Genomic DNA, 72,089 nt, shown 5'->3' with positions numbered 1-72,089 from the left:
TAAGCGGTACAATTATTATTATGATTTATTACATTTGTACCCTGCGCTTTCCCACATAATGCAGGCTCAATGCGGCTTACATAGTAATTTGAAATAAAAAGTCAAATAATAGAAATTTCAAAACATTATAAGTTGAGCTTGATAGTGTAAGATTAGGATAAGAGAGGGTAGACAGGATAGGATAGTATAATTTGGGAGAAAAGGGGTAAGGAGGGATAAAAAAAAAGGGGAGATGGAGAAGAGAAGGATGGGATGAGTAGAGGGGGAATGGGGAGGTGGGGTAAATAAAACCAATGATGAGGTCATCATCTAAGTCAGAACAGAATTGTCTATATATATATATGTCACCCCTGGTCATTTAGGACACCTTTTGTGCATTATTGGTTATAAAAACAGGTCTAGCTCAAAACATCATAGTTTTAGTTTTGTTTTATTCCATTATGGCTGAAAAATGTCTAAGTCTTATGAATGCCCAAACCCCACCCTTAACACATGCATGACACACCCCCTTTAGATTTGGACGCACTGCAGATGAACAATATAGAAAAACATCTGAAAAACATTTTTTGAAAATACTGATTTAGACATTTTGTGAGGATAAACATCCAAATGTGGCTTTATGCCACTTTTAAGACTTTTTTTTCTTTTGAAAATGAGCTCCATAGTAATATGTCTTAGACTAGAGGCAGGATAAATTAAAATGTTCTGGGATTTAATGCTTTCACATTTGAATTTTGTTGAAACAGACCCTGATAAATTGTTAACAGGTTGGAAGAAAATCACTTCAAAAATACTTTTGATGAAATAGCACCTCTGAAGGTTAGATGTTATCTTAGGAATATTAGTGCACCATAGTTTACTGAAAATCTTTATTGAAGTGCTGCTTTCGGCACCTAACCTTTCGAGAAATATAGTATTTCTCTACACTTGTCTTTTAGATTGTACACTTGTCTCTAGATTTACACCTGTCTTTTAGATTGTACACTTGTCTTTAGATTGTACACCTGTCTTTTAGATTGTAAGCTCCTTGAGCAGGGACTGTCCTTCCATGTTAAATTGTACAGCGCTGCGTAACCCTAGTAGCGCTTTAGAAATGTTAAGTAGTAGTAGTAACTTGAGAGAGAGTGTGGCAAAAATCCAAGGGTAGAGATAAGGAAAGATGGCATACACTGTTAAAGTGTTATAAAAATCCGGTGAACTCAGTAAAACTAACTTATTATTTAAACTTATCGGGATTGAACGTCATAATTTCAAGAAATTATTTCAATTTATAAATCAAGTCCTTTGGATACTTGTCCTTTTGCTTTGTTAAGAAATCCTCCTTTGTGTTCCTTAAACTGGTTAGTTTAATGGGTTAGTTTGACATTGGATCAAGGATGGCTTTCAACATCTATGGGAGATATTGTTTTACCTCCAGTTCCAAAGCTTATTGGTTCATATTCATCTCAGGTTGCCAATTTTAGACCAATTTCAAGTACACCTTCCTTTACCAAAATGATTGAATTAAGTTAAGATTATGCTAAGTAGATGTAGAGATATGGTGTTACTACAGTTTGAGATATGTTTAGCCTTTGACATGGTTAATTATAATAAGCTACGTGTTAATTTATCAGAACTAGGCTTCACTGTTACTATACTTCAATGGCTCAGCACTTTTTTGAAAAATTGGAAATGTTATATTGGCAACTAGTGTGAAACACTTGTCACATGCAGATGATGTTTTTATGTTGATTCTGGTAGACTTATTATGTTCAGTTTTTCAGGCCGTATCTTGCTGAAGATGTAAAAAGACTGGAAGTGCACTTACCAAAGTCTCTAATGACCTGCTACTGGCTAAATCCAGCGGTCTCTATTCCATCCATATCCTTCTTGACCTATCTGCTGCTTTCGACACTGTTGACCACACTATACTCCTGAATACGCTGTGTTCACTCTGGTGGATCCTCTTCAACCTCCATCCCGCTCTTAGTTGTGTGCCTCAGGGTTCTGTCCTTGGACCCCTCCTTTTCTCCATCTATACCTCTTCCCTTGGTACCCTAATTTCATCCCATGGCTTTCAATACCATCTTTACACTGATGACTCTCAGATCTACATTTCCACCCCTGAAATCTCAACCCCTATCCAGGACAAAATTTCAGCCTGCTTGTCCGACATTGCTGATTGGATGTCTCAACGTCATCTAAAGCTAAACATGACCAAAACGGAACTTCTCATTTTTCCCCCTAAACCCTCCTCCCCTCTTCCCCCTTTCTCTATCTCTGTTAATGGCTCTCACATCCTCCCTGTCTCCTCGGCTCGTAACCTTGGAGTCATCTTTGATTCCTCTCTCTCCTTCTCTGCACATATTCAACAGGTCGCCAAAACCTGTCGTTTCTTTATCTACAGCATTAGCAAAATTCGGCCCTTCCTTTCTGAATACGCTACCAGAACCCTTATCCACACCCGTCACCTCTCGCTTGGACTATTGCAATTTACTTCTCACTGGTCTTCCGCTCAGCCATCTCTCTCCTCTCCAGTCTGTCCAAAATTCTGCGGCACTACTTATTTTCCATCAGAATCGTTTTACCCACACTAGCCCACTCCTCAAATCACTTCACTGGCTCCCTGTCCGCTTCCGCATGCAGTTTAAACTTCTCTTACTGACCTTTAAATACATCCACTCTGCAGCCCCCCATTACCTCTCCACTCTTATCTCTCTCTACATTCCTCCCCGTGAGCTTTGCTCACTGGACAAATCTCTCTTATTATTATTATTATTAGCATTTGTATAGCATTACCAGACGCATGCAGCGCTGAACACCTGACACAAAGAGACAGTCCCTGCTCAAAAGAGCTTACAATCTAAGTAATTGTCCCCCTTCTCCTCCACTACTAACTCCAGGCTTCGTTCCTTTTCTTTCGCGGCACCATATGCCTGGAATAGACTTCCTAAACCTATACGTTTAGCTCCATCTCTACCTGTTTTCAAATCTATGCTGAAAACCCACCTTTTCACTACTGCTTTTAGCTCCTAGCTACTACTCAATTGCCCTCCCCTTGTCCCTTCCTTCCTTCTCACCCATTACTCTTCATCACCTATTACTTCATTACCCATTACTTTTCATCACCCATATCTGTCTTGTCTGTCTGTATTATTTAGATTGTAAGCTCTTTTGAGCAGGGACTATCTCTTTGTGTCAGATGTTCAGCGCTGCGTGCGTCTGGTAGCGCTATACAAATGCTAATAATAATAATAATAAAAGTGAAAAGCTACAAAATTGTATGGGATTTGTGTTTCAAACCGTATGAGGAGAGACTTGCCGACCTGAACATGTATACCTTGGAGGAAAGGAGAAACAGGGGTGACATGATACAGACGTTCAAATATTTGAAAGGTATTAATCTGCAAACAAATCTTTTCTGGAGACGGGAAGGCAGTAGAACAAGAGGACATGAATTGAGGTTCAAGGGGGGCAGACTCAGGAGTAATGTCAGGAGATATTTTTTCACGGAAAGGGTGGTGGATACATGGAGGAGGTGGTGGAGATGAAAACGGTAATGGAATTCAAACATGCATGGGATAAACACAAAGGAATCCTGTTTAGAAGGAATGGATCCACGGAATCTTAGCACAGATTAGGTGGCAACACCGGTAATTTGGAAGCAAAACCAGTGTTGGGCAGAGTTCTACGATCTACACCCTGATCATGACTGAATAGATATGGATGGGCTGGAGTGTAAAATTATAAGGGGCTTCGATGTTAGCTTCAGAACTTTTAGTACAAGAACTGTGTTGGGCAGACTTCTTCGGTCTGGACTGATGATATCCTTTTCTTGTGCTGTTCACCTGCTCGGAACCTAAATTTAGGGATAGAGTGGGCTATAAGTATCCATCATCATCATCATCATCCTTGAAAAGTACTAGTACTAATGGGTAAACCAATTGTTCCAGTAGATACTTTTAAATACTTGGGAGTCCTTATTGATTTTCATTTATGATTTGATAATCAAATCTCCAATGTGGTCAGTAGAGGATTTTGTATCTTGAGAGAAAAGTGGGCCATTAGGCGCATACTGAATATATCAAGTTTGCACTGGTAATTTTGCACCTAGACTACTGTAATGTTATCTACATGAGATTGGCTGCATCAGTACTTAAGAGTTTGCAACTCGTAGAAAATGCACGTAACACCATTGTATTTAAAATTTCATTAGCTGTCCATTAAGTTTCGTATTCAGTTCAAATTGCTGTTGTTAATACACATGAGAGGCGTAGTTTCAAAGCACTTAGGGGTTGTTTACTAAAGCTTATCTCGAGTTATCTGCAGCAAGGCCCATAGGAATAAAATAGGTCCTGCTGCAAATAACTTGAACTAAGCTTTAGTAAACAACCCTCCTAGACTTACAAAGTTCCATAGTAACCCACGTAACTTTGTAAGTCTATGTGCTTTGAAAATGAGCCCCAAAACATTCCTCTTTATCTGAGTTCTTTGACTATTCCCTACATAGCTGCAAGGGCCTTATGGTCGATATCAACATAGACTGGTTGTCTCAGCATTTACAGAAGCCAACGGACTTCTACATTGTCAGCACCATTTTTTGGGTTGCACCATTATTTTGGAACCAACAACCAACTGATCTTTGGGCTACTGAGTGCTTGATTAGATTTTAAAAAACAGTTAAAGACTTACTTTTTTAATCAAGCATTTGGAGTATCTGAACATTTGGAGATTCAAGGGCACAGAAAATGAGGTGTCTGTGTAATGGTAGTAATTTTGATTTATTTGAATTTCAGTTTATGCAAATGTAGTTTTATTCTTTCTATATTATATTGTCTGATAGGATGTTAAAATATTTAGGTCTATCCTATATTTCATGGAGTTCTTTTCTTATTATATTTTGTAGATTTGTAAACCACTGTGACCACATACAAATAGAAGGTATAGAAAATTTATAATAAATGATAAATTTTCCACTCATCAGAAGAAATCCCACCAAAATTCCCTTATTCCATTCAGCAGTCCCCACCCTCACCTTCCTAGTAACCAAACACCACAATCCATTCTTCTTTACTTTATCCCAGGTCTGTTCCTATCCAAAGTAATCTGTAAGCCTCTCCTTACTTCAATATCTCCAGCCTTCTCCATCCTTCCTTCCCTACATTTCTTCCCCATTAATTAAGTCTGCAATTATTTTTCTCAACCCACCAAAAAGGGGGAGGAGGAAGCTGGTGGCTAGGCTCAGCCAATATTAAGGTCCTGATGTGTCCCCTTTGTCAAAGTTACATTAAGGAACAGCATGCTTATTCTAGTATTCAGCCCACTTGTGAAAGCTTTTCTTTATGAATGAAAGCTGTTTAAAATGTCATTTTTACTTCATTGCAGCATGAGAAATTCTTTAAAATGCCAGTTCAAATGACAGTATGTTGTTATAACCATTTAAAAAGTTTCCACTAGCAAGCTAGAAAATTTATATCTACTGTTATCACCACTCATCAAGCTTTTGAACTTGGCTTCTGCATACTGAGTAGGTAATTTTAAGGCTGTGATCTACAAGCTAAGCTCTTTAACCACAAGGCTGTACTTCACTTTTCCATTTCTTTATAAACAAAAGCTGCCACGCATTAATTTGGCATGTGTTTTACAAGATTCTGAATGAATTATATGAGTCAGCTCATTTTGGTTTCCATAGATGAGTTACTGCAAAGATTCTTGAGGTTTCATAATTATTTTGTAAGTCGTCTTCATCTCCTGTGGCATTTTCTCTGTTTTACAATGCATTTGGATGAATGAGAATGACACAAAGAGGTAAATTCAAGAAAGGTCGGCTAAACTTACACGCCAAACATGTGAGTGCTAAGCAGCGATTTGGAACCTTGATGGTTGAAGTAGATGATTTTCTTAAGGGGCCCTTTTACTAAGCTGTGGTAAAAAGTAGTGTGCGGTAGTCTGGACCGTGTGAAATTGGCACTCAGTTTATAAAATAGGGGTAAAAGTCAGTTATGCGCATAACTGCAAATTATTGACAATTATCCTGGGATTCTATATATTAATTTCCGTGCGGAAATCAAAGTGTATTCTGTAACAATGTGCATAACTTTAATTGGTTAACTACCTAATCAGTGCTGTTAACTGGATGTTAACAAGCACTTATCAGCACTAATTGGCATTAATTATGATTTACTTGTAGAACTCACATGGAGAGGCATAATCGAAAGGGACGCCCAAGTTTTTTTGAGGATGTTCTCGCAGGACGTCCCCATGAAGGGGCGGGGAAACCCGTATTATCGAAACAAGATGGACGTCCATCTTTCATTTCGATAATACGGTTGGGGACGCCCAAATAAGGAAATTTAAGTCGACCTTAGAGATGGTCTTCCTTAGACTTGGTCATTTCTGATTTTCGGCGATAATGGAAACTGAGGACGCCCATCTCAGAAACAACCAAATCCAAGCCCTTTGGTCGTGGGAGGAGCCAGCATTCATAGTGCACTGGTCCCCCTCACATGCCAGGACACCAACCAGGCACCCTAGGGGGCACTGCAGTGGACTTCAGAAATTGCTCCCAGGTGCATAGCTCCCTTACCATATGTGCTCAGCCCCCCAAACCCCACTACCCACAACTGTACACCACTACCATAGCCCTTAGAGGTGAAGGGGCACCTAGATGTGGGTACAGTGGGTTTCTGGTGGGTTTTGGAGGGCTCACATTTACCACCACAAGTGTAACAGGTAGGCGAGATGGGCTTGGGTCCACCTGCCTGAAGTGCACTGCAGTACCCACTAAAACTGCTCCAGGGACATGCATACTGCTGCGATGGACCTGAGTATGACATTTGAGGCTGGCATAGAGGCTGGCAAAAAATATTTTTAAACAATTTTTTGAGGGTGGGAGGGGGTTAGTGACCACTGGGGGAGTAAGGGGAGGTGATCCCTGATTTCCTCCGGTGGTCATCTGGTCAGCTTGGGCACCTTTTCGTTGCTTGGTCGTAACAAAAAAAGGACCAAGTAAAGTCGTCCAAGTACTCGTCGGGGATGCCCTTTTTTTGATTATGGGTCGAGGATGCCCATGTGTCAGGCATGCCCAAGTCCCGCCTTTGCTACGCCTCTGACACGCCCCCGGAAACTTTGGTCATCCCCGTGACGGAAAGCAGTTGGGGACGCCCAAAATCGGCTTTCGGTTATGCCGATTTGGGCGACCCTGGGAGAAGGACGCCCATCTTCCGATTTGTGTCGAAAGATAGGCGTCCTTCTCTTTCAAAAATAAGCCTGTAAGTGTATTCTGTAATGTGGTGTGTGTAAATTCCATGTCGCACAGTTGAAAAGGGGGTGTGATTATGGACATGGAATGGGCAGGTGGCCACATCAAATCATAAATTTTGTTGTCACATTCTTCAATAGAAAAAAAACAATCTGAAATAAGGAAATGTCACAAAAAATGGCTCCATTCTAGTTAGGCATTTAACCCAGCTGGTGTTAGGGTTCCTAACCTAAAAATCCATTGCTGTTCTTTCTGCAAAAGGAGTAGACGTCGATCTCTCCCTCTTGTGGTGGCATTAATCTGTTGCAGGACTACACAGTGTAGCGCTTCAAAATCATGTTTAAACATAGCACAATGATTAGCCAGAGATGAGGTAATCTTTTGAGTGTTAATCACACTTTTATGTTCCACCAATCTCACATAAAGTTGCCAAGAGGTTTGCCCCACATAGAGCTTTTTACAAGGACAAATTATGCAGTAGATCACATATTCAGACTTGCAAGAAGTATTAATGAACAAAGTGAATCCCCTACCTGTACAGAGGTAGGGAACACTTTTTTCTCTACCGTAATGGCACACATCTTACACATATTGGTGTCCGAGGTGAGAACGTGTGATGTCAGTTAAACCTATTTAAAGCGCTGCTATTTTCAGGAAGTTGTCTCTGTAGCCACTGTTGGCGTTTTTTTTGAACGGCTTTGAAGTAAGCATAGAAAAGTTGGAGATGAAAGCAAGAGATGAAGTACTTTTACTGATGAAAGTTTCCATCCCAACAGATTTTCCTGGCCTGTGATCCTGACGCAGCCTTATGAAATGATAGCCAATGTTGATCACAGTAGGTGATGCTGTGCTGGTGTGGAAGAAGATAACGAGACTGCAGCCAAAACTAAGTTTTTTTTTGTTTCAATTGTTAAAACATTTTGATGAGTTTGGCTCTGTGTAATTTAAGTAAAAGAAAAGGAGTTTTTTTTTTGCCAATGATGAAGAAGTCCAGCCACTGTAATATATAATGTATAACAGGGAGCTTCTTGAGGCTTTTTCCTCCTTTTTGTAATCTAATCTCTTCTAGATTGCTTACTACTCAACTAGAGAATCCCTTCTAAGTTTGTTAGACATGTTGACATTAATGTTGACATTAATGCACAGCCATTAACAAAAATTAGCTGTAAGTCCTTACTGCCACCTCTTTTATAGGTGGTAAGGGCTCTCGTGCTAATCTCATGCTAATCAGCTACCACACACACACAAAAGAAAGAAAACAGATGATAAGGCTAAAAGACTATTTTTTTCAATGGAAGAAGGTGGATAGTGGAATGCCGCAAGGATCTATACTGGGACCGGTGCTATTTAACGTATTTATAAATGATATGGAAATTGGAACAATGAGTGAGGTGATTACAAGTTTCTTTTACAAAGCTGTAGCAAAAGGAGGCCTGTACTGGCATTGGCGTGTGTTTTTGATGCGCGCTGAGGACCCCTTTTACTGCAGCAGATAAAAGTCAGGGTTTTTAAAAAGAAATTGATGTGCAGCAAGTGAAGCACATTCTGCATGCCCATTTTGGATGGAAGCACTTATTGCCACCCATTGAGGTGGTGTTAAGAGCTCCTGACGTACCCCGATGGTAACCGGGCAGTGCGCCATAAATGGTGCGTGCTGGGAGTAAGAACTACCACCGGGCTGCTGCAGTAGCCCAGCAGTACTTCCCTTTTAACGAGTAGTAAGCCTGCATTGGACTTATCACCGATTTGTAAAAGGGTCCCGGTGAAGATGACAAAACTATTCAAAGTGTCAAAATACTTGCAGATTGTGAAAAATTGCAGGAAGACCTTAGGAAACTGGAAGACTGGGCATCCAACTGGCAGCTGAAAATTAATGTGGACAAATACAAAGTGATGCACATTGGGAAGAATAATCTGAATCATAATTACCTGATGCTAGGGTCCACATTAGGAGTCAGCACTCAAGAAAAAGATCTAGGTGTAGTTTTGGATAACACGCTGAAATCTTCTGCCCAGTGTGTGGTGGCGACCAAAAAAAAGCAAACAGGATGCTAGGAATTATTAAGAAAGGGATGGTAAGTAAGACCAAGAATATTATAATGACTCTGTATTGCTTCATTGTGCGGCCTCATCTTGAGTTTTGCATTCAATTCTGCTCACCGTATCTAAAAATATATATATATAGTGGAATTTGCAAAAGTTCAAAGAAGAGCAACCAAATATTTAAGGGGATGGAACACCTTCCATATGAGGAAAGGCTAAAGAGGCTAGGGTTCTTCAGCTTTGAAAAGAGACATCTGAGGGGGGGGGGGGGGGATATAGTTGAGGTCTTTAAAATCCTTAATGGTGCAGAACGGGTAAGAGAATCTATTTTTCACTCTTTCAAAAAGTACAAAGACCAGGGGACACTCAATGAAATTACATGGAAATACTTTTAAAACAAATAGGAAATATTTTTTCACTTGTTGCTAAAATATGTGGTAACAGCAGTTAGTGTATCTGGGTTTTAAAAAGGTTTGGACAAGTTCCTGGAGGAAAAGCTAAAGGATGAATTCTATATTGCACTGAAAAAAGTGCTATTCTATAAGCCATGCTTTAAGTTAGGCATGGTTTATAGAATAGCACTTACACCCAAGAATTGTGGAAAAGGTACAGCGAAGGGCGACGAAAATGATAGTGGGGATGGGACGACTTTCCTATGAAGAGAGGCTGAGAAGGCTAGGGCTTTTCAGCTTGGAGAAGAGACGGCTGAGGGGAGATATGATAGAAGTGTATAAAATAATGAGTGGAATGGATCGGGTGGATGTGAAGCGACTGTTCACGCTATCCAAAAATACTAGGACTAGAGGGCATGAGTTGAAGCTACAGTGTGGTAAATTTAAAACGAATTGGAGAAAATTTTTCTTCACCCAACGTGTAATTAGACTCTGGAATTCATTGCCGGAGAACGTGGTACGGGCGGTTAGCTTGACGGAGTTTAAAAAGGGGTTAGATAGATTCCTAAAGGACAAGTCCATAGACCGCTATTAAATGGACTGGAAAAATTCCTCATTTTTAGGTATAACTTGTCTGGAATGTTTTTACGTTTGGGGAGCGTGCCAGGTGCCCTTGACCTGGATTGGCCACTGTCGGTGACAGGATGCTGGGCTAGATGGACCTTTGGTCTTTCCCAGTATGGCACTACTTATGTACTTATGTACTTATGTACTTATGCCTAACTTTAGGCATGGCCATTTACACTAATTGAAATATGTGCAAATCTTCATGCCTAAATTAGGTGCATTTCCCCTTTATTCTATAACTACACTTGTTAATTTTAGGAACACCCCTGTTCTGCTATAACCCTCTCAATCCTGCACCCACTTTTTGAACTCGTGTGTAAAATTTAGGCATGGATCCCATGCCTAAATGTATGCATGTATAGTCCAATTAAATCTAATTAGTTCCAATAATTGCTTAGTAACATGCCAATTATTGGTGCTAATTAGCTCATTATTCAATTAAATTGTGCATGCAATTTTTAGCAATGTTTATAGAATTAGGGGTTAAGTGGCATGTAAAATGAGGCACCAATTTATAGAATTGCCTCTTGGATAATTTTATGAAAGATTTCCTATAGGTAGGTATCTAGAAGGTACCGATAATTTTATAATACGATACCTACTTTGTGTGGCAGAAACATGCATTAAGTGATATCTATTTTATAAAGGAACTTTTGCATGTAAGTACATTTCTCCGAGGACAAGCAGGCTGCTTGTTCTCACTGATGGGTGACGTCCACGGCAGCCCCTCCAATCGGAAACTTCACTAGCAAAGTCCTTTGCTAGCCCTCGCGCGCCCGCGCGCACCGCGCATGCGCGGCCGTCTTCCCGCCCGAAACCGGCTCGAGCCGGCCAGTCTTCTTTTGTCCGCACTCGGTACGGTCGTGTTTTCGCCGTGTCGAGCCCCGGAAAGTCGACCTCGCGCGTCCAATTTGTTTTGAACGTGTTTTTTTCCTTCGGGAAAGCTTTGTCCTAGTCGGGAAGTGCTCCGGAAACCCCCCGCCGGGTTTCGTGTAAATCCTCCCCGTACTTCCAGCTTTTTTGCCCCGGTAAGTTTTCTTTCGTCGTCGGGGTAGGCCTCTTTTCGGCCTCGGTCGAGATTTTTTCTCCCTCTAAATTTGGTGCTTCAAATTTCGCCATTTCGGCTTTTGATTTCGCCGGCGTGATTTTTCCGCCCATGACATCGAAGCCTTCCAGCGGCTTCAAGAAGTGCACCCAGTGCGCCCGGGTTATCTCGCTCACTGATCGACACTCGTCGTGTCTTCAGTGTCTGGGGGCCGAGCACCGCCCTCAGAACTGCAGTCTGTGTTCCCTGCTTCAAAGGCGGACTCAGGTAGCGAGACTAGCCCAGTGGAACGTGTTGTTCTCGGGCTCTTCGTCGGCATCGGCACCGGGATCTTCGAGTGCATCGACGTCGTCAGCGTCCAGACCATCTTCCTCGGCCGCCCCTGCATCGAGTGCATCGAGGCATCGGGCCTCTGCATCGGCGCCGAGACATCGGATAGCTGCATCGACGTCGGTGGTACCAGGACCTCGTCTGCTGATGTCGTCGGACGGTGGTGCATCGGGTGGAGTGCAGGTGAGGGCTGTCCATTCCCCTGCTGGTGGCGGTGAGCCCTCGGGTGGGTCTCCTCCTACCCTGAGGGCTCCCGCGGTACAGCCCCCCCGAGATCGACCTTCTTCAGTCTCGGCCCCGAGGAAGCGACGGATGGATTCGACGTCCTCCTCGTCGGTGCCGGGGAGCTCTGGTGACATGCTTCGGAAGAAATCGAAGAAGCATCGACACCGGTCTCCTCCCCATGTCGGCACCGAGAGCTCTGGGTCGCCGAGGGATTCGGCACCCAGCAGGCATCGGCACCGAGAGGACCGCTCACCCTCTGTTCAGGAGGTGTCGATGCGCTCCGCTCTGGACAGCCCGGAACAGCCTCCACGCCCGGAACAGGTACTGACGTCGACGCCTGCATCGACCTCTCAGCCTTTCTCTGCAGCCGCTCTAAACGAGAGCCTCCGGGCCGTTCTCCCAGAGATTCTGGGAGAGCTGTTGCGCCCTACCCCTCCGGTACCGGCGGTGCTTGCACCACCGGTACCGTCGAGCGTGGCGCCGGCTGGCCCATCGCCCAGGTTGAGGTCCCCGACGTCGGTACCGCGTGCGGTACCGACCGCGGCCACCTCCCAGGAAGGCTCCCCGACTACGTCGGCGGAGGGAGCTTCGCCGATGCGGGCGAGGGAGTCTACCTCTCGACGCCCCCATCGTGGACGGGGTTCCACGGAGTCGAGCAGGGCGAGGTTGCAGACACAGGTCCGTGAACTTGTGTCTGACACCGAGGGTGAGGCCTCGTGGGAGGAAGAGGAAGATCCCAGATATTTCTCTGACGAGGAGTCTGAGGGTCTTCCGTCTGATCCCACTCCCTCTCCTGAGAGACAGCTTTCTCCTCCCGAGAGTCTGTCTTTTGCCTCCTTTGTCCGGGAGATGTCTACGGCCATCCCCTTCCCGGTGGTTGTGGAGGACGAGCCCAGGGCTGAAATGTTTGAGCTCCTGGACTATCCTTCTCCACCTAAGGAAGCGTCCACTGTTCCCTTGCACCATGTCCTGAAGAAGACATTGCTTGCGAACTGGACCAAGCCATTAACTAATCCCCACATTCCCAAGAAGATCGAGTCCCAGTACCGGATCCATGGGGACCCAGAGCTGATGCGCACTCAGTTGCCTCATGACTCTGGAGTTGTGGATTTGGCCCTAAAGAAGGCTAAGAGTTCTAGGGAACATGCTTCGGCGCCCCCGGGCAAGGACGCTAGAACCTTAGACTCCTTTGGGAGGAAGGCCTACCATTCCTCTATGCTCGTGTCCAAGATCCAGTCTTACCAGCTCTACACGAGCATACACATGCGGAATAATGTGCGGCAGTTGGCGGGCTTGGTTGATGCTCTTCCCCCTGAGCAAGCCAAGCCTTTTCAGGAGGTGGTCAGGCAGCTGAAGGCGTGCAGAAAATTCCTGGCCAGAGGAGTTTATGACACTTTTGATGTTGCGTCCAGGGCCGCTGCTCAAGGTGTGGTGATGCGCAGGCTCTCATGGCTGCGTGCCGCCGACCTGGAGAATAGAATCCAGCAGCGGATTGCGGACTCGCCTTGCCGTGCGGATAACATTTTTGGCGAAAAAGTCGAGCAGGTGGTAGAGTCTCTCCACCAGCGGGACACCGCATTCGACAAGTTCGCCCGCCGGCAGCCTTCAGCTTCTACCTCTACAGGTAGACGATTTTTCGGGGGAAGGAAGACTGTTCCCTATACTTCTGGCAAGCGTAGGTACAATCCTCCTTCCCGACAGCCTGCGGCCCAGGCTAAGCCCCAGCGCGCTCGCTCTCGTCAGCAGCGTGCGACTCAGCAAGGCCCCGCGGCTCCCCAGCAAAAGCAAGGGGCGAGCTTTTGACTGGCTCCAGCAGAGCATAGCCGACATCCAAGTGTCAGTGCCGGGCGACCTGCCTGTCGGAGGGAGGTTGAAAGCTTTTCACCAAAGGTGGCCTCTCATAACCTCCGATCAGTGGGTTCTCCAAATAGTCCGGCAAGGATACACTCTCAATTTGGCTTCAAAACCTCCAAATTGTCCACCGGGAGCTCAGTCCTACAGCTTCCAGCACAAGCAGGTACTTGCAGAGGAACTCTCCGCCCTTCTCAGCGCCAATGCGGTCGAGCCCGTGCCACCCGGGCAAGAAGGGCTGGGGTTCTATTCCAGGTACTTCCTTGTGGAAAAGAAAACAGGGGGGATGCGTCCCATCCTAGACCTAAGGGCCCTGAACAAATATCTCGTAAAAGAAAAGTTCAGGATGCTTTCCCTGGGCACCCTTCTCCCCATGATTCAGCAAAACGATTGGCTATGCTCTCTGGACTTGAAGGATGCCTACACACACATCCCGATACTGCCAGCTCACAGACAGTATCTGCGATTTCAGCTGGGCACACGCCACTTCCAGTACTGTGTGCTACCCTTTGGGCTCGCCTCTGCGCCCAGGGTGTTCACAAAGTGCCTAGCTGTGGTAGCAGCGGCGCTTCGCAGGCTGGGGGTGCACGTGTTCCCATATCTCAACGATTGGCTGGTGAAGAACACATCCGAGGCAGGAGCCCTGCAGTCCATGCAGATGACTATTCGCCTCCTGGAGCTACTGGGGTTTGTGATAAATTACCCAAAGTCCCATCTTCTCCCAGTGCAGAAACTCGAATTCATCGGAGCCCTGCTGGATTCTCGGACGGCTCGCGCCTATCTCCCAGAGGCGAGGGCCAACAACTTGTTGTCCCTCGTCTCGCGGGTGCGAGCGTCCCAGCAGATCACAGCTCGGCAGATGTTGAGATTGCTGGGCCACATGGCCTCCACAGTTCATGTGACTCCCATGGCCCGCCTTCACATGAGATCTGCTCAATGGACCCTAGCCTCCCAGTGGTATCAGGCCGCCGGGGGTCTAGAGGACGTGATCCACCTGTCCACGAGTTTTCTCGAATCCCTGTATTGGTGGACGATTTGCTCCAATTTGACTCTGGGACGTCCCTTCCAAATTTCTCAGCCTCAAAAAGTGCTGACCACGGATGCGTCTCTCCTGGGATGGGGAGCTCATGTCGATGGGCTTCACTCCCAAGGAAGGTGGTCCCTCCAAGAAAGCGATCTACAGATCAATCTTCTGGAGTTGCGAGCGATCTGGAACGCTCTGAAGGCTTTCAGAGATCGGCTGTCCCACCAAATTATCCAAATTCAGACAGACAATCAGGTTGCCATGTACTATGTCAACAAGCAGGGGGGCACCGGATCTCGCCCCCTGTGTCAGGAAGCCGTCAGCATGTGTCTCTGGGCTCGCCGTCAAGGCATGGTGCTCCAAGCCACATATCTGGCAGGCGTAAACAACAGTCTGGCCGACAGGTTGAGCAGGATTATGCAACCTCACGAGTGGTCGCTCAATTCCCGTGTGGTGCGACAGATCTTCCAGGCGTGGGGCACCCCCCTGGTGGATCTCTTCGCATCTCAAGTGAACCACAAGGTCCCTCAGTTCTGTTCCAGGCTTCAGGCCCACGGCAGACTGGCGTCGGATGCCTTCCTCCTGGATTGGGGGGAAGGTCTGCTGTATGCTTATCCTCCCATTCCTCTGGTGGGGAAGACTTTGTTGAAACTCAAGCAAGACCGAGGCACCATGATTCTGATTGCTCCCTTTTGGCCGCGTCAGATCTGGTTCCCTCTTCTTCTGGAGTTATCCTCCGGAGAACCGTGGAGATTGGAGTGTTTTCCGACCCTCATCTCGCAGGACGAAGGGGCCCTTCTGCATCCCAACCTCCAGTCCCTGGCTCTCACGGCCTGGATGTTGAGGGCGTAGACTTTGCCTCTTTGGGTCTGCCAGAGGGTGTCTCCCGCATCTTGCTTGCTTCCAGGAAAGACTCCACTAAGAGAAGTTACTTCTTTCATTGGAGGAGGTTTGCCGTCTGGTGTGACAGCAAGGCCCTAGATCCTCGCTCTTGTCCTACACAGACCCTGCTTGAATACCTTCTCCACTTGTCTGAGTCTGGTCTGAAGACCAACTCCGTAAGGGTTCACCTTAGTGCAATCAGTGCATACCATTACCAAGTGGAAGGTAAGCCGATCTCAGGACAGCCTTTAGTTGTTCGCTTCATGAGAGGTTTGCTTTTGTCAAAGCCCCCTGTCAAGCCTCCTACAGTGTCATGGGATCTCAATGTCGTTCTCACCCAGCTGATGAAACCTCCTTTCGAGCCACTGAATTCCTGCCATCCGAAGTATTTGACCTGGAAGGTCATTTTCTTGGTGGCAGTTACCTCGGCTCGTAGAGTCAGTGAGCTTCAGGCCCTGGTAGCCCAGGCCCCTTACACCAAATTTCATCACAACAGAGTAGTCCTCCGCACTCACCCTAAGTTTCTGCCAAAGGTTGTGTCGGAGTTCCATCTAAACCAGTCAATTGTCTTGCCAACATTCTTTCCCCGTCCTCATTCCTGCCCTGCTGAACGTCAGCTGCACACATTGGACTGCAAGAGAGCATTGGCCTTCTATCTGGAGCGGACACAGCCCCACAGACAGTCCGCCCAATTGTTTGTTTCTTTTGATCCCAACAAGAGGGGAGTGGCTGTAGGGAAACGCACCATATCCAATTGGCTAGCAGATTGCATTTCCTTCACTTACGCCCAGGCTGGGCTGGCTCTTGAGGGTCATGTCACGGCTCATAATGTTAGAGCCATGGCTGCGTCGGTAGCCCACTTGAAGTCAGCCACCATGGAGGAAATTTGCAAAGCTGCGACGTGGTCATCCGTCCACACATTCACATCTCATTACTGCCTGCAGCAGGATACCCGACGTGACAGTCGGTTCGGGCAGTCAGTTCTTCAGAACCTGTTTGGGCTTTAGGATCCAACTCCACCCCCCGAGGGCCCTGTTTGTTCTGTTCCAGGCTACACTCTCAGTTAGTTGGTAAATTTTTTAGGTCAATCTCAGTTATGTCCTCGCCGTTGCGAGGCCCAATTGACCAATGTTGTTGTTTTGAGTGAGCCTGGGGGCTAGGGATACCCCATCAGTGAGAACAAGCAGCCTGCTTGTCCTCGGAGAAAGCGAATGCTACATACCTGTAGAAGGTATTCTCCGAGGACAGCAGGCTGATTGTTCTCACAAACCCGCCCGCCTCCCCTTTGGAGTTGTGTCTTCCCTTGAAGTGTATTGTCTTGCTACATACTGGACTGGCCGGCTCGAGCCGGTTTCGGGCGGGAAGACGGCCGCGCATGCGCGGTGCGCGCGGGCGCGCGAGGGCTAGCAAAGGACTTTGCTAGTGAAGTTTCCGATTGGAGGGGCTGCCGTGGACGTCACCCATCAGTGAGAACAATCAGCCTGCTGTCCTCGGAGAATACCTTCTACAGGTATGTAGCATTCGCTTTATAAAATAACCCACTGAAAAGTGGGTGATCACAATTGTATAATAGGAATAGAGATAGAGAGCAAAAATCACAGAAAAAAAAAGAAAGAGAAATCATTTTTACTAGACCCATAAACCTCTAATATTATCAGTTTGTAATTTTGTATTTATTTATTTAATACATTTATACCCCACATTTTCCCACTAGTTGCAGGCTCAATGTGGCTTACACAATCACAAGGGTAAACTTCAATAAAGTATAATATCATTAAACAATGTTATTGTAAACTATAGTCGTATACATATCATCTAAAACAGCAGAGTATAATATAAGATAATAACAAACATGATGGTCATATAAAGTTAGGAAGGTATGCCTTCTTAAATAGGGTGGTCTTCAAAGATTTCCTGAAGTCTAGATGATTCTGGGTCGATCTCAGGACTTTAGGCAGAGCATTCCATAACTGTGTTCCTACGAATGAGAAACTGGATGCAATAGCAATAGAAGTTGTTACTCTAAAGAGGGTAAGGCACATTACAGCCCTCACATGTATTTTTTATCCCTTAACGTATGATAAAGGACACTAATGTGTATTATATTACCGCAACACACATTAATCCTAGATGCAAAGCAAGCAAATGAATGCAAAATACCTCATTACTAAGTAAATTAGGTTTTTGTCGATGAACACTAGAAGCTGTGTTATTCCTGGGGAAATGCCACCAGCATAAAGCTCAAAAATAAAAAAATCCCACTTTAACTGCTAATGTTGTAACAAATCACTACAGTCATAACACCAGTCATTACACCAAAAATATGTTTATATATTATCAATAAAGCTGCAATCAACATACATAGATATAAATAAAGAGAGCCCTCAACAAATATTGGGGGTCTTTTACTAAACAGCAGTAAGCCCAACACGGGCTTAGTGCTCGCTAAAGCACTAACCCCATTGTTTCCAAAGTTGCTCTAGCGGCTGCCATGCGGGAATGCTGACACACCCCTATCGAAGTGAATGGGCTATGTTGGCATTATCACACTCCCAGCTGCTAGAGCGGCTTTCTAATAGGGGGTAAGTAATAGAGTTCTACTCTACAGATTAATTGAGACCTGTAGGAGCTACAGATCCTATTTCAAAAATCCAAAATTGCTCAAGATGAGCTAACATTAAATTAATGTCCCCACCATGCTTAGATTTACAAATTTGATCCACAATGAGCCAACACAATTGTTGAAAAGTATTGTCATATTGTAAGCAATGGGGCACCAAAGGAACAGACATGATAGAAGTCTAGAGATGATGCTTATGTTCAGTTAGTCATAATTTCATACAGTGACTGGTCCATCCAATGCAAACCTTGTTACAAGGACAATAAATCACATAGGATGATTCACAAGTTGTAGAAATATGTAAATCATAGATTTTTGAAGTCACAGGATTCATCAACTGAAGACAACTAAAAGTTTGGCAACAAAATCAACATGCTCCACAAGGGTGATTACCTTGGTAATGAACCTACAAGGATATTGACTGAACCAATGTAGTATGGACAAGCTGATCACAATGATTATGCCCTTTGGTATAAGCAATACAAGGGTGAGATTGACACACTGGATGGAATGTCAGCACCTCTCAACGTCTTTGTATCACTGATGTCAATTTAGGAGTTAAAGAGGGGCATAATCGAAAGGGACGTCCTTGTTTTGATTTGGACGTCCTCGCAGAACGTCCCAATCCAGGGGTGGGGAACCCCCAGTAATTTATTGTTAGCACCTAATTGAATAATTAGTTTGTATATGCATCTGAGATCCGTGCCCAAATTTGGGTCCCTAACTTTGGGCAACCTATATAGGATACAGGGGATAGTATCTGAAATGCTTAAAATGTAAAGTACAGAATAAATGCATACAAATTAAGCATTAGGGGAATAGTTCCATAATATGGGCATTAGCATTTACACACTGAATACACATATAAATGATAAGAATAATAGCATATACATTTGTGTGCCCAAATTTAGGCCATCTTTATAGGCTCCAGGGGTTAGTATACAACTATCGGGAGGGGAGGTACATACACATGAGTAGAGCATTGGTGCATCATGGGCATGCTACCAGGTGATGCATACAACCTATAGAATACCATCAGTTGCACAAATTGCATGGCACACTTAAGTGGACCCACTTTCACTGGTTATTGACCTGTCATATGTAAGCGCACCTAACTTTGGCACACCAATACAACTTTGCACTTGTATTCTATAATGCCATCTGATACCGCTTTATTGATGACATTTTGCTATTTGGATATCTTCTGCAGAGTTGCTTCATCAATTTATTTCCTGGCTTAACTTCCTGGATTCGCATTTGAGATTTACTGCTAAATGGAGTTCTACTAAGACATCTGTTTTGGATACCTGGGTGCATATTCAATATTGTCAGTTATGCACTACTGTTCATTGAAAGCCTACTGATGGGAATACTTTGAGGGTTCATTTGAGTGGAAAGTAGGTTTCATTAATAATGGACATACCAGTGCCCATTTTCAGGATGTAGGGACTACCCCAACAAATAAACTAACATTGATAAGCATCACAGTCACAGGAGTCAGACCATGTTGAGAAGTGTGAAACAGATAGACTTGAGCAGACAAAAAACTATTGTGCTCTTTAATGAGGCCTTCACCTCTCATTACTTCTCAGGAACTGATACCGAGGGAAGAAAAAGGTGCAACTATTTAGTTGTCAAATATCAGCAAAAATAAATAAATAACATAAAATAAAATAAAAGCCCTGAATATTATACACTTTCATTCCCTACCTTATGTAGGCCAAAAAGGATGGGTGTGCATGGAAATTTATTTCATAAAATGATACCAAAGAACAAAAATCACTGGTGTTGTCAATATCATTTTAAACAAATGTATGTCCGAACTAAAACTGACTAACTGAAAATATTTAAGAGGTGTTTATAATGAAATATTCTTATAACCAGACTGAAAGACTCAGTTCAATGCATGTGGAAAGTTACATAGGGCTGGATTCAGTAAATAGTGTTCAAAGTTAGGCACCATTAAGATCCACACTAAGCATCAATTCTAAAAAGGTTGCTTAGTACTAAGCGATCTTCATAGAATAGCACTTAGAGTAGATTCCCCTGCCCATGCCTGCTGAAACCTGGCATAAATCATCGTCCTCAGGTGCCATCCAAGCATTTCATAACATGGAATGCCGCTGATCCACTGATGCCCCTCCCATGGCCACGCTCCCTTTTGAGTTGTATGCTATGAAATTTAGGTGTGGATGCTACAGAATAGCAACTAGCACAGATGTGTGCGCAAAGCCAAATCAGTGCCAATCAAGTGCCAATTAACCCCAGTAATTTATTGTTAGAACCTAATTGAATAATTAGTTTGTAGATGCATCTGAGAAGTTTATTCAATAGAGGAGTAACTCTATCAGATTTAATCTGAAATAAAATAAACTTTGCAGTTATATTTGAATCCTCACAGTGGTCTCCTTAGGCAGGCACAAATACAAGATATTATAGTAATCCAAACACGACAGAATACAAGTTGGAGATATTTTTGCAAATCATCTATTTATTTATTTATTGCACTTGTATCCCACATTTTCCCACCTCTTTGCAGGCGCAATGTGGCTTACAAAACATCATGGATAGTGGAAATGAGAAGAGAATAGACATTTGGTGTTACAGAAGGATGTTGGATTGCATGGTAATGGAATACATGATAGTAATATAATAGAAGGCATTATTAACATTTCTGGAAATATGTAAGAGTTTCACATGATTTGATCTTTGTGGTATATCTTGTCAAAGAGATGGGTCTTTAGTAGTTTACGGAAGTTGGTCAGTTCATAGGTCGCTTTTAGGTTGCGTGGCAATGCGTTCCAGAATTGCGTGCTCATATAGGAAAAGGTTGATGCGTGCATTAATTTGTATTTTAGACTTTTACAGTTGGGGAAATGAAGATTAAGGAATATGCGAGATGATTTTTTAGTATTCCTGCGTGGTAGGTCTATCAAGTCTGACATGTAGGCTGGGGCATCGCCATGGATGATTTTATGTACTAGGGTACATATTTTGAACGTGATACGTTCTTTGAATGAGAGCCAGTGTAGCTTCTCTCGTAGGGGTTTTGCACTTTCGTATTTCGATTTTCCAAATATGAGTCTGGCCGCCGTGTTCTGGGCTGTTTTGAGTTTTTTGAGCCAGCATAGAGTGAGTTGCAGTAGTCTAGATGACTGAGTACTAAAGATTGTACCAGATTACGGAAGACGGTTCTTGGGAAGAATGGTCTTACTCTTTTTAATTTCCACATTGAGTGGAACATCTTTTTGGTTGTGTTTTTCGTGTGATTCTCAAGTGTTAGGTGCCAATCAATGGTAACTCCAAGAATTTTCAGGGTTTCTGAGATTGGTAGATTTAGTTTTGATGTTTTGATGGTGGTGAATTTGCTCATGTTGTGTTGAGAGGTGAGTATTAGGCATTGGGTTTTTTCTGTGTTGAGTTTTAATTGAAAGGCATCTGCCCAGGAGTGCATGATATGTAGGCTTTGGTTGAGATCATTGGAAATTTCTTTTAGGTCTTGTTTGAATGGGATGTAGATTGTTACATCATCAGCATAGATGTATGGGTTGAGGTTTTGGTTTGATAGTAGTTTGGCCAGGGGTATCATCATTAGGTTGAATATAGTCGGTGAGAGGGGAGATCCCTGTGGAACTCCACATTCAGGTGTCCATGTGGCTGATGTAATCGAATTTGATGTCACTTGATATGAGCGTGTGGTTAGGAATCCTTTAAACCAATTAAGAACGTTGCCTCTGATACCGAAATATTCAAGGAAGTGTAGTAGAATTCCATGATCAACCATGTCGAAGGCGCTTGACATGTTGAATTGTAGAAGTAGTATATTCTTGCCGGTTGCAATTGTTTGTTTGAATTTAGTCATGAGCGTAACTAGTAATGTTTCAGTACTGTGATTAGAGCGAAATCCTGATTGGGAGTCGTGTAGTATTGAGAACTAAAGAAAAGAAGCTACAAATAGAACAAAGCATCTATAACTTATCTTTCTAATCTGTAAATTCATATCAAGATTAGAATCTGTTATTACACCACAGGCTCATTTTCGAAAGAGATGGACGTCCATCTTTCGACATAAATCAGAACATGGACGTCCATCTCCCAGGGATGTCCAAATCGGTTTAATCGAAACCCGATTTTGGACATCTCCAACTGCAGTCCGTCGCAAGGATGTCCAAATTTCAAGGGGGCATGTCGGAGGCGTGGTGAAGATGGGACTTGGGTGTGCCTAAGAGTTGGACGTCTTTGAGCCATAATGGAACAAAACAAAAAGTATGTCCTAAAGTAAAACTTGGACGTTTTCACCCAGACGTGTTTTTTTTACGAATAAGGCACAAAAAGGTGTCCGAAATGACCAGATGACCATCGGAGGGAATCAGGGATGACCTCCCGTTACTTTCGCAGTGGTCACTAACCTCCTCCTACCCTCAGAAAACATCTTCGTGCCAGCCTCAGATGTCATACTCAGGTCCATGACAGCAGTTATAGTAGGTACTACAGTACACTTCAGACAGGCAGACCCAAGCCCATAACCCCCTACCTGTTACATTTATGAAGGAAACAGCTAGCCCTCCAAAACCCACCAGAAACCCACTGTACCCACATATAGGTGCCCCCTTCACCTGTAAGGGCTATGGTAGTGGTGTACAGTTGTGGGTAGTGGGATTTGGGGGGCTCAGCACACAAAGTAAAGGAGCTATGTACCTGGGAGCATTTTATGAAGTCCACTGCAGTGCCCCCTAGGGTGCCCGGTTGGCATGTCAGGGGGACCAGTGCACTAGAAATGCTGGCTCCTCCCACGTCCAAATGGCTTGCATTTGGACATTTTTGACATGTACATCTTTGGTTTCGAAAATCGCCGAAAGTCAAAGACATCCATGTCTAAGGACGTCTAAGTCTAAGGATGTCCAAATTCAAGGACGTCCTTGGTATTTTCGAAATGAAAGATGGATGTCCATCTTTTTTAAAAATATGGATTTCCCCGCCCCCGGATTTGAACGTTTTACAAAGATGTCCAAATCCAAACATAGATGTTTCTTTCGAAAATGCCCCTCCAAGAGTCCATATTGAGGTCTGCAAAGGAAGAACCTTTCCAACAATCTTCAGGCCAATCTCCGGAATTGGTATTTTTCAATCACCCACTTACAACAAAAGTTGCTTTCTAGGGACGATTTCTCCAAATGGGTTAGTTTTGTGCATATCAAGACACAAACAGCAAGCAAATAATTAAACTCCACTTAGTACTTGCAAAAAGCAGGAGGAAAAGACTTCAGATATTCAGCAATCTGTGCAATATAAATGTAGTTTCACTAAGATGCTTCTTCACAAGTCTAAAAACCTATCTTTTAAATTTTATGTAAACTAATTTTCAGTAAATCTTTTTCATTAAATTTTCATTCCATTTAAAATAATGTATTTTCCTTAAACTTAAAATGCATTTGTTGAAATAGAAGACCACTTATCTGACAAAAAGATGTGCTCAACAGAGCACTGCCGTTTCACCAATAAACTTCATCAGGAGCAACACCAGTGGACTCCTTACCATACTTCATGGAGAAAATCAGACACTTTTTCTGTATTTTCACCATATCTTCCCTGAAGAAAGCAGCTTGCTTTCAACTGTATCAACTATATCAAATGCGAAGGCTATGTTTAATTGTATCTGTAAAGCAGTCCTTTTTCTTTATCCAAAATTAATCTAAGTTCTGATGTTAATGCCAGCAGGAAGTCTGAGTACTATAATTATGTCTAAAGTCTGATTGTTTTGGGTCCCATAAGTCAAAACACTCTAAATACCTCTGCAATTGAGGTTTTACACATGAAAAACATATATAAAATTACTGCCTTATTCAATGTTGTGCACCCTTTTTTAAAGTATCTTAGATAAATAAATGCTCATTAACAAATGGACACTCTTAGTCCCTATATTTTCAAAACAAAAATATATGCACAGTTTCCTTTGAAAACGGTCATAGAATTATTTTACAAACTATCTGCATTTAGGCAAAGACTAAACATAAGCCTTGTTTAATAAGCTGCATTAATTTAGTTAATGCAGTTTGGGCTAGATTCTATATATGGCGCCTGAAAAATCCGCACAGAATAAATTTCCACCTAAGCATATTCTATAAGCAGTACCTAGATTTAGGTATGGCATATAGAACAAACAGTCTGTGTTCAACTCAGTGATTGGCTAGAAGAGAGAAACTGGCTAGATCCATTTCAATCTGGATTGAGACCCATTTATAGAACAGAAACGGTCCTCATATCCCTACTAGATGATCTTCACAGAAATCGGGACAGGGGATTTGCCTCGGTGTTAGTACTGCTAGATTTCTTAGCAGCTTTTGACACTGTGGACCATGATATCATGCTAGCATGACTGACAGAAAAAGGTATCAATGGAACAGTACTTGCATGGTTCAGATCCTATCTATCAGACAGGCAACAATCCATAATGTTTGGCAGTAGCTCATCGCCACCATGGGCACTGACCTGTGGGGTACCACAAGGATTGATATTGTCACCTATTCTGTTCAATATCTACCTCAAGCCACTAGCTGAGCTGAGCTGATTCGGTCAATGGACACTCAGGGCCAGATGCACTAAGGTCCTCGGAAGAGCCCTTCCCTTAGCGATCCCATAGCGAATCGGTAAGGAAAGGGCATGCATCAAGGAAATCGCATGCAAATGAGCTGCTCGCTCTTTAGCTCATTTGCATTCGATTTCCGTCGGCCAGCTGACAGAATCGCTGTCAGACAGGACAGGAATCGCTGAGCCTACCTCCCTCCCTTGCCCAAAATAGGCGCCGACTCCATGGGTGCTGTGGGTGCTCGAGCACCCCCAATAGTTCACCCACCACCAGAGTTCCCTGCCAGAATTTTAAAAGTCCCCCCTCCCTTCCTTCCTTCGAGTTAAAGACCCCCCTTTCTTTCTCCCTCCCTCCCAGTTCCAGGCCCCCCTGCCTCCCAGTTCCAGGCCCCCCTCCCTCCTTTCCTCCCTCCTTCGAGTACCAGGGCCCCCCTCCGAAATTTAAAAGTCATACCTGGTCGTGGTTAAGATGTTTCCGCAAGGGCGGGACCAGAGCTTGAGAGACAGAGGGAAGGTTGAAGGCGTGCCGAGCCAGCACGCTTTTCACTGCTGCCGCCGCTGCCGCCACCATCTTAACCCCAACCAGGTATGACTTTTAAATTTCGGAGGGGGGCCCTGGTACTCGGAGGGAGGGAGGGGTGCCTGGAACTGGGAGGAAGGGAGGAGGAGGAGGGGGGGCCTTTAACTTGAAGGGAGGGAGGAAGAGGAGGAGGAGGGGGGGGGGCCTTTAACTTGAAGGGAGGGAGGGAGCTCTTTACCTCGAAGGGAGGGAGGCCTTTAATTCGAACGGCGGGAGGAAGGGAGGCCTTTAACTCAAAGGAAGGGAGGGAGGACTTTTAAAATTCTGGCAGGGAACTCCGGTGGTGGGTGAACTATTGGGGGTACTCGAGCACCCACAGCACCTACGTAGTTGGTGCAGACAAGGACGTTTTTTTTCGTAATTTTTTAAAATGGAAGTCATAAAAAAGTCAGCACCCCCAACGAGAAAAACCTAACGGGAGGTGCAAACCTACCGTTTGGTTTTCCACAGTGATTTCCTCAGAAAATGGTAGTGCATCGCATCGGATTAGTATTTTAATACAAATTTGCTCATTTGCATACCGTTTTGGTTGGCTGCTACCGTGACAGGAAAATGCCCTTTTGTGCATATCCCCTGTTTACTACTTGCATTCTAAACTGGCTAGAACCAGTTTAAAACCCACGTTGCTGGCTCGTTAGGTTTAGTGCATCTGGCCCTCAGTTCTACATCTATGCGGATGATGTGCAGCTACTCATACCCACTGAACTTGACTTACCTACAGCCCTGAATAAATTGATTACCTAATATCAATTCAAGAATGGGCTAAACACAACAAACTTTGCCTGAACCCAAGTAAAACCAAGCTTCTCTGGGCCCCTAACACAAGTGGATACATACCTGACATCAAAATCTCATTTTGGGAAGTATGAACTTCCCCTCAAAGCACAAGTCAGGAACCTTGGAATACAGTTAGATTCAACACTTACTCTGATTGCCCTAAGCCAAGCAACCTTCAAGAGCTGCTTCTACTATTTGTGACAGCTACACTGCCTCTCTCCTTACATCAAGAAGGTAAATCTTATCCCAGTTGTGCATGCCATGATAACATCAAGACTGGATTACTGTAATGCACTCTACAGTGGTCTGACTTCAAAGGGCCTACACCAGCTCCAATTGATTCAGAATGCTGCAGAAAGACTATTAGAAGGTTGCAAATGATGTGACCAACTCACACCATTTTTGCAAAAACTTCACTGGCTACCAGTACAATACAGGGCTAAATTTAAAACTCTATGTCTGACCTTCAAGGCCTTTAAAGGAAATGGCTCTGAGTACCTGAAGAATAGAATGATCCTCTACACCTCCAAGGATACTAAAGTCCTCCCAAGGACTATCACTAACCACACCCTCTTCAAAAGACATTACACAATGTGATACCCGCAAGCGAGCCTTTTCCGGAGTAGCCCCCACACTCTGGAATATACTCCCTGAAAAGCTCCGCTTAACACAAGACTATCTCTACTTCAGGAAGCAGGTGAAAGCTTGGCTCTTCAACCAGACCTAAAATGGAAGAAGTAACTAACTTGTTAGTTTCACTCACACACACATGGAGTGACACGGGCTGCACATACTGCAGCAGGACATGTTTATCTACTCCTACCCTAGCAGAGATAATATTTAATCATCTCTCTGACCTCATGTGCAACTTTCTTTAAATTAGTCACCTTATTTTTCTAACTCCTCTTACTCTATTACCTACCTATATGTTCTATCTTTGCTTATACCCTACACTGGCAATTAAAATGTTCGATAACGTATTGTGTTAACATTGTAAGTAGTATACTATCCTGCTTATAATCGAAAGAGAAAAATGCCTATATTGCGACCCAAATCGGGAGATGGGCGTCTTTCTCCCGTGGGCGCACAAATCGGTATAATCGAAAGCCGATTTTGGGCGTTTCCAACTGCAATCCGTCGCGGAAATGGGTAAAGTTGACGGGGGCATGTCAGAGGCGTGGTGAAGGCGGAACTGGGGCGTGGTTATCGGCCGAGGAGAGATGGGCGTCTTTAGCTGATAATCGAAAAAAAGGCGTTTTTACCGCGACTTTGGGTCACTTTTTGTGGACCCTTTTTTTTCACGAACAAGTTCCAAAAAAGTGCCCCAACTGACCAGATGACCACTGGAGGGAATCAGGGATGACCTCCCCGGACTCCCCCAGTGGTCACTAACCCCCTCCCACCAAAAAAAAACACTTTAAACTTTTTTTCCAGCCTCTATGCCAGCCTCAAATGCCGTACCCACCTCCATGACAGCAGAATGTGTTCTATCCTGTGACAGCCTTTCCCTGGTTCTGATGTGGCTCTCGGGTGAGTGTGACACCTTTTCTGTTATGCGCACTGCAGAGTCACATCAGCAATGCATTGTGGTGGGTGTAGGGTATTGGGTTCCGTGATTCCACTAGCTTGTGGCAAATGCTCACGATGTTGGTAGTTGGTAGGCTCTACTCCCATGGTGCTTTTCCCCCTGCTTACTGGATCAGAGTGTGCCCTGTTTTGTTTCCGGTAGTCCATGAGGTAGTGGCCATTTTTGTAAGCCAGTTTTAGATCCCTTTCACATGTTAGCCACGTTACAGAACTTAGTTCTTACCTTGAATGTGGCTGAAAGAGGGCATTGTACAGTATTCTGCCAGCTCTGACCTACTGCTAATCTCAGTACCAGGGACACTCGTTGCCAGTGGGGCACAACCTCTGATCTGCAGTTAACTGTGAGTAAGCGTGCTTATTCCAATAAAGGACGTTTCTTCAGGTGTCAACTGGTGTGCCGATGTTATATAGCAGCAACAAGTCCTAGAGGCCTGCGTGTATGCAGGTCCCTGGAGCACTTTTAGTGGGTACCGCAATGCACTTAAGGCAGGCGGACCCAGGCCCATCCCCCCCCCCCCCCCCCGCTACCTGTAACACTTGTGCTGGTAATGGGAGCCCTCCAAAACCCACTGTACCTACATATAGTTGCCCCCTTCACCCCTAAGAGCTACGGTAGTGTTGTACATGTGTTGGTAGTGGGTTTTGGGGGGGGGTTGGGGGCTCAGCACCCAAAGCAAGGGAGCTATGCATGTGGGAGCCTTTTCTGAAGCCACCACACTGACCTCTAGGGTGCCCAGTTGGTGTCCTGGCGTGTCAGGGGGGCGAGTGTACTATGAATCGTGGCCCCTTCCACGATCAAATGGCTCGGATTAGGACATTTTTGAGTTGGGCGTTTTTAGTTTCCATTATCGCTAAAAAAAACAAACGCCCAGCTGAAAAACGTCCATTTTTTTGAAAATATGGTCTATCCCGCCTCTTCACGCACCCATTTTTGGACATAGACGCCCATGGAGATAGGCGTTCGCATTCGATTATGCCCCTCCAAGCCATACTTTGTATTGCTATTTGAATATTTTTACTGCTGTAATTGTCTAGTGCTCATGTTTGATTTATTCTTACTGTACACGGCCTTGAGTGAATTCCTCCAAAAATGTGGTAAATAAATCCTAAGAAAGAAAGAAAGAAAACGCTTAGTTGATATCCCAATGCCTAGAACTACATACATCCATTTTCACCAAGGGAAACGTGGCGTAAAGACTGGAGCGTAGATTTAGGTGTAGAGGGACACATTCTAACAGTGTGTGTAACTTTTGGAATGCCCATTTCCCCACCTATAACTGTTATGGTATAAGCCAATCATCAGAATTAAATGTGTAGCATGATGTTGTGTTGGATCAGATACATATATATACACCAATATATTTGTGCAGCTTTTAAAAATACACTGCAGCAGAACTGGCTTTCATTCCAAAAGCCCTCTTCCCTCTCCCTTTGGGGAATATTTAAAATACAAAGGTACTGCTGCAGTTGCAGGGACCTCACCTTGCCTTTTCTCATTCCTTAAACAAAAGACTTAAGACTGCTTTAAAGTTTTAAATTGACTCTATTCCTCTGATCAACACAACAAAGATTGGACCTAACCAGTAGAGGCAAGGAGACAAGCAGGTGGGAAAGGTGTGAAATCCAACTTAAAGACAAAGGGCACCTGCTGGCTGCCCCAGACAAATCTTATCTATCACAGAGAATCAAGCAGGAAGCCCTGTACATCAAAAGACCATTTGCCAGCAAAATCCAGACAGCAAGTCTCGTGATGTCATAAGACATGAGACCAAGACTCAGGGGTCATGTGCAAACATGAGTCCAGGACTCAGGGGTCATGTGCAAAAAACCAGGAAGCCAGCAACCAGATCCACATGGCATATCCTCCTGCAGCTTGCAAGATATAAAAGCAAAAGCTGTTTCCCAAGATTCAGATTCTCTTCAACTGCAAGCAACTCAGATCCACTCACTGCAGAAGCTCTCCTGTCCTGCAAACATGTGCTTACCTAATGCTGTTCATACTGTGTAACAAGGACTTGTAAGTAACATAACTTTTGATCTAGACCTGCTACCTTGCCTTACTTAAGCACAGATTATCTGTAAAGATCTCTTAAAACCTACCTCTCGTGTGCAATTGTATATTAAATCAACCTTTTTGAAGCTAAAAATACGGTCTCTTTGTGTTCTGAGTATATGGTATCTTTTATATATACTTAATTTATTTAATCTATTGCAATTATCACCTTTGGTGATTGGTGGAGAAATTAATATCCTAAAACCTATAAATACAGCACCTGCTCTTAAATTATAAACAGTAGCGAGTGCTCTAGAGCTCTTTCCCCCAAGTAAATCATTTCTGGTAACATAACCACACACCTTTTTGGCACCACACATTAGAATTTAGGCGCTGTGCACTACAGAATTTGCTTAGGGCCCAGTTTACTAAGTGCACTACCGTTTTTAGTGTGCACTAAATGCTAGAGTCGCCCATATGTTCCTATGGGTGACTTTAGCATTTAGTGTATGCTAATCATTAGCGTGCACTAAAAACACTAGTACACCCTGAGCATGGCTTAGTAAACAAGGCCCTTAATGAGTTATGTATGTAAATTCTAATTATCGTTTCAACTATTGCTCATTATTGCTTGTTAAGTGCTGTTGGAAACACTGATTGGCTTGTTAAGCCAATTAAGTTATATACCTTGTTATAGAATACGCTTGGATTTTGGTGCAGAACGCTAGGCATGATATATAGAATCCTGTCGTTTATGCTGATTATGCGTATAAATGTTTAGCATAATGAAATGTGAGTAACTGGCAAAATTCTGCCTAAACACTATTCTGAAAAAACACACTCAACTAACATACCCGCATTTTTGCAAGGGGGTGTACACATGGGAGCAGCTTGGGTAGAGCATGGGTAAGACACACAAACATAACTTATATTATAAGTTACACACACATATCTGTAACAATTAGGCACTAACACACCAGCTCTGACAGGCAGATGTGCTCAGCTCTAACTTTTTAAGCATGTATATACTCGGTTAGACTAGCATTCTATAAAGGAAAATAGGCATCTATGTTTCCCTTATAAAATAGGCTTCCACCAGGCATCTTTTAGGCACCTATGTAATTATAGGCACTCTGTTATAAAATTGCCTTCTTAAAGCCTATCTTATATAGACAACATGGGTGGTCTTTATAAATCTGATATCTGGAACCAGACCCAGTAGCACACCAGTGCTCATAGATAATTTATAACTGCTCTGCAAAATGAGCAAATGTATGCATATTCTCTACACATATACCTGCTTATTTATAAAATATCTGCATATATCATCCTTAGAAACAGGATACTGGGCTTGATGGATCTTCAGTCTGTCCCAGTATGGCAACACCTATATTCTAAAATTCTTATTGTCACCTGCCTGTCTTGCAAACAACACACAGTTCCATTATCCCTCTGATATGTAGTCGTGTGAGCCGAGGTTTACTGTGTGAAGCTCACAAAAAGGCAAAGTAAACATAAACAAAACATCATCCTGAGAAAGATGTTACCGGATGAATGCATTAAAGATAATTATTATAAAGAGAATCAATTTAATTCACACACATGTCAAGGACAAATTCAGGTGTTCTATAAGACTGATTTATTAAAGTTCAAGTTAGTAAGAATATTGCACTTAAATTGTAAAATAACTAATTAAAATTGTTAAAATCTTGGATATAATAAATATGATAAATAGCTAAAATCCCTACTGGATCCAGTATTACACTCTAAACATATTTTTCTTTTAAATAGGAGTCATTAAAATTCCCAACTACCTCTGGTAAGTATCTTACATAACCATAAATAAATTCTGCATAAATTTTCTTAGTAAATTTTTACTAAATACATTTACGTTCTTTTTCTCCTATAGGAATTCCTTTGTTTCTGGTAAGTATTAGTCTGTCATATTCTAATTCAGGTATATAGTCAAGGTATAATTAAACCTATGCTACTGTGTTCTTTCTTTCTTAGGTTTTCAGTTCCTTAAGGTAAGGTTGAATGTATAAGGTGGATGCAAATTGACACTCTCTCAATTTCAAAGTTCCATTAAGTTGTCTTCTCTTCAGTACTTAGCTGAACTTCCTGCTTTATGGAGTCCTGCAACAGTTCATCTGTCTTGGAGGGCTTTTCCTTGCTCTTCTTCCTAAACCTGTTGTTTAAAGAAAATAACAGGAAAGAAACCTATTTCCCTGCAGTGTGTGCAACTCTAAGTGAGCCTGCCAGATACAAGAACCTGAACTGTATTCTAATATGAGGAAAATAAACCATAATAAATTTCCCTTTGTTCTGGTTTCCTAAATTATTCTGTTTACTTTGCTTCCCTAACTAACTAAAACAGAGCAATTCTTCTTTTCTTGAGACTGCTGAATTCTTTAGGTTCACAGCAAAACCAATCACTCACTCACACTGCCACACTAAGTTCTCACAGCTCTAAGAGGTTCAGTCTTAATAAATCTTTACTTTATTTTGTTTGAAACTCAGATAATTTAATTCTCTAATTAATACAAACTTTAAATATCAAATTATTTGCTTCCCATAAATTCCTTTGTAAATACCTTGGTGACCCAGCAGATATTCTACAGGGATAATATCATTCCAAAACCTTTTACTTTTACCTTCACTTACTGAAGGTGTGAAAGTTTAATGCTTTCCAGCCCCTATTTATAATACCAAATTTCTTAGAGACTAACTATTCTTTACCATAGACCCTATCAAAAGGATCAAATTAAACCTGTGAAACTCAGGTTTCCACTCTCAGAAAGGAACTCAAACCCAAGCCCAAAATAATAGTACAAACCTCTTATATCTCCAACCTTTCAATTAAATTATTCTCAAACACTCTTTTATTGTCACATTCAACTTTATCAAATATCCTCTCCTTCTTTCAGACCTCACACACACACACAGATGAGTGAACAGGTCCTCCCTTATCTGGATCTTCCGTTGCACTCCTTCAACTGTCACCAAGCAAAACCCTAACAAGAGCAGTGCATCCAATCAGAGGGCTCCATTTGAGACTATATTTCCATACCAAGATCCCATTTTACCTTTCTCATTAAAAATAATACATTAAACCCTCATTTCTGGGTTTAAACCATATAACTCAGGTCAGAGACATACTCTAACATTTACCCTGTGAAACGTTCTATGAAATTTAACCTCCAAACACCCAAACTGGAACCCTTCAAAAACCTTATGACTAATAAGTACAAGTTTCTAGCATCTGAATTCTAATCTTGAAATTCATGCAATCCCTTTCAAAATACATTTTGGATTATTTTAAAACTTTAAGGTGTCAGTGTAAGTCTCCTTCCTGGCACAAAATCCAGCCTAGAGCCTCCCCACAGCCCCCAAACGCCAGGTACTAAATAAATGACAAATTTTCTTCCACTGGTTACATTATGACATGTAAAAGTAAAGCACACTCTTTATGTGTGCCTACATTTACACATATATTTGGCAGTGCAATTTTATAAAAGCCCCTTTCCTTGTGTATAATAAGTTTTGCATGATGAGAAAACCTTTATAAAAGATATCCCCCATGCATTTAAATTGAATTAATACATATTAATGTGCATTAACTTGTATTAAAATGTTGCTATGCTGTGCTTCATATTTGGAAACCATTAGGAAAGTATCTTAAAATGACATCTCTTCACCTTAACATTCAGATTAATTTCATTTTTTGTTATGTTTTATGATTTAATTATGATGAGATGACAATCACTTTTACTTTGAAATTATAGCATCTTCCTTTCTTGTTAGTTGTTACTAAAGTGTTGCATTTTAATTATTTCATGTTCCTTAATCATTGTATTTTGATATTTATATTTCAATATTTCAGTAAAATGAATTAGAAAATATTGCAGTTTAGCAATGAGGATTATACTTTTGATCCTTAAAACAGTTCTTCAGTGAAACTATACATGTACTTTTGCTTTAACATTTACGGTAATACAAGGTTTTTGTGATCATTTGCACCTTTTTTTCTGGAAGTAAATTATAATGTGCACAAAGATCACACGTATGATTATTTCAACAGCTCAGGCTTCACTTTTTCTAATCACAATATCTGGAATCATTAAAATATAATCATGCACTTGATTTAAAAGAAGAGAGGCACTGATCTTATCTTACCGTACTATATCACAAGTGTTGTTATCTAAAAATAGTCTCATTTACAAATTCATTTTAAGAAGGTTCAATTTACCTATTGGGCTAGTTTTACTAAAAAAGAAAAAAAAACATTATTGCATGCCGTTTGCTATCATGCATTAACATGCATTTACTGCAGGTCCCATTTTATGCAAGAGTCTATTTACTAATAATGCATATTAATGGAATTAGTGCAGTCTAATGTAATAACATGCTTTAGTAAATGTAGTCCATTGTATCATTCATAAAATATCTCTTTGTATTTTTTTCTAACATTTATTAAATTTTTCTCGTTTATTTCATTTTGTATACCTGAATATTTAAGTGTAGATTGTTTTTCTGGCACTGTAATACCTGGCATTGAATGTAAAACTAACTACTCAACTATGTTTACATTTATTGAAATCATGTTCTAGAGTTAGTTGAAAAACTGATAACTAGAATCAAGATGATCAAACTAAAAAAAATCTTTTTTGGTTTCCTTGTTTTACTTTGCTTTTTTGTTTTTTTTTTTAATCCATTTACAAGGATTTTGCAATAGACAGAGGATCAGGAGATTGTTAATGAAATACATGCAAGGAAAAAGAATCTGATTCGAGATGACATTTCACCACAGGGCCTCCTCTGGATTTTGGGAAAAGACTACACATTCCAGCATAAAATGCAGAATCAGTTTTCTTTTCTAATTTATAGAGAATGAAAACCTGCTGGAATCCTACATGAAGTGGTAAGATTTTATAAATGCAATACTCAAGTGATACTGATAGCATCACAATGTATGCTATTACTAAATATGATATAAGCTTATTGAGTAACTTAGAATAACTTGAAGACAAAAAAAAATCAGATATCACAAGCATTGTGTAAAGTCAAAAAGTCATGTAAATAGATCATTCCTGGGTATGAAAGTATAGGTTTCCAGTGAACTTTTCCACCCTTCCATTCTACAAAGATATTTTCCAATGAAACTAAACATTGTGCAATTTAATAGATATGAATAGTGTGCTTTCACATATTAAATAGGTCTGGTCAATCAAGCAAGCAATATACCATTTTCTTTTCAGAAGATACCTCAGCCGCTTACTTCTCAGACTCCATATCCTAGGGTTGATAATAATCATTGCAGTAGTGAATGAATGAACCTAGGCTGACATTCACTATTTCATAAACACATCTGGTGACCTACATTTGCCATTTCTTGTTGACTACACAAAATTAGCAGTATCCAATATTTTGGTTTCTGGAGGTGGGTGTATGTTTTTAAATCCAAACCTCTTTGATCTCATGAAGATATCATTTTATAAGCCAAAATGATTTTGGAACAGGTAAAATGCATATTGAGTGGTGTCCCCATGGACAGCTAAAATATTAAATATTCAGTCCTTGAATCATAAACATGGATTGGATTCTTGCTGGTTGGTTATGACATACTATAGAAATACTTGATTCTTTTGTGTTGTGTGCTGGTCTCCAAAGCATGGCCATTCTGGACTCTACTACTGTTTTAAAGCAGCATATATAATTATAGTATGAATGCAATAAAAGTGAATTAAGCCTAGGACAAATTTGGCAGTTTTGTTTCAGATATATTGTCAGATTGATAACCAGTCGACCCCTCGAGGTGTTGCCCCCTCCTTGCTCCGCTCCGGGAACCACCTCCGCACAGTTAGTATTCCTCCTAGTTGTTATTCAAACACAGATCATGCTTCCTCTGCTAGGTTCACTCTGTCCAGCAGTGAGCCCATTAGTTTCAGGCCCGGCTGGCCACTGGAAAAGATACGGCTCTTTGTGTATCCCCAAGAAACAGTTCCGTCCACCAGGACTTCCCCCCCCCTTTTTTGATGACCCGCCCGGGTTCTGCAGGTCCTGAGTTCTTTTCCTCAGGGTGAGGCCGTCATCTACTTTTGAGCAGACCAAGCCTTCACAGTTTTAGGCCAGCAACCAAGCCTATCTGCTCCCTGGCTTCTCTTCAGCCAGGCTACCAAGCAAAAATGCCTCCATACTGGTCCTGTTCCTGGCACAGGCACCTTCAGTTCATTTCTCAACCCACTACAGAGTTCTAAAACAAAGTTCAGCTTTCAAGTTCAAATGCTATCCAGTTCCAAACTTTCTCACTGCTGTCTGAATTCCCCTAGGTTTAGCAATTTCTTCTCAGCTAAACCTAGAGACCCACCTCCCTCATTTGTCAGCACTCACTCCTGACAACCTCCCGCCCAGGTCTAGAACTCATACAGTGTGTTTTCCAGGACTTACTTTCCTTCAGTTCCCCTCTGGCCACGAGCAAAAGCTGAGATATCCATCTCCTCTTGCCCCCCACTCTCTTCTCCCACTTGCCAGTCCATATGCTCGGTCCCTCCCTCCCCCAGCAGGTGTTCCTCATTCCCTTCCTCAGACCTCATTTCCCAATCAGCCTCCTCCCCCTGGCTGCCCTGCGAAGGAAAGTCCTCCCCCTCCTGTTTCCTCCTCAACTCAGGCTCCTGGGACTTGTAGTTTCCCCTCTCCTCCCTACCTCGGCCCTGCTCGGCCTTCTGGGATCGGTAGTTTCTGTAGTCCCCCTCTTTCCCCTTTTCCTCCCTACATGGAAGAAGAGCACCTTTTCTCCCCTGCCGCTTCTGCTTATTAACCCATTCCTCACATACCCCCCCCCCCCTTAAGTGATTGCTAGCCCGCTTCTTCCCCCTTCCTTCTCCTTCAGGGCTAGCAATCCTACTCAAAACGTCCACATGTGGTAGCAACTTCCCTGCTCTATGTTCAATCTGATATTGAAAGGGTTGCAATGCCAGATACCACCTCGTCAGCCTAGCATTGCTATCCTTCATCTGCGCTAACCACTTTAAAGGGGCATGGTCAGTAAACAACTTGAATGGCCGGCCCTCCAGATAAAACTGACATTTCTGTATGGCCCACTTTACTGCCAGACATTCTCTCTCAATGGTTGCATACTTCGTTTCATGAGGGAGCAACTTTCTGCTCAAATACAACACCGGGTGTTCCTCCTCCCCGTAAACCTGTGATAGCACTGCCCCCAACCCGGTGCCAGAAGCATCCGTGTGCAGGATAAATTCCCTGTCAAAATCCACGGCCCTAAGTACTGGTTCCTCACACAGTGCTTGCCGAAGAGCCACAAATGCCCCCTGCTCCGCTTCCCCCCACCTTAACCGATTAGGCTTATCTTTTTTTAACATTCCGGTCAAGGGAGCGGCCAAAGTAGCAAAGTGAGGAATGAACCTTCGATAATACCCCACTAGCCCCAAAAACCCCCTCATTAGTTTCTTGGACTCCGGGCGGGGAAACAGTTGAATACTTTCGACCTTACCCTGTAATGGCCTTATCTGCCCATTCCCCACCCTATAGCCCAAATATTCCACCTCCCTCTGAGCAAAATAACATTTCTGGGGGTTAAGAGTCAGCCCTGCGTCCCGGAAAGCCTTCAGGACCTTCCCCACCTGACACAGATGTGACTTCCAGTCCTGGCTATGAATGATAACATCATCTAGATAGGCCGCTGCATAAGCCTGATGAGGTCTCAACACCTGATCTAACAGGCGTTGACAGGATGCCGCAGCGGAATTCAAGCCAAATGGCATCTGCTTGAACTGAAACAGGCCGAGAGGCGTACAAAATGCTGTTTTCGGCCTGGCTTCAGCAGAGAGTGGAATCTGCCAATAGCCTTTTGTCAAGTCCAGAGTTGACAAAAACCGGGCTGTCCCTAGCCTATCCAGCAATTCTTCTATCCTCGGCATCGGATACGCATCCGGAACGGAGAGGGCATTAACTTGGCGGAAATCAATACAAAAACGCCATGTTCCGTCAGACTTGGGCACTAGCACGACCGGGCTTGCCCAGGGGCTGTGGGATTCCTCAATCACCCCAAACTTCAACATTTCCCTAACTGCCGATTCACCTCCTGTTGCTTTAGGGGCGACAAGCTATGTGGCCTCTGCCTTACCACCTTCCCTTCCCCCGTACGTATATCATGCATAATCAGAGGCGTTTCCCCTGGGAAAGGGGTCAGCACATCCTCAAATTCCCCCAAAAGAGCCCTTATTTGCTCCTTTTGGTGCCCGTCTAACGCCCCTCCTACCTGCAACTCCCCCTGGTCATCCATCTCGGATATCTGGGGACCTAGATCCTCCTCCGCTAAGTCCTCTGCAGTGGCCCAACATACCTCTCTGGCATGCCACGGTTTTATCAAATTGATATGATAAGTCTGCTTTCTTCCCTGCTCATTCCTCACCTCATAAGTAACTGGCCCCAACCGCCTGATTACCGTCATAGGTCCTCTCCAGTTACCACTAAATTTGTGCGGATTATCTGAGACCATAATCAACACTTTATCCCCTATTCCCACCTCCCTTTCCTGGGCTTTTTTATCATATGCAGCCTTCTGATATTGCTGCGCGGCCTGCAATTTGTCTCTAGAGTAGACCCCCAACCGCCTCAACCGCCCCTTTAAATCATGCAGGTAAGATACTACTGTGTTATCTTCTAGCTCTGGGGGTACCCAACGCTCCTTCACTATATCCAAGACTCCCCTTGGGGCTCGACCAAAGAACAACTCGAATGGGGACACCCCTAGGGAGGCCTGGACGCACTCCCTCGTTACATACAGAACAAACGGCAGTAATTGATCCCATTTATCTAAGCTACAGCCCAATCCCTTCCTAAGCAGGGTCTTCAGGGTCTTATTAAATCTTTCTACCAGTCCATTGGTCTGAGGATGATATGCAGCAGTGCAAATGTGGACAATACCGAAGGCCTCCCATACCTGGGCCAGTGCCCGCGATCTAAAATTGGACCCCCTATCAGTGAGCACCTCCCGAGGGAACCCGACTTCACAGAAAATGTGAATCAGTTCTGCAGCAATGACTTTAGCAGAAATGCTACATAAAGGAATTGCCCAAGGGAAACGAGTTGCCATATCCATAATCACTAAAATATAAGAGAACCCCCGTGTAGATTTTTGAATAGGTCCAATTATATCCATCGCAATCCGCCCCAGAGGAGTCCCTATTCGGGGCAATGGATGTAAAGGAACCCTCCCTGGACCCTGTTCGGATACCTTCTGACATAAAGGACAAGACTCACAATATTTTTCAACCTCTTTATATATACCCGGCCAATAAAAGCGTCTTAACAACTGGGAGACAGTATTCTGGGCTCCTTTATGCCCCCCCAGAGGGTGATCATGAGCCAACCGTAACAGTAGGTTCCGAAACCCCCGGGGCACTACTAACTGCCTCCGTACGTCCCCCATCCCCTCCCCCGCAGGTTCGCGGAAAAGAAGTCCCTTGTCTACCACAAAACCTGGGCCCTGAGCCCCTCTGCCCCCATCCCTTACTCGCTCCCAGGCATACTGCAGAGTGGGATCTGCCCGCTGCTCCCTCTCAAAAGAAGGGAACTGCTCCCTTACCTCCCCTGCCTCATCAGGGAAATCAGTCTCCTGCTCCAGTTCTTTCATAGATAGAGCTCTCTGACGCTGAACTGTCTTCTTATGCCCCCCGGTATCTCTGGTTTTCCCCGGGTCACCCAATACCTCCATCTGAAAAGGAAATATATGGGATAAAGACTGCTCCTGCCCCGCCTCCCCCTTCCGCTGTGCCCGGGTAACCACTAAACCTTCTCTCTCTCTTAAATACTCCGAAAATGGGGGCCAATCCCTTCCCAAAATAAGGGCTTGCGGCAACCTAGGCAGAACCGCCGCCCAGACCCAATGCGCTCCCAAAGGACCTACTATCCTAACATGCCGCAGCGGGTATCTACTAGCAGCCCCATGCACACATTGTATCGTGACCTCCTGTCCCCTCCTCCCCACTCTTCCCGCTCCCTTCACCATGATCTGTTCCCACAAGGACTGGGCCAGCATTGTTTGATCCGCTCCTGAGTCCAACAGTCCTTCCACCTCCACCCCCATCACTTCGACCTGTTGGCAGAACTCATGCCCGCCAACCCTCCTCCCGCCGGCCACCAATTGCAATTTAACCACACAGTCTCTCCTCACATGGCCCTTCCTCCCACAACGATAACACATTCTCTCGTCCACCTTACTTCCCTCCCAACTCCTCGGGGCCTTTACTTCAGGTACCTTACTCAGCTTAGGACTACCCAACCCCCCCCCTTGCTGGGCCACTTTGCGAGCACAATGCTGTGACTCTAGGAAGCAATCCATACTCTGAATTGCCTCCTCAAGGGTTCCACAGCCCCTTTTAATTAAATCTACTTGAAGACCCCTGGGCAAGGACTCCAAGAACTGTTCCAGAACTAGCTCTTCCATTATTTGCTGCATTGACCGTTGTTCTGGCTCTAACCATTTCCCCGCCAAATCTCTTAATTTCTGAGCCAGCACCCTTGGAGTTTCCCCTTCCACCCACTTGAATTCCCGAAACCTCCTCCTGTATGCCTGTTTGCTTAGTCCAAACCTGTCCAAAATAGCTGCTTTCAGCCTTGGGTAATCTGTTATATGTCCAGTAGGTAGGGCCCGAAAAGCAGCTAAAGCCTCCCCAGACAGCGCAGGAGCTAGCCTTATTGTCCATTGCTCCTGCGGCCACCCCGCGGCCACCGCCACCCTCTCAAAAGCCCCCAGATAATCTTCAATATTATCAGCATCAGTCAACTTTCCCCACAGAAGCCAGTTCACCCCCGCATGCCCTACCAGTCCAGCTGGCCCTTCGCCCCGAAAAGTTGCACCACTCTCGCCAGGCCCCGGCACTCTTCCTCCGGCTCGCAGGAATTCCTGAAACAGGTCCAAAAGTGGTTGCTGCTGAGCTCTGGAAGCCGCCAACGACTCCTCCATAAGTTTATGTGCCATCTCTTGTTGTTTTTGGAATTGGTGCGTCATAAAGGCAAACATCTCCTTCGGATCCATCCTGACCACCTTGACCTTCCACCAGAAGCTGGAGGTTTGTCAGCTTTTGGGTTTAAGCTCCCCAGCTCTCGGGTGTGAATCCCGGTGCAGCCTCCGCGTCCGCTTTCGGCTCACTGGAACCTGGGCTCGATCGATCCCACCACTGCCACCACTTGTCAGATTGATAACCAGTCGACCCCTCGAGGTGTTGTCCCCTCCTTGCTCCGCTCCGGGAACCACCTCCGCACAGTTAGTATTCCTCCTAGTTGTTATTCAAACACAGATCATGCTTCCTCTGCTAGGTTCACTCTGTCCAGCAGTGAGCCCATTAGTTTCAGGCCCGGCTGGCCACTGGAAAAGATACGGCTCTTTGTGTATCCCCAAGAAACAGTTCCGTCCACCAGGACTTCCCCCCCCTTTTTTGATGACCCGCCCGGGTTCTGCAGGTCCTGAGTTCTTTTCCTCAGGGTGAGGCCGTCATCTACTTTTGAGCAGACCAAGCCTTCACAGTTTTAGGCCAGCAACCAAGCCTATCTGCTCCCTGGCTTCTCTTCAGCCAGGCTACCAAGCAAAAATGCCTCCATACTGGTCCTGTTCCTGGCACAGGCACCTTCAGTTCATTTCTCAACCCACTACAGAGTTCTAAAACAAAGTTCAGCTTTCAAGTTCAAATGCTATCCAGTTCCAAACTTTCTCACTGCTGTCTGAATTCCCCTAGGTTTAGCAATTTCTTCTCAGCTAAACCTAGAGACCCACCTCCCTCATTTGTCAGCACTCACTCCTGACAACCTCCCGCCCAGGTCTAGAACTCATACAGTGTGTTTTCCAGGACTTACTTTCCTTCAGTTCCCCTCTGGCCACGAGCAAAAGCTGAGATATCCATCTCCTCTTGCCCCCCACTCTCTTCTCCCACTTGCCAGTCCATATGCTCGGTCCCTCCCTCCCCCAGCAGGTGTTCCTCATTCCCTTCCTCAGACCTCATTTCCCAATCAGCCTCCTCCCCCTGGCTGCCCTGCGAAGGAAAGTCCTCCCCCTCCTGTTTCCTCCTCAACTCAGGCTCCTGGGACTTGTAGTTTCCCCTCTCCTCCCTACCTCGGCCCTGCTCGGCCTTCTGGGATCGGTAGTTTCTGTAGTCCCCCTCTTTCCCCTTTTCCTCCCTACATGGAAGAAGAGCACCTTTTCTCCCCTGCCGCTTCTGCTTATTAACCCATTCCTCACAATATACATGTTTACCTCTTTTCTTTACTGACATCCATCTCAATATGTTTATATGGTACAGGAAAGCTTGGCAGCCTGTCAAAAATTTGGGCATCCCAGGTCAAATTTTATGTTTAAAGATAAAGATGACATCTTTCTGCACAATTTAGTCACTGTTTATTTTCAGTTACTAACAGATTCAAGAAAAGAATAAATATGGCAGGTGCAAAATTTGGATACCCTTTTAGTGGAGGACTAGCCTAATGGTTAGTGCAGTGGCCCAAAAACCTGGGGAGTCAGGTTTGATTCCTACTGCAGCTTCTGGCCAAGTTGCTTAGGGACACTTATACCAAGCTGTGGTGAAAGGACCCTTTGGTAACGTCAGTGCATGGATTTGCCATGTACTGAGGCCCCTTTTACTGCAGTGGGTAAAAAAACAAAAAAAGGAAATGGCTATGCGGTAAGTGCACACTTGCCATGTGGCCATTTCTGGGGGGAGCTCTTAACAGCATCTATTTAGGAGGCGGTAAGGATCCCGCACTAACCCGGTGGTAACTGAGCAGTGCATGGCGCTGCCCGATTACCACCAGGTAAGGCGCCAGTGCCGAAAAAAAAAATTAATATCCTTAACGCCAGAAATGGTGCACGGTGGTGGCAGTACTACTGCCGGATCCCGCAGTGGGCTGGTGGTAGTGCTGAAATGACAAGCGGCAAAGTGGCGGTACAAGTACCTTAAGCCTACATTGCCCCAGGTACAAAATAAGTACCTACATATAATATGTAAACTGCTTTGATTGTAACCACAGAAAGATGGTATATCAAAATGTCATCCACTTTAGTGTCAGTGCTTTCTAACAGCGACTAAAAATAGCATCTTTCACATTTATTATTTCTTTATTTAAAATTTTCTATTCTGCCTACAACTAGGCAGATTATAAATCAACATACACAGTAAAAAGCCAAATGATGAAACTGACATACAATAGAAAGCAGATCAAGAATTATTTTTTTGTATTCAGTTAAGAGGCTTTCTCTTCTTTAATGATTTTTTTCCGACACATTTTTGCAGAATTTGTTTAGCTCAGAAATTCATAAAACCGTGTTGCCTTGGCTCTGTCCTTTCCTTCAAATATTTTTCCATCGTCTTTCCTGCTAATGGAATGGGGCTTGCTGGCCTGTGGTTTCCCACCACTTCTCTGTTTTCACTTTTATGAGGAAGGACCACATCAGTCTTTCTTCAACCCTGAGGAGCTTCCCCTGTCTCCAGCAGCCTATTGAGCACATCCTTTGAAGGACCCATTAGGGCAGCCATTCCCAACTCAGTCCTCAGGGCACATCTAGTCCCATCAGGTTTTCAAGATATCCACAATGAATATTCATGAGTTAGATTTGTATGCAGTTGAGGCGGTGCATACAAATCTATCTCATGCATATTCATTGTGGTTATCCTGAAAACCTGATGGGACTATGTATGTTCCGTGGACTGGGTTGGGAATGGCTCCACTAGGGTCTCTCTGGGCAACCTCAGTATCCTGAGATAAGATACTATGGTGGTCATTTTCAAAAGAGAAATTTGTCTCAAAAGTGGCACAAAGCAACAAATGGACATTTTTCACAGGAAAACGTTCAAGTTGCGTCTTTTGAAACTCAAATTTGAGATGGATTTCTCCTCAGTTGATCTAAATTGCAAGGAAGTGTGTTGTGGGGAGCGATTTGGCCAGGATTTGGGTGAGCCCAGAATTTGAATGCTTTCCCTGGATAATGGAAAAAAGATAAAATGTTTAGGGGAAAAAATGGGATGTTTGTATCTGGACCTGTTTCAGTCATGACTAAGACACAAAAAGGTGTCCTAACTGACTAGCTAATTACTGGAAGGATTAAGGCACAACCCCCCTTAATTCCTCAGTTGTCATTGACTCCCCTCCCACACCCCAAAGGTGTGACATTGACAGTATATACCAGGCTCTGTGACAGCTTTTGATATTATAGCCATTCTTATTAGAGCTGCAAGTAGAGTAGGCTAGTGGTCAGTGCAGTGGATTGTAGAGAACTATTACTACTACTTAACATTTCTAGAGTGCTGCTAGGGTTACGCAGCACTGTACAAATGAACAAATAAGGATGGTCCCTGCTCAAAGGAGCTTACAATCTAAAGGATTATCATGAAAGGGACCCATGTCCATTTCCCACTCTAACTAGTACATTGTGGTGGAAATTGTGACCCTTCCAAAAACCTGAGAAAATGCCAACTGTATCTATAGATATAAGATACTTGCAGACCTGAGGGCTTTTGTAGTGGTGTAGTTAGATAAAGTAAGATTTTTAGGTGCTTCTGGAGGGTTCACAATCCAAAATAAGGGTATTGTGGGATCTTCCCATGTGTGCTTTGTTAATATGTGGCTGTTACTCATTGAGAATCTGTGGGCTAGTATGTCTAATTGGTGTGTGATGGGAATCCTTGTGCTGTTGTGAAGTTCCATTGGTTTATGAAATTCATTAGTGTTCTGGTGTTTGTGTCATTTTGTTTTTCTAAGTGCAAGTTTATGTCACCAATTAATAGGACACTTTGGTGATTGGTGCAGATGTTTGATATTTGAAATATTGAGTCAGGTGATTAATTTTGCAGATGACACAAAATTATTCAAAGCTGTTAAATCACAGTATGAATAAACGTTTTTGCATGTTCTATGAATGTATTACCAGTAACAACATTTTTTTGAGTAACATTAGTGCATAGTCATTAATAGAAAAAGAAAACTATGTAAAAGCACGGTAAGACAACTTTTTACCTCAGCTTAGTTAAAGGACCTCTAAGTTGTTGGAATAATGTATTGTATTTTACATGCATTGCCTGTCACCAATTTTTTCTCTGTGATTACTCTGTGACCTCTGATGTAAATTGCTTAGAGAGGTCACACCCATGCAACTTCCTGTGGGGGTTAGGCACAGCACATGGAGCTCATGTTCTCTCCTAACCTGAGAGAATCTATGGTGGTGTGAGCATCCATTACCATCTAAGCACATGGAAAGAGCTGATAATCCAAATGTATAGTATTATGTATATATAAGCCTGTCTGATTATAATCTAACTACAAACTGTGAGTAAACAGATGTTTTGTTACTTCAACTTTAAAGTGACTCAGCAGTGAATTATTCAGGGGTGTATGAGAGAGATGAAGAAAGAAATTAACATTTCTAAAGCTGAAGCTGTGTGTATAAAATCTGCTAATTATTTACTACAAATAATCCAACAAAAGGGTTATGGGCCCAGGGCCAGGAATTGAAAAAGAAGAGAAATATTACCAGGCAGTAAAAAAGCCACATTTTTCTCTTAAGTTTTAAAAGAAAGATTCAGTCTGTCTCTCTCTCCCCCCCACACACCAAACAGAAGGCTAAGAAAATGGCTGAGGGAGGAAATTCACCATTTTTCTACTCTCTCAAGGTGCCTAAATTAACTGAATTTAATTATCAGCAGTGGGAACTAAGATTCATATGTCTCCTTCAAGCAAAGAAATTAAATATATGCTTAGACCAAAACAGAACAGCTGAAAATATGGCTGAATGGGACAATGCAAACTATTATGTGAAGTGCATATTTTTGGAAGCTCTCTCAGAGAAACAAGCCATATTAGTGGAGGCAAAAGATACAGCAAATGAAATTTTATATAAACTGAGAACTATGTATGCAACTACATATGCAAAACAGCAACCAATTTGGTTGGCAGAGTTGAATGAGACCAAATTAAGGGATAAAAGTAAGTGTAATGATCACATTATGCATCTTATGTCTTCATTTCAAAAGTTAGAACTTTCTGGAATTCCCATGTGTGATGCATTGAAAAGAGCATTTCTTTTTACCTCACTATCAAAGAAGTTTGATGTTTTTAGGTCTGTAAATGAAGCCATTGAAGGGCAATCTTTTGAACAGGCAGCATCAAAACTAAGGCAGGAATGCATAATAAATGATTCTGAGGAGATGTGTTCTCAAAGCAAGTCAGAGAGAAATGAAACAAATTTCTTGGCAAAGAACAGAGGAAGGCGGAGCTATGGGAAAACTCCACCCAAGGGCAAGTTGATTTGCTACTCATGTGGAAAGGAGGGACATGTATCTAAATGGTGTAAGGAAACACAAAACACTCCCTCTAGCTCACCTAAGCCAATGGAACTAAAGAATTTTCCAAGCAGGAAATGTATGAAAGACAATGATAAACATAAGGGCTTTCTAATGGCAGAAAAATCTTTGACTATGGTAAATAATAATTCAAATGAAAGTACTTGGATTTTGGATTCGGGGAGCACATGCCATTTAACCAATTCTAAGGATTTCTTTCAGGAAATGAGTCCAGAAGAAGGTATTCTTAAAACTGCAAACGCAGGGACTGCTAAGATCCAAGCAAAAGGCATTGGATTCTTAAAATGCAAAGTGTCTAATGAAGTTAAAGAAATTCCTGTAAGTGATGTCTTGTATATTCCCCAAGCAGTTTGCAATATGCTTAGTGTATCTACATTAGATAAGAAGGGATTTGTGATTCATTTTGAAAACAGTAAGTGCACAATCTCTAAAAATGATGAAGTGTATGCTGAAGCTTTTATGCATAATGATGTTTATAAACTGAGCATTTCAGGTGAAGCCTCACATCTGGCGCAAGTAAGGAAGAATGATGGTAAATGTAGTCTGGAAATCTGGCACCGCCGCCTGGGACATCGTGATTTTAAGGTGATCCAGGATCTTCACAGTGGGCAACTAGCCACTGGCATTCAGATAAGTGCAGATGCTGGTAAAATGGAGAAATGCATAGACTGTGTTACTCAAAAAGGTGTGAGACCCTCATTTCCTGCATACACAGGAAATAGGAGTAATAAAGTGCTGGACTTAATACACAGTGACTTATGTGGACCGTTTAATATCCCATCATTGGGAAATAACAGATTTGTGCTAATATTCTTGGATGATTTCTCTAGATACTGTGTGGCCTATTTGCTGAAAGAAAAAAGTCAAGTCACAGACATGCTGAAGAAATACGTAGCCATGGTGAGCAATAAATTTGAAAGAAAACCAAAGGTTCTTCAGACCGACAATGGTGGTGAGTTCACTTCACAAAGCATGCGCACATTTCTAGAACAAGAAGGCATTCAGCATATCACAACAGTAGCTTATACACCAGAGCAAAATTCTGTTGCAGAGAGAAAATTTAGGTCACTTGTGGAAATGACCAGATGTATGCTGTCAGATAGCAATCTCCCTAAAAGACTATGGGGGGAAGCCATTCTCACAGCAGTGTACCTACAAAACAGAATGCCAACTAAAGGCGCTGAGCGCACACCACATGAGACATGGCATGGTAGGAAGCCAAACCTGTCACACATAAGAACATTTGGAAGTACAGCATATGCTCATGTACCAAAGCAAAGAAGGCATAAGCTGGATTCCACAACAGAAAGGGGCATTTTAGTTGGCTATGCTCCAGGACACAAAGGATATAGAATTTTGAATCTGAAAACTGGCATTGTTGGCATAAGACATGTTACATATTTTGATGAAAACAAAAGGGTTGATAAAGGCTGGATTATCCCAGATGAGCCTTATCATCCAGAATATGAAACTAGAACCATAATAGACATGCCAGTGCATATAAATGCCATACCAAGGCAGATGTCTGAAAGCAACTCATCTGTATCTAACGAGGAACAGGCAGAGGAAGCAGACACAGAAAGGATCATCGCAGGAGACAGTACAGTTGGAGAAGGGGAATCAATTGGAGAAGGACTCTCAGATTTAGAGGATGCGGAAAGGTCAGACCAACCTGTTGTCAGACGCTCATCCAGGGAAAACAAAGGTGTTCCACCCCCAAGACTGTCTTACCTAACAAAGTCAGCAGAAGCTCAAGAGCCCTTAACATGGGATGAGATTGAGAAAATGCCAGCAGAAGAAGCTGCTGAATGGCGTAAAGCTGCACAAGAAGAAATTGATGCATTGGATAAAAATAATACTTGGATTCTTACAAAATTACCTCCTGGCAAGAAAGCTATAGGATGCAAATGGGTATTCAAGTTAAAAAGGAATGCACAAGGAAAAGTGGAAAGGTATAAAGCCAGATTAGTCGCAAAGGGATATCTTCAAAAATATGGAGAAGATTTTGATGAAGTGTTTGCACCTGTAGTGAAACACACGACAATTAGAACACTTCTGAGCATTGCAGTCTCAAAAGGCATGCAAGTCAACCACATTGATGTGAAAACAGCATTTCTTCATGGAGATATAACTGAAGACTTGTACATGGAACAGCCAACAGGTTTCATAAATACAAAACAAAGACAGCTAGTGTGTAAATTAAACAAAGGTCTTTATGGATTAAAGCAAAGTGCAAAATGTTGGAATGACAAATTGCATGAAATATTGACAAATTTAGGATTTAAGCAAGGTGAAGCAGATAAATGCTTGTACACTAGGTGCAGAAATGGACAATATGCATACATTTTAGCTTTTGTTGATGATCTGCTCATTGCAAGCGAAAGTGAGCAAGAGTACAAGGACATTGTAAAATATTTAAACCAGAATGTTGAGATAAAAGAACTTGGTAATGTGTCATACTATCTTGGTATAGAAATTGAGAAACAAAATGATGGTTCTTATCTTCTAAGCCAGAAGCAGAAAATAAATGAGCTTATTGAAAGTTTAGGTATGCAAGATGCCCAAGTTGTAAGCACTCCCATGATCACTGATTTTCTGAAGGATGAAACAGTAAGAGAACCTTTACCAGATAACATCCAATATAGATCAGCCATAGGTAAGCTTTTATATCTGACTACCACATACAGGGCTGATATAGCAAATGCAGTAGGAATTTTGAGCAGAAGGGTCAGCTCACCTACCAAATCAGATTGGACTGCAGTTAAAAGGATGGTAAGGTATTTAAAAGGTACCATTGATTGTAAATTAAAGATTTCAGCCAATAGTAATCCAAAACTAATATGTTACTGTGATTCAGATTGGGCAGGGGATCATTCTGATTATAAATCCACAAGTGGATATGTGTTTATGTATGGAAATGTACAAATTTCATGGGCCAGTCATAAACAAAGTATTGTGAGTCTGTCTTCTACAGAAGCTGAATATGTGGCCGTATCGGAAGCATGCAGAGAACTGATGTGGATTGAAAAACTTTTGCTGGATTTTGGAATAGCTGAGCAGAGACCAATCCAGATAATGGAAGATAATCAGAGCTGCATCCGACTGTCACAGAATGACAAGGTTCAGTCACGCACCAAGCACATCGCAACGAAATACCACAACGTGCGAGAGCTGGCGAAAGAAGGGGTCATCAGTCTACTCTATTGTCACACCAGTGAAATGACAGCTGACATCATGACCAAACCGTTACCCAGAGAACGTTTTGAGAATCTGCGTATAAAGCTTGGACTTTGTGTGAATTAATAATTGCATGACAGTTATGCATGAGAAGGGGTTTGTTGGAATAATGTATTGTATTTTACATGCATTGCCTGTCACCAATTTTTTCTCTGTGATTACTCTGTGACCTCTGATGTAAATTGCTTAGAGAGGTCACACCCATGCAACTTCCTGTGGGGGTTAGGCACAGCACATGGAGCTCATGTTCTCTCCTAACCTGAGAGAATCTATGGTGGTGTGAGCATCCATTACCATCTAAGCACATGGAAAGAGCTGATAATCCAAATGTATAGTATTATGTATATATAAGCCTGTCTGATTATAATCTAACTACAAACTGTGAGTAAACAGATGTTTTGTTACTTCAACTTTAAAGTGACTCAGCAGTGAATTATTCAGGGGTGTATGAGAGAGATGAAGAAAGAAATTAACATTTCTAAAGCTGAAGCTGTGTGTATAAAATCTGCTAATTATTTACTACAAATAATCCAACATAAGTGTCATCATAGCACATTGAAATCTTCTGCTCAGTGTCTTGCAGCTGCCAAAAAAGCAAACTAAATATTAGGAATTATTACAAAATGAATAGAAAGTAAACCAAAGAATATCATATTGCCTCTGAATTGCTCTATGCTGTGATCAGACCTTAAATATTGTGTGAAATTATGGTCACCATATTTCAAAAAACTATATAGAGCAACATTTTTGAAAGGACATACAGATTGAAATTAAGGCATCCAGGTTAGGAAGTCTCGAGTTCTGCTAGTATTTGGTCTGTTTTTGACACGCGCCAAGGCCCCATTTTACTGCAGTGGGTAAAAGGCTGTCCTTTTGGGTCGAAATCTAGGCGTTTTTCTCTTTCAATTATAAGGTGGTTTGTAATGTAGTATATTATCAAGGGCCTTATTGAAAGAGAAGGGCACCCATCTTTCGACACAAATTGGGAGATGGGCATCCTTCTCTCAGGGTCGCCCAAATTGGCATAATCGAAAGCCGATTTTGGGCGTTCCCAACTGCTTTCCGTCACGGGGATGACCAAAGTTCATGGGGGCATGTCGGCACCATAGCGAAGACAGGACTGGGGCGTGATTAAGAGATGGGTGTCCTCAGCTGATAATGGAAAAAAGAAGGGCGTCCCTGACGAGCACTTGGCCGACTTTACTTGGTCCATTTTTTTCACGACCAAGCCTCAAAAAAGTGCCCAAACTGACCAGATGACCACCGGAGGGAATCAGGGATAACCTCCCTTGACTCCCCCAATGGTCACTAACCCCCTCCCACCCTCAAAAAACAACTTTTCCCCCCATTATTTATAAATTTTTAACAAAATTTTACAAGCATTAAACTTGTAATCAGCAACACAGCGAAAATACAAATAGCATTCTCAATGATAATCACATAGTCATATTCAAATTAAAATTTGATAATAAGGAACAATTTAACTGTTGAGCATATGAACTTTCAAACTAGAAAAGAAAAATAAATTTACACTTTCTTAGACCTCTAAATGTGAGGGGGAGTTATGAAATCTGAGAAGTTATCAAACAAGAAAAAGATTCAATAAACAAGGCTGACAGACCTCCAAATTTACATTAACATTATTTCAATTGTTTGGAATCTAGAAACGATTTAAGTTGTTCCGGTGCATAGAAAGTATATTTTGTTTGATCCAGTTTAACCATGCATTTGCATGGATATGCCAAGAAAAAAGTTCCCCCAGTATCAATTGTCCTCTTTTTCAATGCTAAGAAGGATTTTCTTTTCAATTTGGTTTGTTTGGTCACATCTGGGAAGATCCACACTTTGGCTCCACAAAATTGAGTAGAAAAATTCCTAAAGTAAAGCCTTAAAATTGTGTTGAAATCCTGCTCAAACACTAAGGAAACTAACAATCTGGTTCTCTCTGTTATTTTTTCTGAGGATTGTTCTAATATTTCTGATATATTTTGTAAATCAAGCGAGGTATTACCAACTTCTCCCATTTCACCTCTAATTTTAGGTATATAGTATAATTTAATAACTGGTGGGATAGCGTCAAGAGGAATCTTCAATATTTCATTCAGATACCTATGAAAAATTTCTACTGGTGTTACCCCCAGTAATTTAGGAAAATTTAAGAGGCGTAAATTTAAGCGATGATTGTAATTTTCCATCTGCTCAATTCTTCTCCGTATTTCAGTATTGTCTTTAATGACAGTGTTTTTAAATTCTTTAAACAAATCAACATCTTTTTTATTGAAGCTACCTGTTCAAGCATATCACGTTTCACAGATTCAACAGTCATTTTTAATTCTTCAAACTTATTGTTCAAAGTGTGTACATCACCTGAAGATTTCTGTAAAGTAACGTCCATACTTTCCAGCTTTCCCCAAATCGCCTCTAATGTCACCTCCGTTCTTTTCTCCGGATGAGTAACAGCTCCTTCAGGTCCCGGCATCTGCTGTTGCAGCCCTAGGTCCTCGCCATTCACCATCTCCAACTGTCAGGTTCTCAGGTTCAGAGCCCGCGGGGCTGGGCTCTGGAGCAAACGTGAGCCCTTGGGCTGCTGACGAGGAGTGACAGCAGCAGGCAAAACCCACCAACCAACACTGGGTAAGCACACCGGCAGGGACTGCAGGCACTGCCCAGCGAACCGGAACACATGGACTGGAATCCCCCGGACTGGAGGACACAGGACTGGAACACTGGACTGCAATCCCCCGGACTGGAACACACACCGGACCGGAACACACTGGACTGGAGCACACTGGACTGGTCCCCCGGACTGGAGGACACAGGACTGAAACACTGGACTGGAGCACACTGGACTGGTCCACACAGCTTCACCTGCACTTAGCTACTAAGCCCCCCAGGAGTTGAGCTCATGGGTTCGAGTAGCCGGCAGGACTTACTGGACGACACAGGGACCAGGACTAGAACAAGCTGTAACTGAAGTGCACCTAACTCCTAAAGACCAAAAGTGTTCCTAAGCCCAGCACCAACAGAAAAGCTCCTAAGCCCTCCACTAACAGCAGTGCTCCTAACAGAAACTAACAGGGGTGCCCCTACGCCCTACACTAACAGAAGTGCAGGGAAACCACAAGGGAAAAGGAAGGGAAGACAAATGCCAGACCTAACACTGGTACTTCCTAAGCACCAAGCTGCAGCAGCTAACCACAGGTCATGAGGAAAAGCGGGGCAAGCACAAGGAAACAAGCAGGAAAGCCAAATACCCCAACAATAAAAGGTGCTTCCTAAACACTCACAAGGGAGCTCCCAGCACCAAACTCCAGCACTGCACTAACAGCAGTGCTACACACCATAACAAAAGGGAAAAACAGGGAAGTCAAACACACAAGTCTCAAGTGCACACTGCACTAAACTAACCTGGACCTAAAGCAAATAGCCAGAAGCAAACGTTGCGAAGGCCCTGAAGGAAAGAACCCACTTCCTTATCAAGGCCCTCCCTGATGATGTCACACTCCCTAGACCCAGGCAACAGCACACTAACCCAGAGAGCACACTGAAAACCATAGAGGCCCAACCCACACCAATGCAACACCGTGAAAAACTTGAAGCCAGTACACCCAAAGAGAGTTAGAGCAACTCAGACTACCCACACAGGTGCAGTATAGTGAAACAATTAGAGCCCTGCTGCTGGAAGCTGCCAGCACAGAGAGACGGAGCCAGCTCAGAAAGGACAGACAAAGAAACAGAAGCCAGCTAAGAAGCCGACCCCCAGGAAAGAGGTAAGTTTGAGAGGGGTTCAGACCTCAATCATAACACCAACGCACTTCCGGGGTTGGAGGGATTTCCCTGTAGGGCTGCCCGCATCACTGGATAAGGTAGATTCATTGAAAACGATGGTGGTGAGAGGGATGTTTCATCTCCCGGCAGGGGATCTGCTTCTCCAGGTATACCCGCTATGGGATCCTTTCCCTCTTGCTTTTTGGAGGTCCCGGGGAAGTAGCGTTCTAGGCTTGGTTGGGCTGGGGAGGACGCTGAGTTAGGCAGAGGCACTGTCCTCAGGGTTCCCTTGCGTTTAGAGTGTGGCATATTGATACAGCTGAAATTTTGTTGCCCAAGAAGTCAGAGCGTCCTACTAAGCCTCCGGTTCTGCCTCAAAAAAAAAAAAAAACTTTAAAAACTTTTTTTGCCAGCCTCTATGCCAGCCTCAAATGTTATACTCAGGTCCATCGCAGCAGTATGCAGGTCACTGGAGCAGTTTTAGTGGGTGCAGTGCACCTCAGGCAAGCAGACCCAGGCCCATCCCCCCTACCTGTTACACTTGTGGTGGTAAATGTTGGCCCTCCAAAACCCACCACAAACCCACTGTACCCACATCTGGGTGCCCCTTCACCCATAAGGGCTATGGTAGTGGTGTACAGTTGTGGGGAGTGGATTTTGGGGGGCTCAGGACACAAGGTAAGGGAGCTATGCACTTGGGACCAATTTGTGAAGTCTACTGCAGTGCCCCCTAGGGTGCCCGGTTGGTGTCCTGGCATGTAAGGGGGACCAGTGCACTACAAATGCTGGCGCCTCCCATGACCAAATGACTTGGATTTGGTCGTTTCTGAGATGGGCGTCCTTGGTTTCCATTATAGGTGAAAACCGGGGATGACCATCTCTAAGTTCGCCCATCTCGACATTTAGGTCGACCATCTCTAAAGTTGACCTAAATGTTAAGATTTGGGCGTCCCCGACCATATTATCGAAACGAAAGATGGCCGCCCATCTTGTTTCTATAATACGGGTTTCCCTGCCCCTTCACAGCGCCATCCTTACAGATGGGCGCCCTTAGAGATGGTGATCCCCATTCGATTATGCCCCTCCACGCCATACTTTGTATTGTTAATATTGTTACTGCTTTAATTGTCTATTGCTTATATTTGACTTATTCTTGTTGCACACCACCTTGAGTGAATTCCTTCAAAAGGTGGGAAATAAATCCTAATAAATAATAAAAAAAATAATAATGTGCACTCAGCCCACATTTATTTATTTTATTGCATTTGTATCCCACATTCCCCCACCTATTTGCAGGCTCAATGTGGCTTACATAGATTTGTTACATAGATTTGTTAACATCATGCCAACACCTACATTTCTGCACCTTTTATAGAATTTACCCCTATATGTTTACATATGTGCTTAAATTCCTAGAATACCACAGTTTACACAGGTACTTACCCCTAACCTTAGGTGGCTTTTAATAGAATTACCTCCCATGAAGTTTGTACATTTGAGTTACCTGACCATTTGGCATATTCATACTGTTTGATGAGTTTGACCTTCTTTTAATTTATTTGCCCTTTGCCAATGCGGGGCAAACCTCTATGGTCTGAGCCCCAATTATGGCTAAACATATCTGGATGGGCTGCAGTGGGCTTCAATGGCAACTGGAGTAGTTGTGGAGTATATGCAGTGCTGGTCTATACCCTGGAAATTGCAAGGAGAGATCAAGAATATATATTTTATATTACACAATATTCCGTTTATCTTAATGGACAGAATGGATGGTGTCACCAACTCCTCTCACCCGGGCTATTTGGCTCTCGCTCTCACACTTGTCCATGATGTTTGCTTCCGACACCACACTTGTCAGTGCTATTCGCTCTCACCTCCACACAGTTCCGCTAGCCCGGCTCTTCAACACAGTTGAGCTAGCCAGGTTTTTTAACACAGTTCAGCTAGCCAGGCTTTGTAACCCAGTTCAACTAGCCAGGCTTCTATACACAGTTCAGCTAGCCAGACTTGTACACTCAGTTCAGCTAGCCAGGCTTTTATACACAGTTCAGCCAGCCAGGCTGTTCTACACAGTCCAGCAAGCCAGGCCTTGTAACCCCGTTCAACTAGCCAGGCTTTTATATGCAGTTCAGTTAGTAAGGCCTCAGAAATCAGCAAGGCCTCAAAATTCACTTCAGCCAGCCCAGCTTTAAACACAGTTCCACAAGTCAGGCTAAAAATGATCCACCACCCACAACTGTCAACAACTTATCTCTTGACATCCACCCACCGGATCTCTCCTGACTATTATGCTTTCCTTGTTACTTTGTGTTCCTCCAGAAGTCACTCTTCTTCTCCAGTCACTTCCTCCCCCACCTCCATCTCTTCCTCCACCCCTTCTCCTTCTACGTGCTCCAACTCCTCCCATTCCATCCTCTCATTCTCCACCCCCTCACTCAGGTGTTCCACCCTCTCCTCAGCTGATTCCATTTCCCAATCAGCCCCCTCTCTTTCCTTCTCCTGCCACTCCGGTTCTCTTTTGTCATGACCCCTCTTATTCTTCCAGGCAGTCTGAAATCTGTGTTCTCTATTCTCCTGCCTCCTCCCCTCCCGCAGTGCATTTTGGGATCTGTAGTTTTTCTGCTCTGGTTTTTCCCTCTCCCGCCATGCATTCTGGGATCTGTGGTTTCTCTGATTCTCACAATGGACCATGGAGGTCTTTATCTGACATCATCTACTGTGCTACTATACTATGTTATCAAGGTGTGGTAAAAGGCAAGCGTTTACCACACATTGATTTACCACAGGAGTCTCCAACCTGTGGTGTCTCAGTAGTGCAGGTTGATGACTCCTGTGATAAATGCATAATGCTGATGTCAATTAACATCTCAAGCACCATTATGCCATGGTCCATGAGCACTGGGCTGCAAAGCCACAGCCCAATGCTCTCAGGCTGCTTCTTATAGGAGCTGGGCACAGTTAAAAACAGTTGCCCCCCCCCCCCCCCGAGTACCCCCTTTTTGCCCCTATATGAAAACCCAATCCTCAAGTTGTAGTACTATGAGTCTACTGCTAGTGTTCACCAGTGCCATTTTGAATCCCAGCACTGGAGGTGAACAGGGGTGGAGATCTGGGTACCACATTCGTAGAAACAGGAGCTGTTGAACCTGGAAGGGGGAGAGAAGAGGTCTTTTCACATGCTATGGAACTTTTGCTGGCCCCAAGAATTAGCCCAACTCTACCCTTGTTGTGACATCCTACAGAAGATAGAATACTCCAGGATATTCCCTTGTAGAAATGATTGTAATTCTCTTTGGATTTCAATGATAGGGAGAACAAGCATACCAAAATAACAGTGATAAATAAATATGGTCCATATCATGAAGTGGATAGAGCTGCTTGCATGAGCATTCCTTGGGGTAGACTTAAGATATGTTTCATTTGGGTTTGATTAATACAGTATCTGCATTGAACATCACAATTATATATGTTAGTACCTTGTGGTAGCTCAGTTTTGTCTTATAATTCACGGAGTGGAGGAGTGGCCTAGTGGATAGAACACCAGTCTTGAAATCCAGAGGTGGCCAGTTCAAATCCCACTGCTGCTGCTTGTGATCTTGGGCAAGTCACCTAACCCTCCATTGCCTCAGGTACAAGCTTATATTGTGAGCTCTCCTGGGACAGAGAAATATCCAGTATACCTGAATATAACTGAACTTGAGCTACTACTGAGAAAGGTGTGAGCAAAATCTAAATAAGTATGTTGTTGAAATCACTTCAACCCCCCCCCCCCCCCAATCTAACTACCAAGACAAATGATTAGAACTGTAAGCCACTTCCTATGAAAACAAGAATATTAACATATAATAATGAAAAAGTGAAGGAAATAATATCAGTTATATATAACCAATATCCTTCCTTTCACTTATTATTACATGTTGATGATTTATTATTATTATTATTATTATTATTATTATTATTATATACTAATGTTCTTTTGACTACTGGGTTAGTAGTAGAAAGTCATGTCTCCAAAATTGAAACTACTTGGGTAAAAACTGCAGTGCCAACTAAAGGTTCTTGAATCTGACAACTGGCATCAAGGAGCAGATTCACCTAGCACTTTCCCACCTATACAAAAAAAAAAAAAAGAGGGGAGTGAAAAAGTATATCTGAACCTCAATATGCATATTAATAAGATATTATTCATTTGATCCTTATTGTGTAAAACCATGATTCTTAGGAGCTCTAGAAATTCCGCTTACAAAACTCTCTCAAAAAATCTGCTTAATTAACAATATAAATCTTTCACATCTGACCAAGATTAGGCACTCTACTTAAGTGGCACTACTAATAATCCATATATAAAGTTGAATAGAAAAGATACCTGTTTAAATGTATACTTTTTATTTGTGTTGTATTACTTAAATGAAGTTCTTCATATATAAACTGAATATCACTGCTTAAATAGATAACTGAAGTTATTTAAATAAAATACCCGGATTTCGAAAACAAAAGCACTTATGAGGCTAGTGCTTCTGTCTACTATATAAGTGGTTTTTAAAACTGACCTCCTAGAGATTAGTATAGCTTTAGATGAATTTAAATCCTCTGTCAGATAAAATTATTAGCTTTAATGCTAAGAAGTATAAAAGCAGATTACAGCTCAGAATAATAGAGATGTGGCTTATTAAAGGTATAAACAATGATTTATTTCACTTGCAGGCTTATTTTCGAAAGAGAAGGATGCCCATCTTTCGACACAAATCGGAAGATGGACATCCTTCTCCCAGGGTCACCCAAATCGACATAATCGAAAGTCGATTTTGAGTGTCCCAACTGCTTTCCATCACGGGGACGACCAGAGTTCACGGGGGCATGTCGGAAGCGTAGCGAAGGCGGGACTGGGGCGTGCTTAACACATGGGCATCCTCGGCCAATAATGGAAAAAAGAAGGGTGTCCCTGACAAATACTTGGCCGACTTTACTTGGTCCATTTTTTATTGCGACCAAGCCTCAAAAAAGTGCCCGAACAGACCAGATTACCACTGGAGGGAATCAGGGATGACCTCCCCTTACTCCCCCAGTGGTCACTAACCCCCTCCCACCCTAAAAAAAAACTTTTAAAATATTTTGCCAGCCTCAAATGTCATACCCATCTCTATCACAGCAGTATGCAGGTCCCTGGAGCAATTTTAATGGGTACTGCAGTGCACTTCAGGCAGGCAAACCCAGGACCATCCCCCTCCACCTTTTACACTTGTGTGGTAAATGTGAGCCCTTCAAAACCCACCAGAAACCCACTGTACCCACATCTAGGTGCCCCCTTCACCCCTTAGGGCTATGGTAGTGGTGTACAGTTGTGGGGAGTGGGTTTTGGGGGGCTCAGCACACAAGGTAAGGGAGCTATGTATCTGGGAGCAATTTCTGAAGTCCACTGCAGTGCCCCCTAGTGTGTCTGGTTGGTGTACTAGCATGTGAGGGGGACCAGTGCACTACGAATGCTGGCTCCTCCCACGACCAAATGGCTTGCATTTGGTTGTTTCTGAGATGGGTGTCCTTGGTTTCCATTATCGGCGAAAACCGGGGATGACCATCTCTAAGGACGACCATCTCTAAGATCGACCTAAATGTTGAGATTTGGGCGTCCCCGACCGTATTATCGAAACAAAAGATGGACGCCCATCTTGTTTCGATAATACGGGTTTCCCCGCCCCTTCGCGGGGACGTCCTGCGAGGACGTCCTCAGGAAAACCTGGGTGCGCCATTCAATTATGCTCCTCTTGGGAAATCCTAAATATATGTACACAAACTTCTTAACAAGCTGGCTGCTCTTTTCATTCTCAAAGAATAATAAAAACTATCGACTCCTGGAAAGACTCATAGAAGTAGATATATAATTCAGACTATTAAAGCGAATGATAAGAGCCTGGTAATTATAGATAAAGAAATTCTGAAATAGCTTACGAGATTATTTGCAGATTTATATGCTTCTGACTTTGCTTTCTATACTTCTGAAATGGATTTCTTTCTGATAGTTCTGATGTGCCTAATGCTATCCTCTGCTGAGAATGATAAGCTTGTAGTACCCTATTACAGAAAATTGTATTATGGAGGTAGTTAATGCTCTACGAGGCCCTTTTACTAAGCTGCAGTAAGCTCTACATGCATGCAGTGTGCACCCAAATGAGACTACTACCAGGCCAGTGCACCCCCTGTGGTACTAATTTCAGATTTAGTCCATGCCTAGTGGAGGAGTGGCCTAGTGGTTAGAGCACTACTCTTTCAATCCAGAGATGGCCAATTCAAATCCCACTGCTGCTTCTTGTGATCTTGGGCAAATCACTTAACTCTCTGTTGCCAAAGGCACAAACTTCAATTATGAGCCCTCCTAGAACAGAGGAATATCCAGTATACCTGAATGTAAGTCACCTTGAGCTACTACTGAAAAAGGTGTGAGCAAAATCTAAATAATGCCCAGATGAATTATTTATTTATTTCCTCCCACACGCACTGTTTCCGGTGGAAATCAGCAGTTGGTGCATGCAGATTGGTCACCGTACGTGCAGCACGTGAGCCCTTACAGCTAGATCAATGGGTGGCATTAAGGGTTCAGGCTGGTTTTAGATGTGCACTGATTTCAGTTTCACTGCATGCCCTTTCCCCTTCACATTAAAAAAAAAAAACACCTTTTTTGCAGCCGTGGTAAAAACTGTCCCTCCATATGCCTAATGCACGCACCTACACTGCCACAGGCCACATTTTACCACGGTTTAGTAAAAGGGCCCCTGAATGCGTGTAAATGCACAGGGTCTGATGGATTTCCAGTAGAATTTCTAGATCGTTTTATAGAAATAAAACAAAGAAAATATGATTATACCATTTTTGTTAGACTAAATATATTTTTGGTTAGCTTTCAGAAAAATACCTTCTTCGGATTTAAGAAATGAAAGTTAATGGGAGCTTTATAAAGGTTTTAGTTAGAATGATTGAGAAACTTGAGAGGGCTAGCCAGCTGTTGTGCAATTATAGACTTCTCTTTCTTATCAACACTGATCACAAGATCTTTGAAAATATATTTGCTCAAAGTTTGAAAATCTATATTGGAAACTATTAGGTAATGGTAGATATATCTCTGTAAAGTAAGATTGTTCACCAATATTATACAATTGGCTACTGAATTAGATAATGATTTAATTACACACTAAGGACTATATTCTATGTATGGCGCCTAAAATATCAGCACCAAAAAATATGCCTAGGCATATTCTATAAAGTATGTCTAAATGTAGGTGTACTTTATAGAATATGCCTTAATTTCCACGCAGTTTATAGAATACACCAAGCGCCCATCCATGTGTCTAAATTTAGTTGTGGGCAGTTATGCCAAGTAAATCTTGGTGTAAATGTTGATGCCTAAATTAGACAAGAACTGGGTATTTTCTATAAGAATGCACATAGGTTTTAGAAATGCCCATGATCCACCCATTCCATGCCCATGCCCCCTTTTCAACTATGCAACTTAGAATTTATGCGAATCACATTACAGAATATGCTTAGACTGTTTTCTACATAATTAATGCCAATTAATGTCAATTGTGAAATTTTGGCACTGATTGGCTTGTTAATTAAGTTGCATGTGCATATCCAGAATACAACCAGATTTGCACATGGAACTTAAGTCACGCTATATAGAATCCAGGGGTAACTTCTTACAAACAAATGTAATGTGTGGCATCACATAATATCAAATACTTTATCATGGTCATATTACGAATTTATATACGAAAGATATCATCAGTCCTATTCAAATTTAGAACAATTCCACTCAAAGTTTACATCTTAGTAGATCTCAGACATTCTATAAAGACAACTCTTTCTATACCACTATGGAAATGCCTGCATATAAAATTCAAGTCTTAGTAGCCACCAAACTTGTACATAATCTTGTGTCAACCGTCCTCTTTCTGGCACAATCTTCTGACTAATCACCATGGCACACTCTAGTTTTTGTCTTGTTGCAGAGAAGGTCTTTGATTGCATTGAGATCTCTCTTCAGAACTCTGGCTTGGGTTGGTTGTGGTTAAAATTTTATTATGATTCAAATTTAATACTTGCCTCTAGGCATGTATTTTTGCTTCTAATTGTTTTTCAGTATATTTCAAGATTTACCATGGCATGAGACAGAAATATCCTATATCACCATTTCATTTTAATTTGGCGCTGAAACCATTACTACTAGCCTAGCAAAAAAAGACATCAAGTAATATAAGGCTATAGGATTTTCCTTGCAAATTGTCTGCTAATACTGATGATATTCCTTTATATGTTGCTTATACATAGAAAGCAAATGGGCAGATGATCTACAAGATCCAAGACGGGCAACAAAACAGCAGATCGATGATAAAAAAAAAGGCTCCAGCAATGTGAATGGGTCCAAATGTGTGCCCGATGCAGAGCTCCTAGCTCTCAGAGAATGGGTCTGTTCTATTGAAGCTAGAGTAGCAGACTTGGAAGTGCTGAGATAGACAGAAGAACTTCCTACTTCACCAGGACTGGCCCACCAGGGGATGCACTATTATTTATTTATTTAACACATTTATATCCCACATTTTCCCACTTAGTTGCAGGCTCAATGTGGCTTACACAATACCGGAGAGGCAGGCTCCGGTTCAATCAAATACACAATATAGTAATCAACTTAAAAGAAGCATAAGTACAGAGCAACAAAAAAATAAAGAGGAGGTGGTGATAGAAGTCCAATACGGTCCATAGTTTTTCTGTGTCGCAGGAAGTAGAAAGTTAATTTGGGTCAGGGGGATAGGCCTTCTTAAACAAGTTGGTTTTCAGTAATTTCCTAAAGTTGAGATGGTTATGAATAGATCTTAAGGTTTTGGACAGAGCGTTCCACAGTTGTGTACTTATGTAGGAAAAGCTGGATGCACAAGTTGATTTGTATCTAAGACCATTGCAGTCTGGATAATGCAAATTTAAGTAAATACGGGATAGGCTGTTACTGTTTCTGGGTGGTAGATTTATGAGGTTTAACATATATCCAGGAACTTCGCTGTAAATAATCCTGTGGACCAGAGTGCAAACCTTGAAGGCAATACGTTCCTTGGTGGGAAGCCAGTGCAGTTTTTCATGAAGGATATGTCTCTAAGAATGGCAGGAGTGGTAAGGACAGCTGTTGTAGTTGGTGATTCGATCATTAGGCATGTAGTTAGCTGGGTGACTGGTGGACATGAGGATTGTCTGGTCACATGCAAAGGTGACAGACCTCACGTGTTACTAGATATGATCTTAGATAGTGCTGGGGAGGAGCCAGCTGTCTTGGTACATGTGGGTACCAATGACATATGAAAATGTGGGATGGAGGTTCTGGAAGCCAAATTTAGGTAGAATGCTGATGTCCAGATCCTCCAGGGTAGCATTTTCAGAAATGTTCCCTTTTCCATGTGTAGGACCCGAGAGGCAAGCAGAGCTCCAAACTCTCAATGCGCAGTTTAAATGATGGTACAGGGATGAGGGATTTAGATTTGTTAGGAACTGGGCAACATTCTGGGGAAGGGGGAGACTGTTCTGAAAGGATGGGCTCCAGCTTAACCAGGATGGAACCAGGCTGCTGGCACTAACATTTAAAATGGAGATCAAACAGCTTTTAAACTAGAATTGGGGAGGGGGGGGGGGGGGGGAGCCGACAGTTGCCCAGGAGCACATGGTTCGGTGTGGAGTATCCTTGAAAGATACTATTGAAACAGGACATTCAGGGAATCCCAGTATAGCGGTTTCAACAATGCTAAAAGAAAGCTAGGTGTGTTTAAAGGCTTATTTTCTTACTCCTATTACTGTATCTTGTCTATTTATATGTTACAAATCTCTCTCATGAATATTCATTATGAATATCCTGAAAACCTAATTGGCTGGGGTGCCTACAGGACCAGGTTTGGGAACTACTGGCCTAATGTTTAGCTCAGTGGGCTGAGAACCTGAGACCGAGTAACCTGGTTCAAAACCCACTACAACGTTTTGCGATTTTTTTTCTAAAATTGTGAGCCTTCAAGGAACAGAAAAATACCTAATGTATGAATGTACACCACTTCAATAGACTTCAGGCTTGTACAAAGTATTATGACTGAAGTATTATGAGTGACTTATTAATATTATGCAGATAGGATGAGCATTTATGATAGATCCTGAGGAAAATTACAAAATGGGGCACTTCTTTGGGCCATGCCCAACTGATCTGCTTGTTATGTTTCCAATAAGTTGGCATTTATTATGATTAAGCTATGCTGCACTGTTTTAAAATAATATATATGTTTGATTAAAAAAATTAAATTTGGGCACTACAACACTTTATTTGGGATTTTTATGGGCACCTAGTGCTAATTATAGCTGCCATGCAAGGAGGAACCTTATGATGTGTTTTTACTGACATAGACAAGTAGGGCCCAATGTGGCCTTATATTTGTCTGTACAGAGTAGTAGTGGAGGAGTGGCCTAATGATTAGTGCAGCAGGCTTCAATCCTGCTAACTTGGGTTTGATTCCTACTACAGCCGCTTGTGACCTTGGATAAATCACTTAGCCCTCCAATGCCCCACATACATAGATTGTGAGCCTTCTAGAGAAAGTACCTGCATATAATGTGTACAGCACTGAGCATGTCTAGTAGAGCTATAGAAATGATTAGTGATAATAATATATTGCTATTTATACTGAGGATTTCCTCCTAAAACATCATTACATTAATCAAGATTGATGCCAGAATTATATGCACCAGATTGTGGGTTGGATTAAGTGGCCTTCAATATTTCAGAGTTCATTTATTGTATTGGGTATATTGTTTCTCTCTGAACAGAACATTTTGTTGCTGGGATTATTCCTGAGTTTAAAGTAATCAATAGAAATAAAACAAAATAAAACATGGAAAAGAAAATAAGATGATACATTTTTTATTGGACATAACTTAATACATTTCTTGATTAGCTTTCGAAGGTTGCCCTTCTTCGTCAGATCGGAATAAGCACATGTTGGTAGATGACAATATATATAAGTGAAACATCAAAGCATTTCAGTGACAGTCTAACAGGAGTTTAAGGTGTAAGCAGGGCATTCAAGCAGCAATGTCGGACAAGCAGACAATCATTTGTAATTGAATTTTCATTGAGAGTTATAATAGAGAGCACTGAGGATCAAACAACACCATTTTGCAAGGTGGTACCACAGGAGTGGAGCAAATGGGGATGCCTCCTGAGACTTTTGAGGTAAACCTGGGTGCTGTGGGAATGGACATAATGGAAGCAATTTATTTTTTCAAAGGAGGAGAGAAGTAAATGTGGAGACACAAAAGAGGCAGATCTTTAACACAAACAGAGTGGAACTGTTTGTGGATCATAAGAATAGCCATACTGGATCAGGCTAATGATCCATCTAGCCCAGTATTCTGCTTTGAGCAGTGGCCAATTCTGGTCAGCAGTACCTGACAATCCAAAATAGTAGCAAGATTAATACTACAAATCACAGGGACAAGCAGTGGCTTTCCCCATGTCTATCTTAAAGCAGACTATGGACTTATCCTCCAGGAACTTGTCCAAACCTTTTTAAAACCCAGATTCACTAACCACTATTATCACATCCTCTGGTAACGAGTTCCAGAGTTTAACAATCCATTGAGTGAAAAAAATATTTCCTCCTGTTTGTTTTAAAAGTAGTACCATACAACTTCTTTGAGTGTCCCCTCATCTCTGTACTTTTAGAAAGGGTAAAAGTAAATCAATTTTTTACTCTTTCTACACCACTAAGTATTTTGTAGACTTCTATCATATTCCCCTTCAGCCATCTCTTTTCCAAGTTCCATCCCCTTAATCATTTTAGACACCCTTCTCTGAACCTTTTCTAATTCTGCTATATCTTTTCTTAAGATAAGGTGATCAGAATTGCACACAATTCTCAAAGTGTAGTTGCGCTATGGAGCGATAGAGAGGCATTATAATATTCTTTATTTTATATTCTATCCCTTTCCTAATAATTCCTAGCATCCTGCTTGCTTTTTTTGGCTACACTGGGCAGAAGATTTTAGCATACTGTCTACAGTGACACCTAGATCTTTTTCTTCGATGCTGATTCCTGAGGTAAATCTTAGCATCAAGTAACTATGATTTGGATTACTTTTCCCAATGTGCATCACTTTGCACTTGTCCACATTAAATCTCATCTGCTATTTGGATGCCCAGTCTTCCAATTTCCTAAGGTCTTCCTGCAATTTTTCACAATCTGCATGCGTTCTAACAACTCTGAATAGTTTTTGTGTTGTCTGCAAATTTAATCACCTCACTCATTATTCCCATTTTCAGATCATTAATAAATATGTTAAATAGCACTGGTCCCAGTACAGATCCTTGGGGAACTCCACTATTCACCTTTTCAACTGAGAGAATTGGCCATTTAAACCTACCCTCTCTTTTCTATCCATCAACCAATTCCTAATCCACAACAGAACATTGTCTCCTATCCCTTAACTCTAATTAAATCAGGTGTCTCTTGTTCTGTCCTCTGATAGCCTTGCACTAGTTTATAATGTGATTCTAAAATGCGTGTAAAAATGTGTGTAATGCCTTTACTGTTATTCTCATTTCTAAGGACCTTCACTGTTGTAGTTTCCTCTGCAAAGATATGTGAGCAAGGCATTGTTTGTAATGTAGTTCTGTCACGGTGGTGACTGTTTCATAGTCTGTGCTCACCTCACCCTCTGGTGGCCTGAACCGGTGGCTGCTATGAACTGTCACCCATTCCAGACTTCAGCCCAGTCCGGTCCAGATCTTCCAGGCTGCCAGACTTGCTTCTCTTGTTTGTGCCTGAACAGTACCCTTAGCTGCCTTGTGAACTTCAGCAGCTGATGGGCTTTATTAATCACCTGGAAACTTCTGTGTTTGCCTTTACATTGTCTAAGGTCCCTGGTTTGTTGGTGATTTGTTGCACTTCTGCCTAGTCTGGTTTCTTGTTTGAGTTTCTTGTCTGGTTCTAGTTAGCCTGTGTGTAAGTTAACTTAGGTTTATTGTTTTTTTCTTGTTTCTGGTCTGTATTCCTTGTCTAGTTTCTGTTTGTCTGTGTTCTTGCTTGGTGGCTGCTCTGTAGCTTTCAGTCCTGACTCTTGTCTGTCAGTGTTTTTCAGTGGCTGTTTGGCAGCTTTCAGTTTCTGTCCTCTAGCTTGTCCATTTCCTGCCTTGTGTAGTATTGTCTGTCTGTGAGTCTTAGCCCAGTTTCCTGCCTTGCTGTCCATGTATATTCCCTTTCTCTATGACCCTCAGTCCCTGTTCAGCCTAGTGGGTATCCAGTTCCTGCCCTGTCCGGTAAATCCTGCCGGCCGCCTGCACCCAGGGGCTCAACTTCTAAGGAACGGCAGTCAAGTGCAGGTGAAGTCTAGCTGTTTCTGTCAGAGTTCTGCCTTGTCTCTGGTGTGGGTTGGTTTTGCCTGCCACTGCTGCTCCACGGCAGTGGCCCAAGGGCTCATGAACCTAGTTTCTGCCTTGAAAACCTAACAGTTCACAGGCAATGCAACCACACTTGTCTGTATGAATAAGAACGGTTACCACCGGTTGTGAGGCTGCCCAGACCTCTTTTCTCTCTCAGTCAAGCCTGGCTCCTGTTTCTACTTGCTATCATTTCCTGTTCAACCTTATTATCTCTGACCTGAGAGGTCAGCCAGGTATGACCTTTTTCTCCAATCGAGAGCCATCCTCTAGGACAACCCCTTGCTACCCGATGGCAGGCTATATCCCCATTGGTCTCTATCTGCTCCTCCCTGAGCGTGTGTGAGGCTTCAACACCTCTGTGTGCCTTCACCCATGTGGCATTTCACCATCTTGCTAGAGACATAGGGCATGCACCATCATGCCCCAGACAGTTCTGTCCTGCTGAAACTCCCTGCAACGAACTTGGCTTTTTACTTTGAAAATATCTCCTCCCTAATGAGATATCACACATTCCAGTCACCCAGATTTGAACCACTTCTATCTGCTTAACTATTTCTCACCTGCAATAAAGCTACCTCTCCTCAGATCTCCACCTCCAACAGCTCTCAGATTACGGCGTCTCTGTGCCCTGGAGCAGCACTTCTGAACATCTGATTGTGAGTAAATTATCTGTGATTTATTCAACAAAAGAGACTTCATAAAAATAATACAGACTCCAGGTGTGACTGGTGTGCCAAGGTTATACTCTAAGGTATCATGACTTTACAGTAATAAGTCTATGAGAGTCTTAACAGTAAAAAACCAATAAGCAAAATTAAATAGCTAATGAAGAAAGTTTGGAGCAGGACAATCATCGTGCTTTTAAAAAGAGTCATCTGAATTGCATGTAAAAATAACAACAGGAGAGTTAAGTATGAAAAGACAAATGTGTGTGATTTAACCAGACCAGAGAAAAAAAGGAAATCAGTAACTCTGCTTGTATTGTCTGGATGTATCTAATCTGCATTCAAGTGAAACTGTAGCTAGAAAAGCAATGAAGAGCTGTTAAAGTTAAAATGCATTTATTAGAAGAGTGGAGCTTGTGAAAAAGCAGAAGATTGTGGAGGTTTAAACTCAAACCAGTGTTTAAGAGGCTGTGCTAGCCAGCGCTGACCCCATTCCTAAGGGTGATTGAGTTAAGTGCCCTCCTATTGTGTTTCTAAGTACTCTTCCCTGCTCAAGAGCAGCCCCTCCCATTTGGGTCTCAGTAATAAAGCCAGCAGCTAAAGAATCAGAAAAAGAAAAAAAAAAACCCTGTTTTTATATTGGCAAACCTGTGAACATTTTAACCTTTAAGCAAGCATAAGAAGTTTAAGAGATAAAAGGAGTTAAAGTGGCTGTTGCAGAACTGATCAGGAACTTTGGAGCAGGACAGCAGAGTGAGAGGGAATCTTCCAGGTTGAATTCTTTGCATTTACACCTCTGTGACAATTCCTTTGACCCCCCCCCCCCCCCCCCTTGCCTTCAGCCAGAGCCAGAAGTCAGAGCTTTGAAGATTTTCTGGGCAACAGGGCAATCAGTTTTTAGGTCACTGATTGGGGGATGACCCTGACTCAGAGCTACTCTCCCCCCTCCCTTCTCCTCTGCTCATTAACTTAGCACTGAAACCTGATCCAGTTGATTCCAGCACCTTGAAAGGCAGACGTAACCCAGATAGAGAGAGAAGTCACTGAAGCAGTTTCAGCACAGCTCTCTATACCTCCAGCCTCCCTGCATACAAGAGCTGACCCCTCACTTAATAAAGACAGATAAGCAAACAAGCGCAGAATGGCAGGATTTAATGCCTCACAGGCAGTACCAGATGAAGTGTCCCCTGCACCAGACACACAGGAACAGCCAGAGGGCAATGCAGATATGGTAGACACCCTCTACCTCCAGTTCCAACAAGGGTTCAAGGGTAGAAGAACTTGCCAGTTAACCCAGAAATTCCTGGAAATTTATCAAACAAAGCAGGAAAAGTATATCAAGAAACTAAACAAGCGTTGAGGGGAGGTAGAGGCAAACATGCTTAATGCTTCAAAGGCAGGGGCAGACAAGGACGCCTGTCGGTCATCAATAAAGACCAGCTATGCATGCTACCAGTGAAAGGCAGAAGAGTATTGCCAGTTCTTAGAGGAGACAAATACAGATCAGAGTCTTTTGAGAAAGGCTTTCCAAGAAGCCAAAGACAGAAAGCATAACGTGGAAATAGCCAAGGCTGTAAAGAAAACAGCAAATACAACTGTAGACCCACAAGACAGCAGCTCCCTGTGCTCCCATTCTTCTAGACACACATCCAAAACCTCAAGATCATCCAAACCATGGGCAACAAACCGCTCCAGCCAATCGACAGCTAGATCGGTGGCCCTTCAGGCGCGGGTTATGGCAGAGGTGGCCAAGGCTCAGCATCGCTACATTAAACAAGAAACTGCCCTGAAGCTAAAATGTGTTGCACTAGAGGCTGAGGTAGCCCGCAGAAGGGCCGAGATGGAGGTTGGAGAAGCGCGCAAAAGGGCAGAGATGGAGGCTGAGACTGCATGTGAAAAAGCTGAGCAGGACGTTATCACAGAAGTGCTCCAGCAAGAGAAAGAAATAGCTTCACTAGAGGCAAAAGCCAAGGCTCACGAAGCTGCTGTAGGTCAGAATGACAGAAAGAAACGACGTGAAGGGGCATAATCGAACGGAAACGTCTATCTCCATGGGCGTTTATCTCTGAGAACGGGTCCGTGAAGGGGCGGACCGAAACGTATTTTCGAAAAACATGGACGTTTATCTTTTTTTGAGCTGGGCATTTTTGTTTTTCAGCGATAATGGAAACCGAAAGCGCCCAGCTCAAAAACAAATAACTCCAAGACATTTATTCATGGGAGGGGCCAGGATTCGTAGTGCACTGGTCCCCCTCACATGCCAGGACACCAACCGGGCACCCTAGGGGGCACTTTTACAAAAAAAAACAAGGTAAAACAGCTCCCAGGTGCATAGCACCCTTCCCTTGGGTGTTGAGCCCCCCAAATCCCCCTCAAAACCCACTGCCCACAAGTCTACACCATTACTATAGCCCTAAGGGGTGAAGGGGGGCACCTACATGTGGGTACAGTGGGTTTGGGGGGCGGTTTGGAGGGCTCCCATTTACCAGCACAAGTGTAACAGGTGGGGGAGGGGGATGGGCCTGGGTCCACCTGCCTGAAGTCCACTGCACCCCCTAATAACTGATCCAGTGACCTGCATACTGCTGCCAGGGAGGTGGGTATGACATTTGAGGGTGAAAATAAAAAGTTGTGAAATGGCATATTTTGTGGTGGGAGGGGGTTTGTGACCACTGGGGGAGTCAGGGGAGGTCATCCCTGATTCCCTCCAGTGGTCATCTGGTCATTTAGAGCACTTTTTGGGGCCTTATTCGTGGAAAAACAGGGTCCAGGAAAACTGCCCTAAATTCTCGCTAAAAACGCATATTTTTTTCCATTATCGGCGAAAGGCGCCCATCTCTGATCGGCTGATAACCACGCCCCAGTTCCGCCTTCACCACGCCTTCGACACACCCCCATCAACTTTGTTCGCATCCGCGACGGAGTGCAGTTGAAAACGTCCAAATTCTGCTTTCGATTATACCGCTTTATTCGTTTTTGTGAGATAAACGTCTATCTCCCGATTTGGGTCACAATGTAGGCGTTTTTCTATTTCGATTATAAGCAGGTTAGCCACCTTGTCTCTAAGAATCAAAACCCCATCACCTACTAGTTCATTGAAGCAGTTCGAGTCAGAAGAACCCTCATACCCTGAGGAACCCGATTCATTCTCAGCAGATTCCAATTTACCTCAAAATGAGCTAGCCCAAGGCAGAGTGCGTTATGGAGGCAAGCCCGTACGACAGTGATCCACACGCATGTACGCACACGGATGCACTACCACTGGCACTTAAACAGTCTCTTCGCTGGTGGTTAATTTCTTACAACCCTCCCACCTCCCCTTTGGAGTTGAATTAGTTTTTTAGCTATTTTATGCTACTGAGAGTCCCGTTCTCACACATCAGGCAGAAAAGCACTTGCACAAGTGTGGTGGGGCCACTGCTGAAAGCCTCTTAAAGTAATAGAGCACTGGGCATCATCTGCACCGGGCTCCATTGGGATGACATCACCCAGGTGTAAGAATAGTTGTCCTGCTGTCCTCGGAGAACACCTGCAACAGGTAAGTAACTTTGCTTTTTTGAATAGTGGATTATGATCACAAGTTTACTACTATGAAGCCCTTGATTTTGAAGTCACGCAAAAGTATACATCATACGGAAAATACCTCAAAACATTAGTATATTGGCATTTTTCATGATTGAGGGCTAATTTTGTCAGTTAACCCACTTTTGTGAAGTGACTTTGCAGCTTACTGTATGCATCAACCTCAAAGGAAATAGTATTAGTCCCTTCTGCATATTTGGTGGAAATAGCTTCATGTGGGGATACAAAACAAAAAGGAGCTGAAATCACATAGTTCAACACTGATGAAAAAATAATATATAGCATTAGTCCTCTGGGTTTCTATGGTGGAGATCCCAGGAAGATCATCTTACAAAAAGACAATGAATCCAGGGCAAACGTTCTGTTGCAGGCAGTTAACAGTATCTTCAATAAATTCCTTAATTCTTAGTTTACAGCTAAAGCTAGCCTAAGGCTATCCTAATGTCAGAGGGGACAGAAATCTTCGTGAAGCTATCTATATAGTACATCCTGTTTAAAGAAGAGGTTCCCCTTGCTAAGCAATCTGTAACATTTTATATCCAAAGGAATACAGCAGTCAATGTATTGAATTGTAAAGTAACTCACAGAAATAAATGGGCATGAAAGAAAATTGTTCTCATGGTGTCAGCTGATTCAAATAATATGGAACTGAGATTTTCAATATTTCTCTTGTCCACACAAAATCACAGGGGCCAATATTCAGACCACAGGAGGTAGCCGGGCTGACTCCCACAGTCAGTGCTGAGCCCAGATATTCAATGCTGGGCTGTTTCCGGTGACTGGCATTGAATATCCAGTTTATTTTTGGTTGGTTCCAACTAAACCTGCCAAACTGATATTCAGCACTGGCTGGTTACGTTGGAATTGGACAAAGATAGGACTGCTATTGATGCAGCTAAACTTGGTTGCCAAACTTAGCCAGCGATGCACCAAAAATCGGGAGATAGCCAGTTATGTCGCTTCATATAACTGGCTATCTGCTAGGCGCTAATCAGCGATATTCAGAGGGAGACAGCCGCCATCTCTCGCTGAATATCACCAGATGGTCTACTAAGTACCATTTAACCGGCCAGATGCCATTTCTGGCCAGTTCAATGGTTTTGAATATGGGAGGACAGACTTTATTGCAAAAAAAGATTCACTCTCCTCAAGCGACTTTTGGAGTTCTTCTCTTACCTGTAATGTGTAGCCACAGAATTATAAATTCTGGGCC

The 72,089-nt window shown here is 43.0% G+C and overlaps 1 protein-coding gene across 1 annotated transcript; it reads right to left on the bottom strand.

Annotated features, from left to right (window-relative positions):
* Positions 1–31,886: 31,886 nt before the first annotated feature.
* Positions 31,887–51,920, bottom strand: LOC115461871. Its single transcript, XM_030191931.1, has 4 exons — positions 51,693–51,920; positions 40,648–40,875; positions 39,233–39,537; positions 31,887–31,989 (listed from the first exon to the last, which is right to left on the bottom strand). Exons 1-4 carry the CDS (start codon positions 51,918–51,920, stop codon positions 31,887–31,889), a joined length of 864 nt encoding a protein of 287 aa, XP_030047791.1.
* Positions 51,921–72,089: the final 20,169 nt, after the last annotated feature.

The sequence above is a fragment of the Microcaecilia unicolor genome, chromosome 2 (assembly GCF_901765095.1).
Source record: "Microcaecilia unicolor chromosome 2, aMicUni1.1, whole genome shotgun sequence".
NCBI classification, from domain to species: Eukaryota; Metazoa; Chordata; class Amphibia; order Gymnophiona; family Siphonopidae; genus Microcaecilia; species Microcaecilia unicolor.
Note: the sequence above shows the minus strand (reverse complement) of the source record. Positions and strands in the feature narration are given on the sequence as shown.

Excerpts from the sequence above, each read along its gene's own strand:
- LOC115461871 (XM_030191931.1), bottom strand. The coding sequence starts at position 51,920 with ATGGTGAATGGCGAGGACCTAGGGCTGCAACAGCAGATGCCGGGACCT. Across the intron at positions 40,876-51,692 it reads AACGTGATATGCTTGAACAG|GTCAAGGTGGTCAGGATGGA; the intron begins GTAGCTTCAATA and ends TTCTGGTGGAAG. Across the intron at positions 31,990-39,232 it reads ATGGGGGACGTACGGAGGCA|GTTTAGGAAGAAGAGCAAGG; the intron begins GTTAGTAGTGCC and ends TTTAAACAACAG.